Below are 68,391 nucleotides of genomic sequence, written 5' to 3' on the forward strand. Positions count from 1 at the left end.
TTTAGCAAAAAAAACTCTTCTGGGGCCATTTGGGTGGATTTTTCATATCTCTGGCTCCCCCTGCTGGATTTTGACATGTGACATCTCTTTCTAACCGTCAGAGCCAATGGAATCGAGGGGAACTCCCACATAGTCCTTATTTGGTCATGTGTGTGTGTTAGACTGCTGCATTTTGTTCTCGTTTTAATGCCATTGAACACGTCTTTTGATCAGATTAACAGCTACTGTGAGACGATCTCCCTAGAAGCTACGTAAAGGTACGTGTTGTGATGTCTGTCTTTGCTTCCCCTGTCGCAAGTTCGGATCACTCAGTGATGAAACTATATACCTAAATAATCTGTGGAACCTCAACTTTAATCGGATATCTTGTATGTGCAGCTACGATAAGTAATAAGGGTACTTTTATCTTGAGTTCTGTGTCAATGTCCGTTAACATTTTTCGCTATGGGGTCATTTAGATGCTTCTTATGAGACTTGTGTTTTGTTTTGGTAAAAATGGTTTATATCGTCAGTTAGCTATGATTATTTCCGTTAATCTGGTATAACACATTAATAGGTTCTTAAATATTAAGATTCCCTGAGACACAGTGTCCTGAAAAAAAAAACCTAGGGTCCCCGCCGGCGGGGACCTTGGGGCTTAACAGGTTAATTTAAGTTTCCAGATCATACAAAAAACTCTTACAGATAACCTACTGAGTTCCGCCCTTGAAAGCCCAAAATGACTTTCTGAAAAATACTTGTCAACAGGTAATCATTTTACTCAAGGCAGAAATCACAAGTTGTACTGTACCTTACCTACTCACAAATAGCCAAAAAACCACCTTTTGATTATAACACAAAAGTGGAAGAAAAGACCATTTGCGCTAATCTACTTATACTTAAAATGGGACATCATTTTAGGAATATATATAAAAAACCTCTCTATAATTAAGAGGAAAAAATTGACTCGTCCATTCAAGTTTAACACACATCCTATATATCAGGTGACATTAAAATGAATATACCAGAAATACGTTGTATTAAACTTTCTGCTATAACACGTTCTGCTATAACACGTTACTTTAGTACATGTGATGGTAGCTAGTTAGTGCTCTTACCTGTGAGGCCTCCTCCAAACAGCATAATAACCAGACTGTATCATTAACACTAAGTACCAGTTCTAGATCCTTGACTTTAGACAATTCAAAAGACTATTTATTTAAACACCAATCTTTATTTGAATGTGCCTCTTAACCTGAGATATTAGTTATACAGTAATAGTATTGACAATCTAAAAAAACTGAGCAACTCAACAGTCAAGTTTATGTTTCTTATTGTCTAAAGAAGGGGTATTCAACTAAAATTCAACGAGGTCCAGTTTGAGAAAATCTCATTACATTACATTACATTACATTGCATTTAGCTGACGCTTTTATCCAAAGCGACTTACAATAAGTGCATTCGACCAGGAAGATACAACCTTTAAGAAAACAGAATCATATAAGTACATCAGGTTTCATAGAGCCAAACATTTCAAGTGCTACTCAACTGGCATTTAGAAAGCCAGCCCTTTATTAGTATATAAGTGCTTTGTTAGTAATTCTATCGCTCGAAGTGGAGTCTAAAGAGATGAGTTTTCAGTTTGCGTCGGAAGATGTGTAAGCTATCTGCTGTCCTGATTTCAATGGGGAGCTCATTCCACCATTTTGGAGCCAGGATAGCAAACCCACGTGTTTTTGCTGACGGGAACTTGGGTCCCCCTCGCAGTGCGGGTGCAGCGAGCTGTTTGGCTGATGCAGAGCGGAGTGCACGTGCTGGGGTGTACGGTTTAACCATGTCCTGGATGTAGGAAGGGCCAGATCCATTCACAGCATGGTACGCAAGTACCAGTGTCTTGAAGTGGATTCTAGCAGTTACTGGAAGCCAGTGAAGGGAGCGGAGGAGCGGTGTGGTGTGGGAGAATTTGGGAAGGTTGAAGACCAGACGAGCCGCTGCATTCTGGATGAGCTGCAGAGGTCGGATGGCACATGCAGGTAGACCAGCCAGGAGGGAGTTGCAGTAGTCTAGGCGTGAGATGACGAGAGCCTGGACCAGAATCTGCGCTGATGTCTGGGTCAGCTGGGGACGTATCCTCCTGATGTTGTAAAGCGTGTATCTGCAGCAGCGGGTTGTAGCAGCGATGTTTGCAGTGAAGGACAATTTGTTATCTAGGACCACACCCAGATTCCTTGCAGTCTGAGTCGGGGAAACAACAGAGGTGCCGATGTTGATTGTTAGGTCAAGAGTGGGACAATCTTTTCCCGGAAGGAAGAGCAGTTCAGTCTTGTCAAGGTTGAGCTTGAGGTGATGAGCAGACATCCACCGAGAGATGTCTGCTAGGCAAGCAGAGATGCGTGCGACGACCTGGGTCTCTGAGCGGGGAAAGGACAGAATTAGTTGGGTGTCGTCAGCGTAGCAGTGGTATGAAAAACCATGCGGGCTAATGACAGACCCGAGCGAGTTTGTGTACAGGGAGAAGAGGAGGGGACCAAGAACCGAGCCCTGAGGGACCCCTGTAGTTAATTGACAAGGGTCGGACTCGGACCCTCTCCAAGTAACCCTGTAGGTGCGGTCGTTGAGGTATGAGGTGAGGAGGGAAAGTGCAGTGCCTGAAACTCCAAGTTCTTGGAGAGTGCGAAGGAGGATCCGATGGTTCACTGTGTCGAATGCAGCAGACAGGTCCAGAAGGATGATGACAGAGGAGAGGGAGGCTGCTTTAGCAGTGTGCAGTTCATCAGAGACAGCAAGGAGAGCAGTTTCTGTTGAGTGACCTGCCTTGAAACCAGACTGGTGCGGATCCAGAAGGTTGTTCTGATGGAGATAACAGGAGAGTTGTTTAAAGACAGCGCGTTCAAGTGTTTTAGACAGGAACGGGAGGAGAGAGACGGGCCTGTAGTTAATAACATCAGACGGATTGAGAGTGGGTTTCTTAAGGAGAGGGTTTACTCTTGCCTCCTTGAGACTGTTTGGAAAGTGACCAGAAGTTAGAGAAGTGTTGATGAAATGGGTGAGAAATGGTAGAATATCAGGAGCGATAGTCTGAAGGAGGTTTGAGGGGATAGGGTCCAGAGAACAGGTGGTAGGACGGGCAGAGGTAACGAGGGTAAGAACCTCACTTGGAGAGAGAGGGGAGAAGGAGGTCAGTGTGTGGGTGAAGGGAGGGTCTGGTGACCCAGCGGTGAGTAAAGGTGAGTCAGAAAAGGAAGAGCGAATATCATCAACCTTTTTTTCAAAGTGGTTAACAAAGTCGCTTGACAGAAGGGAGGAGGGGGGAGGTGCTTTGGGAGGGTCCAAGAGGGTGGAGAAGATAGAAAATAGTTTTTTGGGATTGGAATAGGAAGATTGGATCTTATCTTGAAAGAAAGTGCTTTTTGCCTGAGAGATGGAAGCAGAGAAAGAGGAGAGGAGAGCCTGATAGGTTAGGAGGTCGTCATGGTGTTTGGATTTCCACCATTTCCGCTCTGCTGCCCGAAGGATGGTTCTATTAGCACGCAGTGCGTCATTTAGCCAGGGAGCAGGAGGGGACTGACGAGCCGGCCGCGATGTGAGAGGACAGAGAGAGTCCAGAGAGGATGAGAGAGTAGAGAGGAGAGTTTTTGCAGCAGCGTTTGGAGGCAGGAGTTGGAACGAGTCAGAGGAAGGGAGGGCTGAGAGCACCGATGAGGCAAAGGTAGAGGGGGAGAGGGAACGGAGGTTACGGCGGACAGGAGCAGAGTTAGAAGAGATGAGGTTGTTATGTTTGGAAAGGGGTAGAGAGAATGAAATGAAGAAGTGATCGGATGTGTGGAGCGGGTTTACAGAGAGGTTAGAAGTAGAGCAGTTCCTTGAGAATATGAGATCAAGGACATTGCCAGCTTTATGAGTTGGTGGGGATGGAGACAGTGAGAAAGCAAAGGTGGTTAACAGAGATGTTAGTTCAGATATCTTCCCTGTCTGGAGGTTGAAATCTCCGAGAAGTACAGCGGGAGGGCCAGTTTCAGGGATGTGTGAGAGGAGATTATCTAACTCCTCCAAGAAGTCCCCCAAGGCGCCTGGTGGACGGTAGAGAACAACAATGGTTAATTGTATAGGATGGGTTACTGTGACGGCATGGAATTCAAAGGTAGAAGGAGTGAAATTAGGTAGCTTGAAGAGGGAAAAGCTCCATTTGGGAGAGAGCAGGAGACCAGTGCCACCTCCTCTGCCAGAGGGTCTGGGTGTATGGGAGAAGGAATATGCTGTGGAGAGAGCTGCTGGGGTGGATGTGTTGGATGGAGTGATCCAGGTCTCCGTGAGAGCAAGGAAATCCAGAGACTGCAGGGAAGCGTAGCCAGAGATGAAGTCAGCCTTAGGGACAGCTGACTGGCAGTTCCACAGGCCCCCTGAAACGAGATGTTGGATCTCAGTGGAGCATGTGGGATAGACGAGAGCAGGCCGGTGAAATCGATTAGGAGAAACACGGGGCCAGTGATAATTGCGAGAAGACACATGAACAGGAATGCAGAAAATACACATGATTATAGCATGAGGGGCTAGAGAACCCAAGAGAATTCTCCCCATGCAAAGGTCCGGAACATCAAAATGTCTAACTTGCTTTATGAATTAGTGTGATATATATTGAAGTGACCTGTAGCTTTATCAACGTCTGCATGTAATCAACAACTGACTGCCAATCAAAGAAAGAAAGTAAAATTCAAAAACAACAATATTTATTGTCAATTAACATTACTTAAATACTGTGGATATGTGTAATGTTCCTCTCGGGCTGCATTTACAAATAAAATAAATAAAATAGCTTTTAAAAATATGTGCATCTTAAAGTGCTTAATTTTAGATAAAAAAATAAAGTGTAGCAGCAGCTTGAGTTTCCCTTTTTCTTTGTTAACCGTTTCACATCATGACTTAACAGTTTCAGCCGATTATAGAACAATATCAGTCTTTACACTTCATAACAATTGAACAGTTTTAAAGTTTCTCTTTCTCTCCCTCTTATATTGCAGTCCCTCACTCACTTTTTTTAAATTCAGTGCGAGAATTGAGCTCGAGCTTGTCCTTCCAGGAGTTTGTAAATCTGGGCTGAAATGGTGTCAGGGGCATTCTCATACACATGCAGGTGCTCATTGGTTACAGTGACGCAAACACAGGTATGGTGAAAAAAGAGAGAACTATTCGAAGCAGAAAAAAAACTGCGTAATATACCATCTGACAAAGGCCTGTGATATAATGCTTCAATTAACTGGTTATTCTTTATAATATACTCAGATCAATAGGAGACAGAAGTGTTAAGTTAAAAATCAAGGGTTTTTATTATTATTTACAGCAGGGATGGGGAACCTTTTTCCTTTCAATTTTTACAACATCCTCCGAGGGTCGTACAAATGATTGAACTCAACCTCTGCTTAAAAAAACTAAAATCACAGCCCATTCATTTCGCCTTTCTTTCATGCTGTGCAAAGAAAAAGTAACCTCTTAATCCAGATATCTCACCATGACTCACGTATGCATGTGCACGGTGTGGCATGACCACCAAAACAGAAAGATGTGGACACAAGATGTGTGCAAATGTATTTAGTATCCTATCCATGTGAACATGATTTAAGTGTGGGGGGGGGGGCTAGCCTCCTCTACGGGGGTCCGGGTGCATGCTCCCCAGGGAAGATTTTTTTTTAAATATTGAAGTTAAAAGCATCAATCTGGTACACTTTGAGAGCAACATTAAGAGATCTATGGATACATCTTTCAACACCCATATGAAACAGAACTGTAAGCATATTTTTCTTTTTAGATATTTTACAAATCACTCCCCTTTTAAACTCTATTCTTGTTATTTTTAACAACTTTTTTGTTACTGTAATATAGTATTTTATACCTGTTTTTCATTTAGTCTCATTAATAACTATAATGATCATATCAAGGTGTGCCTTAACCTCACTGAGCTGAGGTTATTTGAGCCTCTCAGGAGAGAGCTCTCTTCCACCTGGTTGTAGAAAAGCTCTTTAAATTCGTTAGCATAGCTAGCTAACCAGATGCTAATAACAACAGATCGCCACTGTGCTTACAACTAAAGACACAGCCACGCAAACACTGCAGCATGTGTACGGCTCCTTATGGGTACTGCAATATTTGAAGGGCTGGAGCGGCGTTCCGATGCTCTCTGTCAGCACTCCTTTCAGGAGCCCATGCTGGGAAAAGCTGATACCAACTGCACAGGCCTAGTGTGTCACTTTATTTGACTAAATGTGTTTACTTATACATTTAATAGGTTTACACCTTCTATCCATATGTGCTTTTTATTTAAAACATTTGATTAACTTTTGGTTCACATTTCAATACATTTTATTTTTAATTGCACTCCTTTTATCCATTATTGTTACTGAAAATGTTAGATTACACATTCACATCTGACTGAAGATTGGCCCCATTTATTTGTGACGTTGCAAACTCTGCGGTACAAGGCACAGGTGATGTGAAGCTCATAAAGTGAGGCAAATAGAAATAATCAGCTGATGGAGTGTAGATGTGGAAATAGGTGCATTCGATCAGCTGACTGTTTTTACAATAAAAGTCGTTTCTTAGTGTACTGGTCTTAAAATCTCATAACATCAGCTTTTAATTTTCCTCTTGGATGTTCTTCTTGACCCTCAGAGAAGGAGAACATGTTGTGTCTTTCAGGCATGTCCTTTCCTAACAAAAATTACAGGAAACATAAAACATATTATTGCAGAACAAGTGTGTTATTTATGAAAGAGGTGTGTTTGTGTGTTTAGGGGCTGTAGATATAATTATTTTGTAATTGTAATGTTTTTGTTTTTTCAGTGAGCTACAAAGACAATCAGATTATGAATGAACAGTATGAAGTTCTTCAACATTGAAATATATGTTATTATCAAAATAATATTTAACTGTTATCAAAACTTAGTGCAACTGTAGAAGCTTGCTCTGTTGTCTCACTGAAAGAATAACTTTTACCACGTTTTTTAGAGACAATATTGAGAGATAAATAGTAGCAGTTCTCACTATGTGTTAAATATCTTTGCCTTCAATACATTCAATTAGAAAGCTGACAAAATCGTAGTGCTTGTTAACATCTAAATGTAACTTTTTGCATGGAAAAAACCCTCAACTTCACTGATGTGTAGGTGATCTAGTAGGCCTATTGTTTAATGGAATGTATATCAGTGTATTAAAGTCAATACTTCATTCATTTAAACCAATATCTTTCTTGATTCTTTGTACAGTATGAAAAAAAGAGTCTTTGTACCTGAGCTGAAGTTCACTGCTGTGAGGAGTCCAGTTCTGTCTCTCACTCTCTGGTCCAGTCTGTCTGCATCACCTGGACACCTTAAACAAACAGATATATAATATGTAAAGTACTATGTGTACAAACAATATAACTGATTCTCTTCTGTTGAACATGTTGTATTGTGTATTGTCCGAGTCAGGGTCCTTTTTATTTTACTGTAACTTTGGAAGTTGTGTTACCAATGCTTACTGTTTATTTGATACCCATTTGGTAATGCAATTAATAAAAACAACAAGGTTTGGGTTCGTTCTTCAGATGACTGTGAAGTTAATGTGTAAGCTCAATAACGAAATCCAGCTCAACCAACCATATTGTAATATCTAAGTAATCATCTTGAAATATGACATTAATAATTGGAATATACACACATCTTATTGTGAGGTTGATGTCACACACACTACTCCGACATTAGCTTGTCTACATACTTGAGCATAGCCAATTTAAATTAACCTTAGCGATGCATACAGTTCCTACCTACATAATAAAGTATCTCTCTAAGTTACAAGGATGACCTTATTTGATCAACCTCAACAGAAGCCGTTTGTTCTACAGTATTATCCCGCTTAACACTTGTCTATTTCGTTTTAATCTTTATATATACAGTGAAGTCTATGATTTTAACTTGGAGGCTACGATTAGCATTGTTAGCACCGATGTAGCTACCACTTGCTTACAAGCTAACCCTTAACATTCATTACGTAGCTGATTAAAATCATTAACACATAAATAAAGCACACGAATTTCACTTACCGCAAAACCGCATTCATGCACCGTCTGTTTTAACCGCAGAGCGTATGGGCTCAGAACAGTCTCATAATACACACATGCACACAGAAGGATTCAAACTTTTATTTCCGGATCCACACTTGTGTTTTTCAATGCACACACAAATGTGTTCCGTTTCATAGACATGTAAATACAATCCAAATACAGAAAAAGGTTTTACATATGTATTTTTGATCCTCACATATTTGTTTTCCGTTTAAATCCCCTGAACCTGCAAACACAAACCGCTTTCTGTGCACGGATCGCTGTGCATTCGTGTGTGGGTTTTTTGAGACTCCCCTGATGGTCACCCGATTTGTACTTGTAATTTTTTCTATCTATAGCCAATCAGATGTCTCCTCAATTCTAAGTCAATCACATGAGCGCGCCTCCACGAGGGTATGATTTATTGCGTTCATGACACTTCCGCATTTTGCGCTGTCCGATCAGCTCGCTAAACAGAGGGCGGAGCTTCAGGTGATCATGCGTGTCTCTGTCAGACTCAGCAGCTGATCTGATCTCTCTCTCGCGTCCGGTTATACTTCATTCGAGTTTATGTCCATATCGATCAGATCCAGCTCTCCTGATTGGCCTTTGTAGCGAGCACCGATCAAACTATTAAGAGTGAATATCGGCCGATAATGACCGGCGGGGTTCCCTCCATTGACAGTTCACTGTCTAGCACTGGCTTCGTAATGCACTGATCGATTAGGCCAGTGACCACCAACTGGCGGCCCGCGGGCCACATCCGGCCCACCAGACATTCTCATCCGGCCCGCACGACGGGGGTGGCTGTGGCGTTGGCGGAGTGGTTACTGCATTTTACAACCTATCGTGAGTAATTGTAACTGCCTCTGTGTCAGTCAGCGCAGTATTTCTGAGTTATTTATTTTGGTAGGAACCAAAGTTCTCTAAGGCGGAACCTTTGTTTTTATATCGCCTGTTTTCCGTCAGGACATACTTTAGCGTAACACTCATCCGAAAAGTCCGCTGATTTAGTACATGTTTTTAAGTGCTGATGCATCTGCAAAATAGCTCTTAGCATCAAGATAAACAATCGTACAGAGTAATACCAAGCTACACAATTTTCCTCATGCAATGCAGCTACTAAGGTATATTTTGCTGACGTTTTTTGTGTGTGTTTTCTGTTCTTGTTTGTATTCAATTGTTTTTATACAGCTAAGGGCTAACACATGTTGGGCTTAGTTAGATTGGTCTTTGTGTTTTGTTGAATTATATGAAACCAAAGTGTATTGTGTATACAGTAGCCTAATTGAAAGTGACGACATTACCAGGACAATGTTGGGATATTACTGTATGTTTTGTTATTATTTTGACTAGTGATTATTGTATTTGTGTATTATGTTTTTTGATTACAGTTTTCACGGTCTGGATGAACCAAATAAATCCTGCCAGTAAATTAAAAACTCGTTGCTGTCGTCTGTACTGAGGGAATTACAGTGAAAACTTAACTGCTCACGAAGACAGCACCAAAGAGCAGTGAATGACAACAGTAAAGCAAGTAAGATGTCCCGAAATGGCGAAGAGCACACAATTGCAGATGTACATTTCCCAGACATGGAGTCACACGCACCTGACAAGACAGAGTGTGTGCACGAGCACAGCTCAACCGTGCAGCCACAAGCGACTGAAGGCATCATAGTGGACAACCCCGCTTCCTCAGAAGAGCCACCATTAGGCCAAAGAGTCCGCAGAATGACGGAAAAGGGTCAAGAACAGCATGATGAGCAAGTAATAAAGGTTGCACATCGGTTCAGTGTGTGCTATGAGAAGTGGAAGGATGCCACTAAAGAAGCCAACCAAGCGCTGAGTGGAAAGTGCTCAGACGACCTGCTAGATGGACAAATTACTAAAGTACGCAATACCTCTAGGAGTCTAAATGACGTTTATGACGATTGAAAACGCCTTGAGGTTCCTGACCTTAACACACGTCGCAAAATCGACACCTGTGAAACAGTAACAAAGAAGATGGTTAAGGATGCAATGGACCTTATAGATGCAAGGGAGGAAGCTACAGCCCATAGGCATACTACAAGTCAAAGACATGAAGAACATCGAGTCATTGAAGAGGTAATGTCTGTAGCCTCAGGAAGGACAGGCATTAGCTCTCGCCACACTAAGTGCTCCTCTGCAAGCAGGAAGAGTGCAGCTGCTGAGGTTGCTGCCAACAAAGCCACCTTAGAAGTACAGCTGGAGCAAGAGCATTATATTAAAGAGCTTCAGAGACTGGAAGTTGAAGCCGCTCAGCTAAAAGCCAAACAAGAGGCTGAAAATGCAGAGAGACAAAGAGTGCTAGAAGCCAAGCGCAGAGAACTAGATCAATTGGAGACTATTAAGAAGCTAAAGGCTGCCGAGGCACGACAGCAAGTATATGACCAGAGTATACATTCATGTCCGGCAACTAAGGGCGACGGCTCAGATGAAGAAATAAATTATCTTCTCCATCGTGGCTCTGTGAAGAAAGAAGAGGAAGTCAAGCCTCAAACTATAAATGATCTTCTCCATCGTGTCTCTGTGAAGAAAGAAGAAGAAGTCAAGCCTCAAACTAGCCCGCTGCGGCACCATTTTACACCACCAGCTGTAGCACAAGCAAGGCAAGAAAACAAATATGAAGATGGCACAACAGCTCTCGTGAAAGCGCTCGCAGAAGCCATCAGTGCGAGTCGCATTCCTCTACCTGAACCTACAGTGTTCAGTGGTGACCCACTCCGATTCAACGACTGGAAAGTGTCCTTTCAGACGCTCGTTGACAGGAAGAACATACCAGCTGAAGAGAAGATATATTATCTACGCAAGTATGCGGGTGGATCTGCTAAAAGGGCCATAGAGAGCTACTTTTTACTTGGCACAGAGCCAGCGTATTATGCAGCATGGGACATCCTAGAAGAGCGATACGGCAATCCATTCCTCATCGCCAAGGCCTTCAGAGAGAAGCTCGACGCGTGGCCCAAGATAAGCTCCAAAGGCAGTATGGAACTTCAAGAACTCGCCGACTTCCTGCGCTGCTGTGAGGCAGCCATGTCTCAGATCAGAGGTCTTGAAATACTTAATGATTGCAACGAGAACCAGAAAATTCTCTCTAAACTCCCAGACTGGTTGACTTCAAGGTGGAATAGGAAAGTCATAGAAGCAGAAGAAGACACTCACATGTTCCCGAGCTTCAGCCAGTTTGTCAAGTTTCTCACACGTGAAGCTAAAATTGCTTGCAGCCCAATAACATCTCTTCATGCTCTTAAGCCAAGTGAAAGGATTCCAGACAAGAGTGTAAAGAGCGGAGGTCCTGGAGCAAAGGTGTTAGCAACCACCTCAGATGAGAAAGCCGTCGTCACAAGCTGTGTCTTCTGTGAGAAGGCAGGACACAGTCTACAAAGGTGTTACAAGTTTATGCAAGGGACAATCTTGGAGCGAATCAAGTTTGTTCAAGAAAATAAATTGTGTTTTGGCTGTCTCAATTTTGGCCACCGATCTAAAGATTGTAGAGAAAGAGACAGCTGCGACACCTGTGAGAGAAGACACCCAACTTGTCTTAATGACGATCGCACCAAGGAAGAAAGGATGTCTACAAGATCTGACAGAGCAAGGTACAGTGACAAAGACAAAGAAGAGTACAAAGAAAGGAAGAATGAACAGTCACAAGACCAGTCAGAGAGACCATCACGTGAGGCGACGGCACTTAGAGTCATCCAGAATGTTGGAGACACTCATACCTCCACAATAATTCCAGTGTGGGTGTCATCTACAAGTGTGCCAAGTCGTGAAGTTCTGGTGTACGCACTCCTTGATACACAAAGTGACACAACCTTTATCCTCGACGAGACAGCAAAGGCTCTCAATGCTAAGAGTGAACCAGTTCAGCTAAACCTCTCCACGTTGGCTTCAAGAAACACAATCGTGTCCTGTCGGAAGCTAGCTGGTCTACAAGTTAGAGGTTTTTATTCAGACAAGATAATCACTCTTCCAGTGACTTACTCAAGAGAGTTTATCCCTGCAAACAGAGACCATATTCCCACACCAGATACGGCGAAAGCATGGCCTCATCTTGAACACATTGCAGATGAGATCGCTCCTCAGCAAAGCTGTGATGTTGGCCTGTTAATTGGCTACAACTGTGCCCAAGCCCTCGTTCCAAGACAAGTGGTGCCTGGTGAGGAACACCAGCCGTTTGCACAGAAGACAGACTTGGGCTGGAGTGTAGTGGGATATGGCAACCCGTGTCTCAACTATGGAGATGCAATTGGAATAAGTCACCAAGTCATGGTGAAGCAAGTGATGCCAGGTCTACCGTCCTCTTCAGACCTCACAAAGGAAGTGCACTATGTCTGTAGGACACAGATCAAAGAAGTTCTCTTACCTGCAGATGTCATCAAGATGCTGGAGTCTGACTTCGTTGAAAGAGCGTCGGAGACCAGCCCCATCTCTCAAGAAGATCTAAGGTTCCTGTCAAAAATGGAAAAGAGCATCAAGTTAAAGAGCGACGGTCATTACGAAATGCCGCTGCCATTCAAGAAAGAAAGACCTAACTTACCTGATAATAAGATCTGTGCTATCCATCGTCTCAGGTGCCTAGAAAGAAAGCTGAGAAGAAACGACCAGTACTACAAAGACTACAAGACCTTCATGGATGAGACCATAAGACGGGAGATGCAGAAAAGGTCCCGGAGGAAGACATCCACAAAGCTCCAGCTTGGTACATTCCGCATCATGGGGTGTATCATCCACAAAAGCTTGGGAAGATACGCGTTGTCTTCGATTGCTCCGCCAAGTACCAAGGAACGTCCTTGAACGACCACCTCCTGACGGGTCCTGAGTTGACAAACACCTTGGTGGGAGTTCTGTATCGCTTCCGAAGAGGTCCTGTGGCAATCATGTGTGACATCGAACGCATGTTTCACCAGTTCCATGTTAAGGCAGAAGACCAAGATTACCTGCGGTTCCTTTGGTGGGACAATGGAGATCTCGAAAGCCAACCTTCCATCTATCGGATGAAGGTCCACTTGTTTGGTGCAGCATCGTCACCTGGCTGTGCCAACTATGGGCTGAAGCATGTCGCTGCTGAAGGACAAGGAAACTTTAGTGACGACACCATAAAGTTCATTCAACGGAACTTCTATGTTGATGATGGATTGTCAAGTGTAGCATCTGAAGACCAAGCGATCCAACTGGTGAAAGAAGCAAGAGAGCTTTGCAGCACAAGCAAACTCCGGCTGCATAAGTTTATCTCTAACAGCAAGAAGGTCCTAGACACAATCCCAAAAGAAGAATGTGCTGCAGCTGCCAAAGACAAGGACATGGCACTGGGTGAACTGCACATGGAAAGAGCCCTCGGTGTGCAGTGGTGCGTGGCTTCTGATTCATCCAGTTCAGAGCCCCTGACACCAAACCACATTTTGACCATGAAGTCCACGATACTCGCTCCACCTCCTGGGAAGTTCGTCAAAGAGAATCCACCTACGCAAGAGATGGCGTCGAGTTCAATTCTTATCCAACCACTTCTGGACAAGATGGAAGAAGGAGTACCTCCTGAGCCTCCAACAGAGACAGAAGTGGACCAAAGATCGCAGGAATGCAAAGGTCGGCAATGTTGTACTCCTGCAAGATGATACTACACCACGTAACCAGTGGAGGATGGCAAAGGTTATCGAAGTGTACCCAGGAAAGGATGGGAAGGTGCGAAGACTCAATTTGCTCATCAGCGACTCAACCCTTGATGAGAAAGGAAAGCGTATCTCCAAACCTGTCCACCTGGAAAGGCCCATCCATAAGACGGTGACGCTGATGGAAGCAGACTGAAGACTCCGGCCTCTCTCTTTCTTTTCCTCCCCTCTCTCTCTCTATCTGTCTCACTACAGGTGCAGTCATGGTGATCGTTCTCTGGGAAGCCAAGGACTGAAGTTTAGTTTTTTTTTGTTTATCTTTTCTACGCAGTATGTTGTCTCTCAATAGTTGAAGAAATCATATACATGTGATATGTTTTGGTGGGAGTGTAACTGCCTCTGTGTCAGTCAGCGCAGTATTTCTGAGTTATTTATTTTGGTAGGAACCAAAGTTCTCTAAGGCGGAACCTTTGTTTTTATATCGCCTGTTTCCGTCAGGACATACTTTAGCGTAACACTCATCCGAAAAGTCCGCTGATTTAGTACATGTTTTTAAGTGCTGATGCATCTGCAAAATAGCTCTTAGCATCAAGATAAACAATCGTACAGAGTAATACCAAGCTACACACTTTTCCTCATGCAATGCAGCTACTAAGGTATATTTTGCTGACGTTTTTTGTGTGTGTTTTCTGTTCTTGTTTGTATTAAATTGTTTTTATACAGCTAAGGGCTAACACATGTTGGGCTTAGTTAGATTGGTCTTTGTGTTTTGTTGAATTATATGTAACCAAAGTGTATTGTGTATACAGTAGCCTAATTGAAAGTGACGACATTACCAGGACAATGTTGGGATATTACTGTATGTTTTGTTATTATTTTGACTAGTGATTATTGTATTTGTGTATTATGTTTTTTGATTACAGTTTTCACGGTCTGGATGAACCAAATAAATCCTGCCAGTAAATTAAAAACTCGTTGCTGTCGTCTGTACTGAGGGAATTACAGTAATGTGCAGTACAACAGAGAGGCAGCAGCTTCGGGACAGTAGACTGCGTACTGCGAAACCTCTGCCTCGAAGAAGAAGTGATCCTTCGTTGTGAAGAGTCTGCTTTGTGCGCTCCGCACCACAGCAGTAGCCCCGCTGCGACAGAGTCAAAAAATCAATTAGGCTAACTGTATTCAGCTGGCGTTACATTTGAAAAACGAGTAATCTGATTACAGTTACTTTCGTAAACCTGAAGTGAATACATTTTGGAATACTTATTGGAATTATTGGGGGAAAAGTTTCCTCACAAAATGTAATATTCATTACCGGCAGAACTGTGTGCACACTGCACAGCGCTGCTGCATGTCTTTGAGCGAGAGAGAGATGCAGCGTGTCTGTGAGGCCCCGCCCCCGCACGCAGATGAGAGAGAGAGAGATCTCTTTTAAAATATATTGAAAGTGAGAAACGGAGATGGTTGGATAAAATGTGCAAAATAACATTTATGTATTTATTGTCGTCATGACATTTCATAACGGGATCAAATCAAAGTGAATGGCCTGCTGCTGCTGAATGCATGGGGCAAGTGACTGGAAAAAGTTATTACATCGTTTCAGATAATAAATAATAATGATAATTCATTCTATTTAAGGGCGCCTTTCAAAGCACCCAAGGACACCTTACAATTCATAACATATTCCAAGGAAAGGTTTTAAGACAGTACAAAGAATGCAGTCCGGGTGATGTTTTTTATGTGCGGTGCAGATGAGAGAGCTGTCCAGAATGAAACCAAGATGTTGTGTTTGAGTTCTTGATAAGCCATTAAAACAGTAAAATAAGTGTCTCCTGTTCACCAAAACATACCCATCTGTTATGGAAAAAGAAAGTATTCCAAAAGTATTCTAAAAGTAATCTGAATACGTTTTTTTAAGACACGTAACTGTAACTTTATTCTGGTTACTTTCAGAGCATGTATTCTGTATTCAGCAACTGATTACATTTACAAAGTAACCCTCCCAACCCTGCCTGGAAGTGATCCTTCGTTAGCGTGAAGAGTCTGCTAAGCTTTATGCGGTCCCCCCCGGTCAACAACTTCAAAATTCTGGGCTATCTAAAAATCGCTGGCCCGCGATAGTGTCTATTGGATACATTTTGGCCCTTGGACAAATGTAGTTGGTGATCCCTGGATTAGGCTAACCTGTAGCTGCTCCCTCCACACTCACAACAACTTCATACAGACATAAATAAAGCAGCTGTATTCAGGAAACACACATTTAAAACGGTTTTGCCTGCCGTTTTTGTGTACACAAGCATTCATCAATGGTTCGGAAAGTGGCGCTGTACCTTAATAATATAAAGGCTTGTATTTGCGTGCATTTCCTGTTCGGAAAGTGGCAGTGTACTGTGAGTGGAGGTGTCCTGAGATTAGCGCCTGCAGGCAGGCTCCATGGACCTGTCAGCTCCGGACTGCGCAAAATGCGTAGGCCTACATGAAGCGCTACGTCATGAACGCAATAAATATACCCTCGTGGGGGCGCGCTCATGTGATTGGCTTATAATTGAGGAGACATCTGATTGACTATAGATAGAAAAAATTACAAGTACGAATCGGGTGAGCGTCAGGGGAGTCTCAAAAAACCCACACACGAATGCACAGCGATCCGTGCACAGAAAGCGGTTTTTGTTGGCAGGTTCAGGGGATTTAAACAGAAAACAAATATGTGAGGATCAAAAATACATATGTAAAACTTTTTTCTATATTTGGATTTTATTGAAAACGGAACTCATTTGTGTGTGCATTGAAAAACACAAGTGTGGATCTGGAAATACAAGTGTGAATCCTTTTGCGGATCATGAAATACAAGTTTGAATCCTTCTGTGTGCATGTGTGTATTATGAGACTGTTCTGAGCCCATAAGAGCGAGTCACAATAGTCCGATATATAAGCATGAAGAACAAACAACCACGGCCGGCTTCAAGTAGTGTTTCCTGGATCAACTGACCAGGCAGAGTCCCTGTAGCTAGCTTCATGGAGCAGCTAGCAGAGAGACAAGAAGCTAACAGCAGCAGTCATTGACAGAGCCGTCACTCAATGTGACCACGCCCTAATTTATGCAAAAAACGTTAAGACCTAATATAAATAAAAGGGTCGTGTTAGAAAACAATTCACTCACAGATCCATAATCATGAAGATGGAATCTAACTATATCGATAATAAAATGTATGGAGCCAGGGGTAGAAACAATTTTTTTCTGCTGTAAAATTGGGCATTTTAACATGGCGGTCTATGGAAATTGCTCCTTTCTGCAGCCATCGCCTATCGGACAATATATGAACTGCAGTGTGTGGCACTTCCGTAATGGCGTCCCGGCTATTCCCCAGAGTTTGCCGCTTGGTTGATACCATGCCGCCACACGCTCAGGTGATGAGTAAGGAAGTCCATTTTACAACTACTTTATTTCAGAATTGTCATTTCTAATCTCTGGTTACAGTTAGTTTCCATGCATTATTATTTTCCTCAAATAATCCTGTTTGAACAACACACTCTCACTCCATAAACGTCCAGCAGCGACGCTTGGTCAGGGTCCCCGAGGCGTGCAGTTGTGACGCTCCTAGGCTCCTTCAGCTTCATAAAGGGACGCAAATAGCTTTCAACTGATTGCAATGTATTCCCATCTGCGGCGGGATTTGACGCTCATGGAAGCACGGCATTTGTTTGTGTTGGCTGCCCTTAAAGGCAATGTGAGCGTCCATTCCCATTGGATAACGGAGAATTGTACACCCGGAAGTAAGTATTCCCCTTACTGTCGATTGATTTGACAGTGATATCTCCACTACTCATCAACTCAAATACATCAAATTATCCTTGTTAATTACACAACATTGATTGGTTTAAATTGTGTGCAATGCTTTTGTATTTTTCCCCTTCGATTCGGAGAAACACATATTTTTTCGGAGTAAAGGATGGCAGAAGACACTACACTTCCCAGAATCCCCAGCTATCGTTTCGGACTACACCATGTGCTCTGTTTGACAAACCCCGTGATTAGTTCTCAAGCTCTGTGATTTGATGTTGGAGTGGCAGTGCGCGAAGTTTACACGTGTCAAACAGCACTTTGAAATGGAATGAAACCCATCGACGGCACACTATCCAAATCAAGACTCGAACGTGTCCCCCCCCTTAGGTCACAGGCTCCTCCAACAGTGCAACACAATAAAACAAATACACAGAAAGGATAGTGCAAGTAAATTCAAAAAGACAAATAGTAAAAAGTTAAATAGTGCAATAAGAGTCTAAGTTATTGGAATATGATATTAGACAAATAATTTCTAAGTAGCAGCCAGATGAATGTTATGGATGTTGTTTCAAAGTTCAGGTGTTTAAAGTCTTATGGCCTGTGGGATGAAACTGTCCCTGAGTCTGGTGGTTTTAGTCCGGATGCTGCGGTACCGCCTGCCAGACGGCAGCAGACAGAACAGTTTGTGGCTGGGGTGATGGGGGTCTTTTATAATCCTGAGGGCTTTCTTTAAGGTTAACCTGGTATTTTTACAAGGGCTGTCAGTCGATTAAAATATTTAATCGTGATTAATCGCATGATTGTCCATAGTTAATCGCGATTAATCGCAATCTGTTCTAAATGTACCTTAGAGGAATATTTTTCAAGTTTTTAATACTCTTATCAACATATGAGTGGACAAATATTCTTAATGCAAATGTTTACTATCATTTGAACAATGACAAATATTCTCATTAATATTAAACACAACAACCTCTGAACATTACAGATATTCGCCTCAATTCAATCTGGAACCTCTCTCATACAATAATACAATACAAAGTGTGTGTGTGTGTGTGTGTGTGTGTGTGTGTGTGTGTGTGTGTGTGTGTGTGTGTGTGTGTGTGTGTGTGTGTGTGTGTGTGTGTGTGTGTGTGTGTGTGTGTGTGTGTGTGTGTGTGTGTGTGTGTGTGTGTGTGTGTGTGTGTGTGTGTGTGTGTGTGTGTGTGATGGATCATTGGAGCTACGTGCAACCATGTATGTGTGCAACTCAAGGCATATGCTCGAACGGGAGCTGCCTGGACGCTGCAATCATGTTGCGCGCACTATCCGTGCTGAGTATGCTGACTTTTCCCACAATGTCCCACTTTCTCGCTACCTGCATAAAGTGAAGTGCTCGGCGCAGTTGTCGGCGAAATGTCACTCCTCTGTTTTCATTTAAACAGCTCCTTATATCCGTTAGCGCAGCTAGCTAGTACCAGATGCTAACAACAACAACAACAACAACTGAGGTTACCTACTGTAACCCCAGCTTCTATGAGTAAATGGCGCAGCCCTCTAAGGCTATCGCTATTGGGTAATCCCCCTGCGCCCCCGCGCAGCACTGAAACACTTGTAGTCCATGCCCACCCGCAAGGTGGGCCCCACCCTCGGGCCTCCTTCCGGTATAAATAGGAAGGTGGCCCGGCAATCTGCTCCCATACAAAATAACTTTTCTTCAGCTATTCGTAGAGCCAGTGGGGCCCCGCACTTAGAGGGCTGCACCATTTACTCATAGAAGCTGGGGTTACAGTAGTTAACCTCAGTTCTATTTCGTATATGGCTTCGCCCTCTAAGGCTATCGCTATTGGGTTAAGGGCGAAGCATGATGTAGTCTGCGCCCCACTGGGTCCGCCCGGCACTAGAAGCACAGACATACCTGCTCAATAACACCCCCCTGCCTGATGTGCCATGCGTAATGGCTCATCACCGTACCTGAAACATAGCAAAACATGCCTATCTTCCAGACAGGGTGAAGGCAGGGAACAATACATACCGGCCGCTGTGAGAAAGTAGAGACGAAAGTCCCACCTCGTCCTGCGATCGTAGTGGGGGAACAGCAGCTCTCTACGTGCAGACAGGCAGGAGAGCGCACAGCTGGATCCCTGACATCACTCACTCTGACCAGGCACTCCGTACAAAGTGTGTTAGAGGGGAAATGGGCCGCTCTCCGCGTGCCAAAAGGCAGGAGAGAGGCGCACAGCTGGCTCCCTGACGTCACTCACCCCGACAGGACACCCAGTACAGGGTGTGTCAGAGAGGAATGGGAGACATCCCTCAAATAAAAATGAATAAATGAACAGGGGGAAGACCAAGATGCAGCCGTGCAAATATCTTCCACTGACATTCCTCCCTGCAAAGCCGTGGAGGAGGAAATTCCTCTGGTGGAGTGTGCCTTGATGTTCTCCGGGGGCTCCACCCCAGAGGAGACATATGCCTGTGACACAGCCTCACACAGCCAGTGTGACAGCCGTTGTGCAGACAGAGGTTGCCCGATCGAGCGCTCTCTATAGTGCACGAACAGGCGCTGAGAACGGCGCCAGGCCGCCGTGCGCGCCACATAGCAGGACAGCGAGCACACCGGACAGAGGAGATGAGATGTGGCGTCTTCCTCCGATTTATGAGGAGGCGGAAAAACCCATCCAGGGTGATCACTCTTGACCGAAAAGAGCTTGTGATGACCGTTGGCATAAAGGCTGGGTTAGGCCGTAGCACAGCCGAACTGCCATCTCCTTGGATCCGGAGGCATGACGGGGCCACAGAGAGAGCGGATAAATCACTCACCCTTTTTGCTGATGTTAGAGCCAAAAGCAGTACTACTTTGGCTGACAACATTTTAAGGGGAACCTGCTCTAACGGTTCAAATGGGGCTTTGCTTAGTGTTCGTAACACCAAAGCCAGATCCCACTGAGGCGCCAGTGCGCGTGACACCGGTCTGAGTCTTCGTACCCCTTGCAGAAAACGTTTCATCAGGGGGTGACTGAACAACGTCCCGGCTCCGAAACCCACGTGACAAGATGATATGGCAGCCGCATATACCTTGATTGTGCTGAAAGCCAAATTCCTGTCCAACAACAGCTGGAGGAATGACAGCACGTGAGGCAGGGGGCACGTAGTGGGGTCCAGGCTTCTTTCTAAACACCAACGCTGGAACGCTGCCCACTTGGCTGTGTAGGTCGCTCTGGTAGACGCGGCCTTGGCGCCCTGAATGGTGCGTACAACATCTTGAGAGAGACCCAACCTCTCTAAGTGTTCCCGTTCAGGGGCCATGCCCATAGGCGCTGGCCTATCACTGTGTGACTGTAGATCGCTCCCTCCACCTGCGAGAGAAAGTCCCCGCGCCACGGAATTTCCCACGGCCTGTCTGACAGCGTACGCTGTAGGCATGGAAACCAGGAAGCGCCCGTGCGCTCCGGGGCAATCAGGATCACTTACAGCCCCTCCTCCTGCACTCGGTCCAGAAACCGGGGAATCAGCGGGACAGGGGGGAAGGCGTACAGCAGTCCCCTGGGCCATGGACGATGTGCGAACGCGTCCACCCCCAGGGGGGGAGGTCCCGTGCTGACAGGGAGAACCAGAGGGCGCATTGCGCGTTCCCGCATGCGGCGAACAGATCCGCCTCCACCCTCCCGAACCGGCTCCAAACCTGGGCGATCAGCTCGGGATGTAGGCTCCAGTCCTCCTGGCGAGGACCTCCTCTGGACATGAGGTCTGCCCCTTTGTTCAACTCGCCGGGCACATACAGTGCTCTGATGGAGAGCAGGTGCGCGCGCGCCCAGATCAACAGCCGTCTGGCTGTGTTCAGAAGCTGCGCTGAGCGTACCCCGCCCTGGCGATTGATGTAGGCTGCCGCGGCTTTGTTGTCTATGCGAACACATGTTGATTCTGCAGCAGCGAGGCAAAATGCTGAATTACTCTCCGTACGGAGATCAATTCCAGCACGTTTATGTGGAAGGACATGTGAGTCGGCCACTGTCCCCCCACTGCCCGCGACATGCACGTTCCTCCCCACCCTGAGAGAGATGCGTCTGTGAACACCGAGATGTGTGACGTAACTCTGCCCAGGGCCACACCCTCTGACAGGACGTTGGGACTTTTCCAATAGGTTAAGTCTGAACCCACGGACAGAGGGATGACCACCATGCGCCTCGTCGCACGGGGTCGATGCGTAGGCGAATAAACCACCTCTGGAGTCTTCTCATGTGAAGGAGACCCAGGGGAATCACCCCGTGGTCTGCTGCCATCATGCCGAGCAGCCGCATCACGGAGAGGGCTGTCACCACGCTGTGGGGTGTGACGCGTCGAAGGAGAGCTGTCAGCGTCTCCACTCTCTGCCGTGAGAGTCGCGCTCTCATGCGGGCTGAGTTCAATTCCACACGCAGGTAAACAATACTCTGCGAGGGAAGAGGACAGCTCTTTTTCCAGTTTATCATGAAACCCAGCCTTAACAGATGTGATATGAGCTGTACCGTCTGGAAAGCCACTTCCTCCCTGGAGCGAGCCATCAGCAGCAGGTTGTCCAGGTAAAACAGTACTCTCATCCCTCCTCTGTGTAGCGGCTGCAATGCACTTTGAAAAGGTGCGAGGAGCCAGGGAATAACCGAACGGCAGACGGTTGTACTGGTACGATATTCCCTGGAATGAAAACCGCAGGAATTTCCTGTGTTGTGGGATGATGGGTACGTGGAAGTATGCATCCTTTATGTCTATAGAGGTGAACCAGTCTCCCTGGTGAACACACTCTAGCACCCTTTTGACCGTCAGCATGTGAAACGGCCTTTTCATTATTAACTCGTGAACGCTGACAGGTCGAGGATGGGTCTCATTCCCCCCGTCTTTTTCGGGATAAGAAAGTAGAGGGAGTAATACCCCTGATTTTCTTCCTCTCGGGGAACCCTGGAAATAGCCTCTTTCAACAGGAGTTCCCGTAGCTCTGCTTGGAGCACCCAACACTGTTCCCGGGATGACAGGCGTGTCTCCTGTATCCCGTTGAACTGTGGGGGGGGGGGGGAGGCGAAATGCAGGGTGTACCCTCTGCTGATCAGCCTGCTCATCCATCTGTCCATCAGACACACGTGCTGCCACTCCGAGAAACACTCTGAGAGCGGGCGCACATGCTCGAGATGTGTTATGGTCGTCATGACGACGAGCCACGCCAGAGCCCTCGCCGCCACTGCCCGTGAGGCAACCCAATGTGGGCCTAGAGCGAAAGGGCTGTGAGGGGGCCTCCACACGCTGCGTTTCACTCCGACTCTCATCGTGAGGCGCGTACATGCTCAGAGGATGAGTGGAGGTGTGTGCAGTGATATCCACATGAGGCGTTACCACGGCGCTCATGGATTTATTGTGACCGTGTGTAGGTGGCATATCTCGGACAGAGGAATGCCGCGAGGTCTGTGGTTTAATAACCGAAAGGTTATAACCATCAGGCCTCAGCAGCAAACCCCGCTGCCTACTAATCAACAGATTGGAGGCAGCTGGCATAGTTACTGCGCTCTGTAACTTATTAACCGATAGATTAAAATGTGCAGGCGTTTGTAACGAACCCTGCTGGCTATTAACCGATAGGTCATAGGCAGCTGGTTCACCCAGAGTGGGGGATATGTGAAACACATTTGAAACTGATGACAAAAGGTTGGAAATTAAGCTTCTTTTATTTCCTTCACACTCCCCCCCAAACCGTCAGGGCCGGCTCTGCTTCCTCGGCGGCTCTTGTGGAGCAGACGACGAACGGGAGTACCTCACTCCCTTCTGACCCCCCCTCTCCACTGGTGAGGGGGCGGAGGTGCGGGACGGTGCCCCTGCTGCCGCCGACGGGCGAGTCTGCCTCCTCGGCTGTCTCTCTGCCTGCCGCTGTGGCCGGGTTGGCCACTGCTGCTGCCGCTGGTGCCGCTGAGGCTTCGCCGCAGGCTGGAGCCAGCCAACGTGCTGGCGGATATCATCCGCCTGCTCCGCTGCCGCTTTCATGGACTCTACCATGGCCAAAAAATTGGGTCCGAACAGCCCGTCCGAGCTGATCGGAGCGTCCAGCAAGACCTTTCTGGCCGACTCTGTAACAGCCGCCTGTTGCAGCCAGAGGTGGCGCTGGATCTGTGTCATCCACGCTGCGATCCTCGCCTGGGAGACAGCCACGGACGCGCACAGCTGACAGGTCGAGGATGGGTCTCATTCCCCCCGTCTTTTTCGGGATAAGAAAGTAGCGGGAGTAATACCCCTGATTTTTTCCCTCTCGGGGAACCCTGGAAGTAGCCTCTTTCAACAGGAGTTCCCGTAGCTCTGCTTGGAGCGCCCGACACTGTTCCCAGGATGACAGGCGTGTCTCCTGTATCCCGTTGAACTGTGGGGGGGGAGGCGAACTGCAGGGTGTACCCTCTGCTGATCAGCCTGCTCATCCATCTGTCCATCAGACACACGCGCTGCCACTCCGAGAAACACTCTGAGAGTGGGCGCACATGCTCGAGATGTGTTGTGGTCTTCATGACGGCGAGCCACGCCAGAGCCTTCGCCGCCGCTGCCCGTGAGGCAACCCAAGGTGAGCGTAGAGCGAAAGGGCTGTGAGGGGGCCTCCACACGCTGCGTTTCACTCCGACTCTCATCGTGAGGCGCGTACACGCTCAGAGGATGAGTGGAGGTGTGTGCAGTGATATCCACATGAGGCGTTACCACGGCGCTCATGGGTTTTTTGTGACCGTGTGTAGGTGGCATATCTTGGACAGAGGAATGCCGCGAGGTCTGTGGTTTAATAACTGAAAAGTTATAACCATCAGGCCTCCGCAGCGAACCCCGCTGCCTACTAATCAACAGATTGCAGGCAGCTGGCGTAGTTACTGCGCTCTGTAACTTATTAACCGATAGATTAAAATGTGCAGGCTTTTGTAACGAACCCTGCTGGCTATTAACCGATAGGTCATAGGCAGCTGGTTCACCCAGAGTGGGGGATATGTGAAACACATTTGAAACTGATGACAAAAGGTTGGAAATTAAGCTTCTTTTATTTCCTTCGCACTCCCCCCCAAACCGTCAGGGCCGGCTCTGCTTCCTCGGCGGCTCTCGTGGAGCAGACGACGAACGGGAGTACCTCACTCCCTTCTGACCCCCCCTCTCCACCGGTGGGGGGGCGGAGGCGCGGGACGGTGCCCCTGCCGCCGCCGACGGGCGAGTCTGCCGCCTCGGCTGTCTCTCTGCCTGCCACTGTGGCCGGGTTGGCCGCTGCTGTTGCCGCCGCTGAGGCTTCGCCGCAGGCTGGAGCCAGCCAACGTGCTGGCGGATATCATCCGCCTGCTCCGCTGCCGCTTTCATGGACTCTACCATGGCCAAAAACTGGGGTCCGAACAGCCCATCCGAGCTGATCGGAGCGTCCAGCAAGACCTTCCTGGCCGGCTCTGTAACAGCCGCCTGTTGCAGCCAGAGGTGGCGCTGGATCTGCGTCATCCACGCTGCGATCTTCGCCTGGGAGACAGCCACGGACGCGCACAGCGTGAGCGCCGTGCTGTCCGCCTTGCCGATCTCCTCCGCCTCCTCTGGAGCCACGGTGGTGGACCGCTCCATCAGGGTAACCACCGAGTTTGCCAGCAACGCGATGTTATTCGCCACCGCACACGCCTGAACCGCACACTGGTGCGCCCGGTCAGCCTGGCGGGCGACATACTGGTCCTTGGGGGAGGCCAACACAGGGCGCCGTCCGGCGACCAAGTTGGCCTGCCTAACCCCAAAGAACGCCGTCAAGCTCGGCTCCAGAGCGGGGGTGGTTGCGAAACCCTCGTCAGTGAATCCCTCCACCTTAGTGAAGGGAACAAAGGTGGCCACCAGAGCCCTCAGGGTCCTCGGGTTCGCCGCAGCCCCCTCCTGGTACCTCCTAATGGCTGGGAAGCGCGGCCAGATCGGGTCATCCTGGACGGGCCAGTCGTCCTCCTCAGCCGCGGCAGCTAGAGTGTCCACTCTTCGCTGCCTGTCGGCTGATGGGAGATGGGCACAATGCGAACACGCGACCTGCTGGCTGAGAGCCGCGTACGCGTGCTCTGGCCCCAGACAGGATTCGTATATCGCATGTAGGTCATAGGTCATGATGTACCCCGTTTTACATGACGGACAATCACGGACACAATTGTTGCTCATGACTTTAATTCCTTTCCTGTGCTTCAGTACTGCTGACGGTTGCTGAAGAAAAGAGGGAGCAGATTGCCGGGCCACCTTCCTATTTATACCGGAAGGAGGCCCCAGGGTGGGGCCCACCTTGCGGGTGGGCGTGGACTACAAGTGTTTCAGTGCTGCGCGGGGACGCAGGGGGATTACCCAATAGCGATAGCCTTAGAGGGCGAAGCCATATACGAAATAGAACAACAATACACGTAAGGTCTCTCTCTCGCGCCACACATACACAGACCCTCCCGGTCCTCCCGATGGCCAGTCGGTGCCTGCCGGAAGTGTGGTCTGCCGCAAGCGGACGGCAGGAGCGGGGCTGTCAGCATCAGCTTGTAGATGGTATTTTAAACTCGATGCACTCTGAAACTATGGGGCGGCCGAGGACAAAAAATACACATGCGTTAATCGCGTTAAAATAATTAGTGGCGTTCATTTTTTTTGCGTTAACGTGTTATTAACGTGTTATTAACGTGTTGGGGGGCTTTAATCTCCCCCCATAGTAGGGCGAGGGAGGCTAAATTGTACCTCCTCGGCCGAGGGAGAGGTGAGAGAGGCGCAGCAGCTGCTAAACAGAAAGCCGGTCTGAAACATGGGGATGGAGCGGTATTCTCTCAGGACAGCAGAGCGGGTATACGTCGGGCTCCGCCCCCTGTACCCATAGAGTCCAGTAGAGGGCGGAGCCTGTGAGAGATATAACGTAGGGTTACGTATGGTAACCCATGTTATATAAGCACAGCGGAGCCCTCTACTTATGGAGCACTGCTGCCCTATGCTGCAGCCAAAAGAGAAAGTAAAGGTATAGCAGTGAGCGGGCGAGGCCGCCTCTTATGCAGTGGATGCGCGCGCATTCAGGTAGGCCCATCCAGGGGGCCGGCTACGGGTATGAGTCTCAGTGAAAGAATGCGTGCATAGATAGGATCTAGGGGAGTACCCATAGAGTCCAGTAGAGCAGGGTTTCCCAACCTTTTTTCCCAAGGCCCCCCCCCCCCCCACACACACACACTAGGGGGGGGGGGGGGGGGGGGCAACAGCGGTAATTAACGTTTAAAAGTCTCAAAAATGCTACTGTCCCAAACTGGATGAATGTGAAGTATTTTGTTAAAGGAGGATGAAAGCGTAATTAAGGAGCACTATTGGAGTGACTTTGATGGTTATTGGACTCAGGATTAATTCATTTGGATTCCCGCTGTATGAAGAAATTAAAGGACGGCGCAAGTGGAAACAATTCACAAAGGGATTCAACTGTTTAAAACACATGCTCAAAGTAAGCCGGATTTTGCCGTTGTTTTTATGTGGATTCAAAAGTCATAAATAATCTACAAAATGGAGGAGACTGATCTGATCGGAGCAACTGTGACAAATAATCCAACTGAAACCGGCATGGACAATATGTTTTAAAAATGTGCTTATCCAGAAAAGCCTGGTTTGGACACTTTACGGGCAGAAGAAACATTTCTATTAAAGAAACAATTATATATGTCTGTCTTTGTATGCCTTTAATAGCTACTAACTTGAATTTGTATTCAAATTAATTAATCAATTATTTTTTATATTTTATTGTAATGTAGAGACAAGGCTTTTAGTGACAATCATGTATTGCGTTACAATTATATGTAAAAAAAAGAAAAAGAAAAAAAGTCTAAATATGATATTTTGCCTCAAATCATCTGAGGCCTGGCGCCCCCCCCCCCCCTGCGATCTTTGCGCGCCCCCCAGGTTGGGAACCACTGCAGCAGAAGGCTCCGCTCTGGTTATATAACATGGGTTACCATACGTAACCCTACGTTATGGTGGCCCAGCTTCTGCAGACACCCTCTCAGATCAATGCTTAATATTACAATCAGTCTGTAAATATCATCTTCCTAATTGTTCGTATTATAAATGTACTATCTTGGTTTATTCTGTGCACAAGACATCTGTTGCATGTCTGTTTGTCCAGGGAGATGAATCCCTCCTTGATTGTGCTTAATGAAGTTTATTTCCATTCCCCCACAAGGGGTTTTTTGGGGGGGATATTTTCCTTATATGAATTGTGGGTCAAAGCTTTTTATTCTTGCTCTATGTTGGGTCTTATTGTTAAAAGACCTATCAAGTAGAGAGGAGGCATGGATGAGGAGCTTTAAATCGAGAATGCACATGTGTAATTATTTTTGGCACTGGTGACATAGAAAGGGTGTGACTAAAACAAATACTTTCATGTAAACAGGGTCTAAGCCACATGTGTCAAACTCAAGGCCCGGTAGATTTAATTTCGGCCCGCAGGATAATTTTAATTAATATTAGATCTGGCCCGCCGGTATATTGCACGCACATCTTCATTCAATCCTGAGAGCCTAACCCCAAACATTGATGAACTTGCACCCCAGGTTGAGATGCCAAGTATCTGTCTTGATCTAGCATCACAGAGCAGCAAACTGAGTTTCAATGGATGTTTCCTTCTGCACTTTGTTTCTTGTGACAACAGGGCATGTTTGTTTTTTTCTTTGAGGGGAATTGTTTTTTTGAAGCTGTTGTTGGCCTGCGGAAAAATGTAATCATAAGAAATGACTCCGGAAAAGCTGCAGATAGAGCCATAAGAAATGAATGCAACTGATTATTTAATGTTGTTTTTATTGGCAATAATTGAAGCTTTGTTAGTTCCAGGTTTAATATGTGCAATAAGTTCATTTCAATAAGTTTTGCAATAAACATTGAACCAGTCCGGCCCTCGACTAGTACTCATTTTTAAATGTTGGCCCACTGTGTATTTGAGTTTGACACCCCTGGTCTAAGCCATGAAAAATAAGAAGCTATGGGCTGGTATTGAAAAATAATTTGTCTGATTGGACCATTTAACTACCCTTAAAGGTGGGGTAGGTAATTTTGGAGAAACCAGCTCGAGCGCGCTAGATTTTGAAAATACACAGCCGGAACAAATCTGCCACTTCCTTACAGAGCCCCTCCTCCAACAAACACGAACGCGCACATGACCAATGAGGGCATGAGATAAGTTTGTGCACAGATGGAAGGCTGACAGGCAGGTAGGCCATCCAGTTATTTTAGCCGGGCCGGCTCAAATGATTGGTCGTGCTTTTTACAGTACTACGGCTTCCACAGATGACATTTTTTAATGGATTTTTTGTCAAAGCACTTAAGATATTCATTGGAATCGGGATGTTAACAGCATTCCATGGAATATAACAAAAAGTGTATCTCGAGCCGGTTTCTCAAACTTACCTACCCCACCTTTAAGCAAAAATATGATCTTTACCCATTTTATTAAACATTAAATTATCGATATTCAATTTGTACAAATTAAAATGACCAAGACAACCACGTTTTTTTTGTATTACATTTAAGGCATATTAAATGGCAATATTAGTGATATTTTATTAAGGCAGGGTGAATCATTAACCTTAAACCCTTACAAGCTTTATGGACATCTTGTGAAGTGCGAAAATTATGTTCAGTGTGATTGCTGAATCCAAAGTACAGATGGGCAAGGCCAATATTACTTAAAGTGCATGTGATCCAGTAGAATATGTAATAAGAGTATGTCCTCGAAACTGCTTATTTGAGTCTGTCAGGCGAAATGTATTTTATTTTGTTAAAAGAGCATTATCACTATGAAGTGAAAATGCTCTTATTGCTTAGGAATTTGGAAAACGTTGTATGTAAGTGTCCCAGTTTTTAGACAGGAGGGAAACAAAGTACTGCTGTGGAGGCATCAGCAAAACATGTTTTAGCCAACTAAGCCAAAAAAAATGCTCACGCTAGATTTAGAACATTTGCACTTCTTTATCTTGACAGCCTTTTCTGATGGGGACTCAAGCTGTTATAAGTTATAGACTTTGTCCTCAAAAAGGCGTAAAAGGAAGCTGAAAAGCTGTGTAAAAGCATCTAGTCAAATCAAAACCCTGAAAACACCTCCATCTAAACTTTGGTGAATGCTAGCAAAGTTTTATCCAGAGTAAGCTTTTTAGCCTGTTTTTGTTTCATCATTACACTAAGAAATGCAACATCAATACAGTTGTGGATATTCACATACTATTTTACTCATGTACAGTACTCTCTGTTTATGCTACGTTATACTTCCAATCCACTACATCTTAGAAGCCAATATTGTATATAACTACATTCATTTCACCACTTTACTATTTAAATTTATATTAGTAGCTAATACAAAATACAAATGCTCAAGATGATCAGAGGTGCAGTACTCAGATATTGTACTTCAGTAAAAGTAGAAGTACCAGAGTGTAGGAATACTCTGTTACAAGTAAAAATCCTGCATTCAAAATGTTACTCAAATAAAAGTACACAAGTATTAGCAACAAAATATGACTTACTTGGTATAATTACCGACAATAAAAGTAGTCATTGCACAGATTGGTCCATTTCAGAATAATATATATGATATGTTTTATAATGATTGATCATTAAAGTGTTCTCAAAGCTGGTAAAGGTGCAGCTAGTTTCAATGACTTTGTATACTGCAGGGTAGCTTGTGAATTTACTCCAGGTGGAACTAAAGTCTGATTTAACACTTGATTATATTTCACATCATTAATCCAGATCTGTAAAGTAACTAAAGGCATTAGGTACATGAAGTGGTGTAAACGTACTTGATTGACCTCTTATTGTAATGGGGAGAAGTACAAAGTAGCAAAAAAAATTCTATTAAGTAAATTACTATTATCTTAAAATGTAGCCTACTTGAGTAAATGTACTCAGTTACTTTACACCACTGCAGAAAGCCAACATTAGCAGGATGGCCCAGCCGCCCAGATGATGCACGCGCTGCTCATCGCGTTGCTCCTCCTCGAGCTTTCGATTGAAGAGCGTAAAGGGACTTCAACCGGAAACCAAACTTTTTCTTCGAACTTTTTTTTCCTCTGAAGCAAAAGAGGAAAAAGGCACGAGAGTCATAAACCTCACGGTTCCTTATTTCCTTCATTTACGTGTGCTGTTGGAGATGTGTCAGCTGCCGACCTACAGGGGAGAAGTAAAGCGTTTGTGGCGAGGATAAGGCCGACGTCGAGTGATTTTAGGCTGCTCCCCTCAGATAACGGATTGTGGTCCTTTATCATGGAAGATGTGAGTACTCCCTTCACTCCCACCGTGTGGGCTGGCAGCCCTTTTACCGCCTTTGCAACGCAGTTTTGTCGTGTTGAGATATTTAAGTGAGACTTCAGTAGGCAATAATGTGATGTTATAAAACTGTAGAAAAATAACGTTACTGCAAGGGCGCGACCGATTTATTAAAGCAGCCAGGGCCCATAGAAAAGTTGTGTACTCGAACCGCTATTTTCTGGATATGTTAAAATTACTTCTAAGAAACAGTTATGTTAAGATAGATTCCAGTCTGTCTGCTGCCGAAAACTTAAGTCAACAGTATTTGGCACAAAGCACCTGCCCACCTGTCAATCTGTTTCCTCTGGTTGGTCAGAGCCCATAAGAAACACTACAACACCGAACTCCCTTTAAAAGTGTTACATTTTATTTTTTCGCTATATGTGGGTGTTAACATATAACTTTCGAAGCATAAAATCAGTCCTTGTCTGAGTCAGATTGCTCCTGCGGTGAATTCGGCATCATTACAATATCCATTTAGCACATGGTGTGAATTGCATTTCAAGATAACTGTTCATTTCGGCAGGGGAGTTTTTAGGGAATTACAAATGGTCAACAAATGAAATGTAGCTGTTGGATTGTATCTTTGCCGAATTTTCTGTGATAGCGGTATGTCTCAGAACAAATGTTAACAAACGCTTAATAACGCGTCATGTTTTCACAATAATAAAGTTACATTTTATTTTCCATATCTATGAACGAGGTTTGGCGGGCCGTTGTCAACAGGGTAAAAGAACATCTTTAACTTTCCTCACAAGGCAGACCTTTGTTACTTGATTGATTTGTAGTGTCTAATTATATTAATTTATTAATTTAATCCTCAAACTGAATTAATCAACTACATACTGTTTACTACCTCAATGCAAATGTGGCATTTTGAGGAAGCAAAGCTTGTTAGAAAAAGGAAGTCAAGTATATCACCTACTCTAAGCAAGGAACTTGCAAACAAGCATGCGTACACCGCCCTTTCCAGTGTAGCATTGCTCAAAAACGGCCTTCCCTTCTCCATCTAGAATCTGATAATTAAATGCAGCTTTTCTTGAACTTTCCTTTTTCTCCTAGAATCACTCTCTAGTTCAGACTATTAAGTCTATAAACCATGAAACAGCCTCAACCCACATTTAGACATGTGAAAAAATACCTTTCCCCTTATTCTCACATGCATCTTCCACTATAAACTGTGTGTTGGCATGTAGTGTATACAGTGAGACTATTACAACTGTGACTTCATCAAAGTTAAATGTTGAAGTCAAACGAAGTAGTACTTTAGCTACAAATAGAGCATGTTTAAACAGTCTCAACCAGGTATAGACATTAAGAAATGCACCGGTCATATTTCCAGATTCGTAATTGATTTGCCAGAATCTCTTCTTAAACAGGAACAACAGAAGCATGAGGTCACTGTCATGGGTTGGGGTGTGATGACTTATAAAGGTTGCATCTTTCATTACTTCTTGCATTGAATCAGTCCAGTTTTTAGTGGATGGCTTTGTGTCAGAATTGTGATCTGACTTCTGCAGCAGATGGTGCCGGGACTCCTGCATTGCAATACCTTTTTAATCAACCTTTGCTTTTTAATCAACCTGTGTCAGCCTTTACAGTAGATACAAATAATCACTTTATGACATTTTAAATATTAAATAAACATCATTATCATTTTATATTGTGACATCTGAACCGTCTTGGATTTAGATCTAAGACTCTTCAATCATAAAAAACAGATTAGTTTGCACTTCTTTATCTTGACTTCCTTTTCTGATGGGGACTCAAGCTGTTATAACCATCTCTGCTCTCCCTAAAGCCAACACTCTCCATTTAAAATGTATGATTTTAACCCGAGAACACTGGAGTTACAAACTAACTATCCAATCAGTGTTTTGCCTTTGGCCGGAGCATAGATAACTGCTTAATTTTCCGATAAGAAACATAGACTGTCCGGCAGCAAAATAAAGTGGTAAAATATTGGAAATATAATGTAAACTTTTGATGCTGCAGTACAATGCTTACTTTCTCTTCAGTAACTCCTTTCTGTTTTCCAAACTGGGGTTATACCAAACACCACCACTGTAGATAATACACTTACTATGGATAAGTATCTCAACCTCTCTTCAAAACGTTCAAATATATTCCTTTAAATTGCCTACAGTAAATAAATGTGGGCTTGCTGACATTTTTTTTATTCAATAGATTACCGGAGTAAGACGCCAGTACGGCAAGAAAAACGATGTACCGTGGTGATACTAGAAAAATGTGTTTAGGAGCTGTAGTGTATAGTTTTGTATATACTAAAGCTGAACTAAAACTAGTGCTCGGTGTTTACGACTCACACTCACAACACCAACCACTTGGCTGGCTGCCCATTGACAGCTGTGTGGCTCTCATTTGTTCCTTTATATTTTGTTCCTCTTCGCTCTACTTCACATTCTGCCTTATCTTATTCATCTTTCACCCCAAAAACCGCTGCTGTCCTTGCATGTCTCAGCGCTGTGACTCATCCTTTTATCGCCTTCCCACTGACCTAGAGTGCAGAGTGTGACGTGTCTGCCTGACCCATTCAGAAAAGAGGAAACAGACTGCCACATTATGTGTCAGGCACAAAACAATTAACCCTCTCTCATCATCGTCCTGCCATCCAGGCCTCTGCTACACAATGGATGTGTGTGTGCATGATCTTACTGGGGCACCGCGGACAATTTCTGGGAAAGGGCCTTTTTTGAAAAAGAGTATAATGAATGCATGTGTATGTTCTTGAAATGTTGTGACAGACAGTCCTCAAAAGATGGAAAAATGCTCTCTTGGAAGGCATTTCGATCGTTGCTACTAACTGAAAAGGGGGTTGAAGAAGAAGAAGAAGAAGAAGATATACTTTTTTAACCCCTTACAGGGACATTTCTTTCCCCACTCTGTTGTGTTTACACACATTACACACACATGGGAGGATATACATGCACAAACACAGAGGATATACATGCACACACACACACACACACACACAACCACATGCAGATAGGCAGCGCTGGTGTCAGTACCATATGTGCTCGGGGTACCAGATCTGCTCGGGGTCCGTTACGCTTACCAATGACGTCACGCATTGGCTGTACGGCAACCCAAGAGGTAATAATAATAATTCTAAATAAAACAGGAAGTTAACCTAAATTACATTTAAGACACTGCAACGAAAGTAACAAAAACAATGTAATATCCTTTTCCGTTTCACAGAACAAGAATTGTGTTATTTACATAATTATGTTTACACTGGTGACATTTACGGGACACAATTCACTGGGTTGTATAGTGTGTGTTGCACCACGGACGAGTTAGTGAGTGCACCTGTGTTGTGTTGTCATTCTAGCTTGTGTAGCGTGTATACAAGATCATCCTGCTGACTCCCATTCATTGGCTCTACAACACTGTCGATTGTTCTTTTTTAACATTCAAACATAAAAAATAACAATCGACATTAATCTGAATGAGGGAGGTGATTTATTATCATTACAACGTAATTTTCCGATCATTTAAATATGAATATGGTGAAATACATTCTTACAATAAGCGAGAAATTGATTTAACTCCTTTTTGACAATAACTGTGAATTTATTTCCTTTTATTTAAAATTAGAAATCAAATGTGATCATACACCAATAGGGCGGGTCATACTCCGGTGCTAACATGAATCTGAAGGAAATCCTAACATGGGGGTGTCTAAATAATGTGTTTTTTTTATGGGGAATTCAAATATGAGCTTATTTAACTCGTCTCTAACCTACATCGTTTTGTATTTCTAAATTGGCAATTTTACCCTTTCGAACCTCTATATAAGATAGTAAAAGATATAAGGGAAATCATATATTGACAAAGCCAAATCCTTTTAAAATATGTATTAACAGGTGAACTGCATATATATAACTGGATAAGATTACAAAGATACATCTTCTGACTTCTTGAACTTTGCCAGGTTGCACAAGTCCCGCTTTGACTCATTCTTGGACATCAGTCTCCTGCTAGTCTCCTGAGCTCTGATCCCTCCATCCCTCTTTTCCTGTGAGAAGTACTTAGCAGAAGCCTCGGTCACCATTTTAACAATGCCGATTTCTCTTATTCTTCTCCTTCTTTCTCTCTCTACCTACACTCATTTGTCTTTGATCAGACCCCGGTATACGCTAGTCAGCGCCCCTAGTTACACCAATCAGCGTGCGATTACCGTACAGCCAATCACAACGCGTGACGTCATTGGTAAGCGACGGACCCCGAGCAGATCTGGTAGCCCGAGCACATATGGTACTGACACCGGCCCGTAGCACTGGCGTTGTAGATGTTCGCCTAGGGTGCCAGATATGGGGGGCGCTGCGCTGGCAGCTCTGGGAGGGGAAAAAACATTTTTGACCGTTGGCGCTCATCCTAATTTTCTGCCTTGATGTAACAATATTCATAATTAAGTAAATGTAACACCCTTTTCACCCCGGTTACACTTTTCAACCTGAACCTTAGCTGAAGCTAAATGCTTACGAGGAGAATAAATATGCGGCCTTTTAAAAATCTGCACCATTTTGCTGATTATGCGGTAAATTCTGCGATCGCAGAATCGCGTTTTTCTGGAGGGTCTAAAAAAGGGAGATTAATCAACAGTGAAAATAAACATTATGTGCTGTTACATATTTACATATTTTTTATTTTATTTAAATTTATACGTTTAAAAGTATTTGCACCATACATGAGAGTAACAAATGCGTCACTTCCGGGCAAAAAGTATGGCTCCGCCCACTTTTTGGAGAAAACAACGCTGTCATTCTGAAGTTTTTGCCAATCCGATCAGAAATTTAGGAAAAACGTGGATTTTTTGGATCTTCAAAGAGCCCGATTACAATGGCCAGTCAAGCAAACAATTACATTAAGCCATTGGAAATTGACGATCGGGGTCGATATATGGTTAAATATAGCAGTTTTTAAGACTTAACTGTGATAGGAAAAACGTGATGAAGAGTGAGGGTGTGGGTGAGTATAGATGTTCACAAATGGCCATGACAGCATTATAAAAATAGATTTCCTCCCTGCATGAAACACCACTGATACACTCTTGCATCACCGTCACATGAGCAAACATATTGAAAAGTGATTGTTACTTTCACTGTTGGTCAAGATAGATCCGATGATTATAGGTCAGTTTTTTGGTCAGTAATTATGACTCACTCTGAGAATGTCCTCCAGTTTGATATACTGCAAATTAGGTATGCACCAATACCACTTTTTTTTATACTATACTTTTTTTAAACTAATACCTGTGATTTAAGTATCTTCTGGTAACAAGAACTTTTTGATACCGGTGTTTATCTATAAGCTGCATGCAGGCCCGGTTCCAGAACAAAATGACTCAGGGTGCATCTGAGATTAGATTGGGTGCAGTAGTGTTATCACGATACCAACATTTTGGTTTTGATACCGATACCAAGTCAAGATTTGCGATTCCGATTCTTTTTCGATACTTTTCTTAAAAAAAGGGAAACAGTCTTAAATGTAATTATTGTGCTTTATTTCACACCAGAACCATAACCATAACACAAACTTTTAAACAATGAGAACAATAAACAAAATAAATGACAAGAATTCGTATTAAATAAAATTAAGCATCATCTCAAACAACTTTTTTGTTTTATAAAATATATATTTTTTTATATTTTATTAACATGTACATGTCATGTAACAGTAATATAAATAATTATTGAAAAAATGTATATTGCAGATGTTAGCCACATTGGTAAATTAGCTAAAAAGATAGCCATATTAGACAGTTATCATTTCCATTAATTGCCTCGTCAAACTACAAAAACGTTCGTTTGTCACAAAATAAATTACACTTGTTTGACTTAGATTTGAGGGGATGGGCTTGAGCATGATGTAATTATGTTATCTATCACATTCTCTAACCTGTCTGTCTTTAAATTCTTTAAACAGCTCTGGATGCCGGTCGGCAGGTGCTTAGCCAAGTTTGATGTGTAGGCTCCCTTGGTTTGCAGGGATCTAAAACATTTCTCACAGACAGGCCTCGTGGTGTCCGTAGGCTTGCCCTCACTGTCAGAGATATAGCTCAAATACTTCCAAATTTCGCTTCTGGCGTCTTTTTTGTCAACATGCCGAGGCGCAGCGGCAGTTGCACTCCCACTTTCAGCTATGCTTCTCGTTTAGTTTTCTCACATGCTCTGGCAGCTAGCGCGTGGCCGCGTGCACGAGAGAGGGGAGGGACTTAGAACGTGTTTGAGAGGGGCGGGACTGCAGGCACGGCTGCAGTGCAGGGAGTGGAAGCAGAGCGCTGAACACACACGGCTCTTATTAAAACGGCGCTTTCTCAACGGAGTACTTTTCCCCGTCATTCTTAAAGTACCGATACTAATGAAACGGAGGAATCGTACAGTTTTTAACGGCAGGGTATCGCGGTACCTTTCAAGTATTGGTACACCGTGCAACACTAGGCTGCAGTGGTAAAGTGCTATTTTTTACAAGTGGGGAGTGGACCTAACACCCTCTAGAGGGGTCCTCACCTCCTCTAGGGGGGTCCGGGGGCATGCTCCCCCGGGAAGAATATTTTTAAATATTGAAGTTAAAAGCATCAATCTGGTGCACTTTGAGAGCAACATTAAGAGATCTATGGATCTATGTGCTCTTTGCTTTGATTCATGCCTTCCCAGCCCCTTATCACGTAGCCTATAAGAGCATGGCGCCAGTTGTAGTAGCCAGTTGTGGTGAAGGCATCTGACTTACTTGAACCGAAATGTCTACATGCATAGCAGAAGATGGCATCTTTTTTACATGAATATTCCAGCCAATCTCTGTTTTGAAACCATGAGCTGCAAAATGAGCACCTTGCCCCACTGTACAGGCGAGTTGGGTACTTTTTAAAATATACCTGGGCAGGCTCTGTTTTGCCGAGGTCCTCTGGCACTTGCGGGCCGCTGAGGGGTGGCGGTGTTTGGGGCAACGAAGACGGCTGCGGCAAAGCCGGCGAGTCGGGCGTTAGTGTACAAGACAGTGGCCGCGGGTAACGTAATGTCCCCATGATCTGAACTGTTATTATCTGCAGTAGATGCAGTGTTACTGCTGGCGATAAGGGCTGGTTGTTTTAACCATTTTCTGAGTTCCATCACTGATTGCTGTGTAAGCACCATAGGGAAGCACCTTGCTTAGACGTGCTTAGAAATCCCAATGCAACACTGAGTAAGCCTGTATGTGTTTCTGATAGTTGGGTGTGGACAGTTCCATTAACCCTGCAGTCATATGTGGTACACTCCAATCATTTATTGCAATACCTTTGGCTGTAACAACAATGGCTGCAACGGCACAAAACAGGAAGTATACCCTCAAGAGGGAGTCCAAAATATTTGATTTGAGTCATTTGAAATTAAAACTTTTAGGTAGCTTAGTAAAGCAGAGGTAGTGATGTCAGTGATTTGCCAGTAACATTTAAGGCACATTATACCAGCAGAACAACACATTTGTTCAGCTCCACTGTCTTCCATCAGCTGTGAGGGGTTAGCGGTGGTAAAGAGTGAGCTCCAGTGAGGCTTGTGGTGACTTCAAGCTGGGCAGGTCAGCATAAAACATCTATGAATGCCAGATGCTCCCTGACCTAAAACTTGATCAGAAACACATGTCTGCTAAGGTGTGCCTCTTCCACGAAACCCTGCGCTCTGTTTCCTCTTCCTCTTTTAAGACCCAGCATGAGATACCTTAACTGTAGCTTTTAAAATGGCTTTACCACTTGTTCTCTGGTAGATGACATTTGAATGTTCACCACAACACCGCAGAGAGGACAGCTAATAGATTGTGCAAACGTGTGTGTGGACAGTTTTGGGTCAAAGTTTTGGTCAGGTCCATGCTTCAGTGCAGAGCAGACTTCCTGTGTTAGACCAAAATATTATCTGATATCTCAGCACGGAGCTATGGTAGTCACCTGAGTTCTGGGTAATGGAAACCTCTCACTGTTGCATGAGTTGATCAACGCCCAATGCACTGAAGTGATCCACCAAGCCCCATCAATTTCTGTCCATGTTCATCCATGCCAGATGCATGCCAAGGCCACTCTGTGTCTGAGGGCTGTTTCCTGAACCGAACAGTGAGACTGCTATGTCTTTATGTAGTTGTAGTTGCACTATATCACGCTGTATTAAGGGGGTTTGACAAAGTAGCCTTTTTATTTATGGCCCTTCTCACTCTCCGTCTGGCACCTCTCCTCCCTGCTTGGCGTTCCCTTTTCTGCCGCTGCACTGCTGTTTACCCAGTCGAAACACTTGCAGTTAAGTGAGAGTGGAAAAATATGTTGATGACCTCCAACCTAATCCCCAAAAATAAAAATGGTATCCTGTGGAAGTTCCTACAACAGAAACAAAGGCTGTGAATTTTGCAGACACCTGCCCTTCAGTCAGTGTTTTAGTCCAAATGAGAAAGGAGTTTTGGGGGTTCCTCAACAAGTCTATATGTATGCAGAAACTAGTCTGTGTTTCTCCGAGGTTGGCAGTCACAGTGTTGTATGCTTTGAGTAACAGTAGTTACAATAGATTACAATGTTGACCAAGTTTTACTGGGACATTGATGAACAAAGGTGCTCTATTGGCGCAACTCTAATAGCTGAAATTAATTGCTAATCTAATCGCTAATAATCAACCTGTTACTGCCAGTGTTAAATGTAGGCCTTGCAAAAATCTGAATGCTGAACTGATGCTGATAAGCATTGAAAGAAGTGTCACAGAAATATATAACCTAACCAAGTAGTTGTGTTTTGAAAATCCACCGTTTTACAATGTAAACATCATTTCTAAAACTGCAAGCGTTATGTTAAAACTACTATGCTAGGAAACGTTCCTGTAGGTTGTATTATTATAGGGTTGAAACAAATGACTTATTTGGTCGTATGGGTCGGAGGACTTATTGCTGTCAATTGATCAGATCTACAGTATAAGGTCTTCCCTTGGAGGGGTCATTCTTACTTTTTTGTTAAAGGTGGGGTAGGTAATTCTCTTCAGAAATACTTTTTGTTATATTCCATGGAATGCTCTTAACATCCCGATAGCAATGAATATGTTAAATGCTTTGACAATAAATGCATTAACATTAAGCACGACCAATCATTTTACCTGCCTGTCAGCCTTCCATCTCATGCACAAACTTATCTCGTGCCCTCATTGGTCATGTGCGCGTTCGTGTGTGTTGGAGGAGGGGCTCTGTAAGGAAGTCTGAAGGAAGGGGCAGATCTTTTTCGGCTGCCTACTTTCAAATTCTAGCGCACTCTATAGCAGCTGCTCCCATGGTGTTGCTCGCATAGTTAGCTTTTTTCCTTTAACGTGTGTTAATACATAAAATAGAAGCTTTGTTTTAGCCATGTTGTGGTAACAACTCAAATCAGTGTTATGGTCAGTTATGCTAGAGGAGTGGTTTGAGAAGTTTGTTTCATTTTTATTGTCATTTTTATTTATTGTCTAGTAAAGTTGAAATCTTTTGTAACAGTTGACATTTCTTTAAAGATGTGCTAAGTGTCTAACATTTTGTAAGTATGTTGCATATACTGGCAAACATTAGCAGTTCCATTTTTGTAATGAATGTTGATGTTTCAGTTCCTTATATATTGTTTAGAGTTTCATTATCCATCACAACAGTGAGTGTGTTTCGTGTTGCCTAGCAGCTGCTGTCTTCATTCTGTGCCCTGATACTGCCCTTTCTGGCTGCTTTGTAACCGGAAGTGAAACACTATCACCTAACCACCCATCTGTGCACAAATAGTGATGTGAAAACATGTACTATGAAAGGCTAATGTTAGAAAGGTGATAGTGTCTAAAGCTAAATGTGTGTGTGTTTTCAGAAAAGAGGGCAGAAATGAAAATGCCTGATAGTTAGAGAGAGCTGCTGCTCTTTACAAGCCTCAGTTCTCTAACACCAAACTGCTTTAGCAGAACTTGTTCTTCCTACTCGCTGCACAAGCTTCATAACCACATTTTTCTTAGACTTATTAAGAAAAACACCACCATGTCTCACACTATAGAACTACAAGTGGTTAGAAGCAATATTTAGAACATCTACTCAGAATTTAGGAAATGGTTGGTCTCTGCCTTGACCATAGGAGCTGATATAATTAGACACAGTGTTGAAACAGGAAGAAGTCTCTACAAATGAAAAGCTGATGTCTTACTATTAAGTCATTAACTGAGTCACACACACACGTCCACTCATCACACCAGACACTGCTGTCATCATAAAGTACATTATAACAGTGATGAAAAAATATCATTTTTTTCAATGTAAGGCCCAAACAATTGATAAGCACAATGGGAAACTATGTTCAATAATATGCTAAGTTATGGCGCATTTCAACTGCAGCGCGGAGCATGGTTTAAGCGTGCCGTGCCAAACCCGGCCCGTTTTTTGTTGCGTTTCCACTAGGGGTACCTTTTCACAGTTTTTCTGGCCCTCCAAAATCGTGGTTCTTTCCGGACCAACAACCGGGCTGAATATGCTAAACTAGTGACTTGAGTGGCTACAACTACAACACAATGAACATATTTTACCGTGATTTAATTGTAATACACGTTTCAAAATGATGCCGAAGTAACAACATACTGAGACCGGTTAGTAAAAACCATGAATTAATGCTTTGACAAGTCTGCAGACAGACGGCAGGCGAAAAACCTTTTAAAATGTGTGTTTTATGAATGGAGATCGGCTAAGCTAACGTTGTATATGCTCCGACCGTCCACACTCACAACAACGGCCTATACAGACATAAATAAACCAACAACTGTATTCTCCATGACACATACAGTCTGTGATTTGTACTTGTTTAACTTTTGTCTAGATTCTGAACAGATATGAGGAGCTGTGAGCTCTGAGCGCTAACAGCTAATGGCTGATGTTAGTTTTCTGTGGTTCGCATTGAAGATGACGTCAAGGCTCCGCCTACACTGCGTTACTATAGTTACTGCCCCAGCTACTAAACTGTAATGGAAACGTAGCATAAAGTGAGCCTGGCCTACCAAGGCCTAACTATACCGTACTAAGCCGTGCGAGGCCCTGCAGTGGAAAAGCGCCATTAGTTCATATTCCTAAATAGATTTTGGGGGCTCTATATGGGGGCCAAAAGAAAAAGTATTTCCCTGAGGCACTCTTACTATCGAAAACTACAATTTAGTAAAATAAATTTAATAAATCTTATACCATCATAAATATATTTCAGTTCTACTTTTTAATTTGTTTATCTCACTACAGAAAAAGAAAGACAGCATGAATTATCAAAAACTCTCATGACATTGAAACACAAATTAAACAAACCTGAAATTTTAGGAAAGGGGCTATGCAACAGTTACCACACAATGTGTTCATACAACATTGTATTTTTGAAATAATTTTCTATCATTTTTTTTCAAATACTATGTTGTATTTTAGCATTAAAGTAAAAACATTGGACTACACTTAAATATCTTTTTATTTATCACAATATATCGTCATTGCAATACTCAACAACGTTAACATATACTTTACTCATATAGTATAGCGCCTATAGCTAACCATACAGATAAGACTAGAGTCCTTTCCTATAAAGACATAATGTTATTCTGTATCCTGTCCTAAATGTGTTCTCGTTCCTCCATCATGCAGAGTGCAAAAGAGGAGCCAGCCCGGAGAAAAGAGCCCAAGTTCCTGGGTAAGGAGGGCTGGGTGAAGAAGGCCCCCGGCAGACTGTTGGCCAGCTACAAGGAGCGCTACGTCCATGTGGAGAAGACGGAGATCGTGGTGTATGAAAATGAGGTACACCACTGTTATGTCTCCTACTCATTCCACTTTTTCACTAATTTGCACCATTTTACAGTACAGAGTACTAGTAGTATAGAGTTATATAACTGTCATATTCAGAGCATTTTATATTTCATTATGAACATACTTAACATGCAATCTAATCAGCTTATAAGCACTTTCATCTATAGTTTAGTGCACCATAATGAATTGAAATTCCATGGTCATTATGAAAATATTATAAGATTTTCATAATGACCATGGAATTTCAATTCATTACAACCTGTTATACTATAAATGTTAATTTTTTGCTTTAATTCAAATGAAAAAAAGGTATTATTGAGTGTTAAGGTGAGGGATCACCAATTCTGAAGTAATATGAGACATTACGTAATGAGGCAATGTAAAATGCTTTGCAATACGTTATGATTGTTGAACTAGAGCCTTTTGGGTAATTGTGTGCTTACAAATATAATTAAACAGCTAATGTATCACAGACAAGGGCATCTTAGAATATGTTACATCACGCTCTGTTCTGCATTCACAAATCACAGAAAGCTCTCAAAGATAATACAGTCACAAAGTTGTTCAGAATAAAAACCTATTATCATTATATTGGTCACCAGGACAACAGTAGTCGTGAGCAGGTTGTTTGTTTTTTTGCGATATTTGTTGATATAAAAAAAATCAAAAAGGATGTCGTCTTATTTATCTTCTATTTGAAATGACAGATTTGCAGATGATTGACTGGTAAATGTGTGTTGCAGGATCTGAAGAACTGCTTAGAGAGGCTTGACCTGGAGAACTATGATAAATGTCACGAATTAAAGAGTCCCTTCAAGAAGAAGCACAGACTGATACTGATCCGCTCCTCCAAGCCCGGAAATAAGGTGAGCTTTGTGTGGAAAATAGAGCTCTGTGTATACAGTAGGCCATGCTAAGAGTGCTTAGTGACATACAGACATACAGCAGGTCACCCTTGAAAAAGAGATCAATGATCTCAATGGGATTCACCTGCATAAATAAAGGTTTGAAATGAAATGAAAATGACAGAAGCTCCAACTGTCAGGTTTACAAGAAACTAAACTAACATAAGGAAGAAAGGAAGTGAGAGTGATAAACACGCAAATGTTAAATGACAACATCCAGGACCAAAACACATGCTGCGTTTGTCATGCCCTATTTTAAGTTTTAAAACAACACAAAATGATTTAGCTAAAGGACAACTTCCTGTAAGATCTGGTTGGCTTTAACACGCCCTCTACTAACCCTGACAGTTGTGGTAACAGGATGTGTTCAAAAACTGACTTCTGCAAACAGAAGTTGGAAATTATGAAGTTTAGTCACAAGCTTGTTTTGATGAGATTCACACACACGTCAATTCAACACACAGTGTAAGAAAAGGACTCCTGGCAGGAAGTAAAAGCACTTCTAGTAAAAGCAGAAAACATTTGACTAGGTTTCAACTTTAAAGGCGCACTAATACATATGTTATGTTAACAGTGGATCAAATTGGAGCTGTGATGTGAATGGAGTGGCTCATATTAACAAACAGGAAAATATAATTTGACTCTACAATTCTCCTCAGCTCTACAAATTGTTATATTGTTTTGTCCCATTAGTCTTTGTTTTATCAAAAATAAAAGTCAGATACACCCACCATTCATTACCTACCCAACACACATGTCAACAAGCTGGTGGACATAGTGGAGCATTAAGCAGCTAAATATATTTCTCTAAGGAGTTGGAGGAGACCAAAAAAGAGTTAAAAGAAAAGGAGTATTGATCACAAACTAGAAAGAGTGCTGTTGTCTCCTTCTCCTTTCACAAAAAAAGAAGAAGAATTACACTTAATTGTTCCTCCTAACTCCATTCCAGACACAATGACGGAAATATAACAAGAAAAAAAGGGATTTGTTCATCTCGTATCGTACCTAACTTAAGTGGAACATGATTTATCGAAGTATGGAAGTAATTCAGAATCAGACCAATTTTTCTTTATGGGTGGATGCTTTTGAGGCCACAACAATTTCAAAAATATTGCTTGCAACAGACAAGGTAACAAAGCAAATCCTCCAAAAAACCTCTGGTAATACTGAAGCAGGAGTTGATCTATATTTGGCCGTCAAATGTAGGGAGGAGTCATCAATCCATGACAGTATAAAACAGTCAATAAAATAGGTGTTTTTCATAGGTGTCCATAAGTCTTTAGATGTACACTTGAGATAGCCAGTCCTTGCAGTGTGCAGTATCTTTTAAGCACAGTTTCAATGAAGCAGTGAGTTGTGAGATGTTGCCACTTCCTCTTTGAGGTCAGCTTTCAGTTTTGTGTGCTGGCTCTAACAGAGACACCTCTCAGTCTAAACGAGAACGGTAACGCAAACGAACCGATATCGATACCAAAAAAGTCTTCCGTCCAGACGCAATAGGCACCAGAAACGTGTCCATTCACACGAGATCGCTCGAAAGCGCTGGAGACGCTGTAGTACATATGCCGGGCCTGTAAGTGGCGCTGTACTCCTGCCACAAAATACACCAAAAGCAGCGAAGAAGACTTCCTGCGCATGGTTGCCATGGTTGCCCTTCTATTTATTCTCCGCGGTGGACGCTCTGGCTCTTTTTCTCCCTCCCCGATGCAAGCGTGTGCTCCTGCTGTAAATCTCTCCGGTAGTCCACCAGCAGATGAAAAACACCCACCTCTCCACCTCTTCCAAGGGACGAGGGAACCGTGCGGCAGAGTTTTCGTTAGATTTTTTTTTTTCGCCTGTCAAGATGTCCGTTAAAGTTTCAATCTTCTGGACAAAATTAGAAAAGTGCCGGTCAGAGGTCTTCTTTGTTATTTATTGAGCTTTAAAACAAATTGATAATGACTCTATATAATAATATAAGAATAGTAAATGGAGCCTCTCTTTTCCTTCCCCTCTTCTGACAGCCCAGCAGCTGATCTCTGAGCAGGAGAGGTGGGGAGAGGCGGGGTTATTGCGTCATTGTTATCAGGAAATGATCGTATAGGGCAGGGGTTCCCAACCTTTTTTCCCAAGAGCCCCCCCAAATGACTCCTGTTGGAAGTTGCGCCCCCCCCCCCCCACACACACACACACACAGGGGGGGGGTGGGGGCGCAACAGCGGTAATTCAAGTTTAAAAGTCGCAAAAATGCTACAACTAGTGTCACAAACTGGATGAATGTGAAGTATTCTGTTAAAGGAGGACCAAAGCGTAATTAAGGAGCACTATTGGAGTGACTTTGATGGTTATTGGACTCAGGATTAATTCATTTGGATTCCCGCTGTATGAAGAAATTAAAGGACGGCGCAAGTGGAAACAATTCACAAAGGGATTAAACAGTTTAAAACACATGCTCAAAGTAACCCGGATTTTGCCTATGTGTTTATGTGGATTAAAAAGTCGTAAATATCTACAAAATGGAGGAGACCGATCTGATCGGAGCAACTGTGACAAATAATGCAACTGAAACCGGCATGGACAATGACTATGTTTTAAAAATGCGCTTATCCAGACAAGCCCGGTTTGGAAACTTTATACGGGCAGAAGAAACATTTCTATAGAAAGAATTATACATTTCTGTCTTTTTATGCCTTTAATAGCTACTAACTTGAATTTTTATTAAAAATAATTAATCAATTATTTTGTATATGTTATTGTGATGTAGAGACAAGGCTTTTATTGACAATCATGTATTGCCTTACAATTATATGTAAAAAGTAAAAAGAAAAAAAAACAAAGTCTAAAGATGATATTTGGCCTCAAATCATCTGAGGCCTCGCGCCCCTCCTGCGATCTTTGGCGCCCCCCCAAGGGGGGCGCGCCCCCCAGGATGGGAACCACTGGTATAGGGCATAGACACGGTTCCGTTTGGTCCCCCCAGAGCGTTTCGTCCGCAGATCTACCCACCTTGAGACCCGTTATCGTTTCCTGCGTTTCCATGTCGGCCTCGTGTGGCCGAACCGTCTTCATCAGTGGTTCTCAACCTTTTTACAACAATTACCACCTGAGAAAATAGTTGGCTCTCCGAGTACCACCCTATGACCAATGTTAAAATACAGTCTATGCACAGTTCATGCAGGACTCGAAGGCAAATGTATTGATAATAACATTATTTATTGTCTCTCTCTCTCTCTCTCTCTACAAGGGGGAATATAAAGAACAAAATAATAACTTATTCTCACACAACAAATGTCAACTGTACACACATGTCATTTCCTGGAACCATACCAAAGTTTGAATGTAGGCCTCCTGCAACCACCTACATTGTAACAGAAAATGTCCTATTGGGAATTCAGTTCCATAATAATAATGAAGTCTCCAGGAGCAGATGAGCTCATCTTCAGTCTGCTGATGTTTGCTATTGCCATTTCTGTGGAGGCAAAGTAAAAATGAAAAGAAAAAATATAACAATTAAGGACAAGTGTGTGCTTTTTCAGCTTTTGACCTCGGTCACAGCCTTCTCTCCATTCTCTGCGCAAATGCTTTCTTCCTGAGTCACTTCTTGCCTCCATCACAGCGTTGTGACTGTGCATATCACTTTTGCGTTGCTGGCGGAGCCTGCGCTTTTGCTCGGTTGATGACTGTCCTCCTCCTCATTCACTTGTTCACTTTCGCTGGTAATATTCTCCTCAGTACCTCTCTTCCGAATACCTCCCGTTTTGAGCCACGTTTTTAACACCATTCAGCTTTCTTTAGCTTGCTTGCTACGTTCGCTAATCGTTCGCGGGTAGTATGGTCGTCATTAGCAACGCCAGAAATAAATAAATAAAAATGTTTTCGTTTCTAAATCTAAAAACAACAATAGCCTATTAGAAATTATTTAAACCACAGTTTCAATTATCTCAAGCTTATTTTCATTCGTTGTAGTATTTTGATAGTATGATTTATTTATTAATGAATGTTATTCAATCAAGCCTCAAACTGATGGCACTTGTCCCTATAGCCTGTTTTAAATTGAAGTTGTCTGAGGTCCTTACCACCAGCTGCTCTTGCAGTAAGTAGTGTACCTTACTGTCCCAAATGTGCACAATGTAGTGACTGCTTTTCTTCTTTTGTTTACTTAGTTGTGTTTTCTGTATTTTATGTCTGTGTTATGTGTAAAGGTTAAATCAAATAAAAAATAAAAAAAATTGTTTTTTAAATAGTTGTTATATGTCAGATTCCTCCGCGTACCACTAGCGGGAGCTGGCGTACCACCAGTGGTACACGTACCACATGTTGAGAACCACTGGTCTACATGATAGAGAACTGTAACGGATATGACTGTTACCGTTCTCGTGTGGCTGCAGCATAAGGTGTGAGCCCTTTAGCTACAAATCTCCAGCCTCTAACTTGTACACACTGATGCCCACACACAGTAATGTAGAACTGTTTCCATCTGCTGAGATGATGAAATACTCTACTATCAAGATCCATAAATTCAGAATAAGATTTAGGTTACAGATTAAACATTAATAGTTTGATATGAAGACAATATTTCCATAATAAAGTAATAGAATGAACATTGGACTAACATTTGCTAGATGGCCATGAGCATTAATGGTTTATTATCTCTAGTTGATGCTATTACTTCTCTATGTGTTGTCCCAGATTGTCTCGGCAGCCTTATGAAAGCCGAGAATAAACCAAGAGTTTTAATTTTACTTATATTTTCTGAACAAAGGGAAGTAAAAAAAAAAAAGGGAAATGTTGTTACAAAAGATTGTTTTGCGAGATGAATTCCCTTTATCTACCATTTTAAAACAATTGTGTGTTTGTGAAACCTGGAGTTCCTGAATTGGTTGGTAGTGTGAAGTCTGTTGTGGTGGTTCAGTGTGAATGGAGTGAGCGGTCGGACCAGGATGTGAGCAGCTTCTTGTCGGCCTCCCGGTGTCTCCGGGGTAACCTCAGCTCTGCATGACTGAATCAAGCCAAACAGACTTTCTTAAAGCACCGCAGCAGTACTGTGTCTCACAACCAATCACCTGAGGCTGCTTTTCAACAGTCACCCTCTTCCACTCCCCCCTTAGAACCATTTCTGTCTTTAGAGGGAGATAGTAGGTCAACAGTATAGGCCACATAGGCAGGGGTGCACATAACTGGTACGCAGGTACGCATGAGCGGCAACAATCCGAAATGCGTACCGTCTCTTGTGTCACAAAGCGCATTTGCGTACCGACGTACTTGTGAAGCTTTTCCAGAAGGCGGTTAGATCACCGGACGACAGAGTCGGTCTCCGTGTGCACAGACAGAGCTGCTGTTAACGTTGGTCTGTACAACGGAATTGTGCCAAAACTACGCCAACCGGCTGTGGAGGGAGACTCCCCCCCTTCACTGGAGAACTGCGCTAAAACAGCTGATCACAACGGTCACACTCTGTGGTCACAGAGTACTAGCCCCCCCGTCCCCGTCGACTTTCCTGAAGTACTCCACAACCACCGCCCCCCCCGTTGACGTTCGTGATACAGAGGGCCTCATCAAATAACTTTGAGTGGAGCCAGAAGTTGGAGTACCAAACACTGACTCCAGGTACTCATCTGAGTACCTCACTGAGAAAGTTATGTGCACCCCTGCACATAGGTGTTATATACATCATTTGAGAACCTGAAAATGAATATCAGAAGCTGTTCAGTACTGTGTGTCAAGTTTTTTCTGGGACATAAATCTCTAATTAACATTAGGTTATGGTTAGACCTTTGGTGAAATGTCAACATTTAGTCTAAGAGCAGCTAAAACATGATGATAAAGTATATAGTGACCATCCCCAAGCTTTAATACAGTATGTCTCATAAGTTGCTGGAGCAATTTTTGGGTTGATTACCATTTGCTTCACAAGTTATATGCAAAGGAAACTTGGAAAGCCCGTGGTTGCACAGTAGAGTTTCCTAACGCTGTCATTATCATACGTTATACACAATATTATTTTTATACACTGAGGTTAGTTATTTTAATTGAGTTTGTTTCAAAAAATGATCTCACTACAATAAAGTGTCTACTATGAAGACTTACATCATAAAACATGAAAGGGTCTCAGCTTTCTAATCGTATCCAAGTTAAGCAATTCCCAAACTCTAACCCAAAATAAAATGCACCGTTTTTAGAACAGGTGAAAACGGCATATTAGTACTGCATGGAAACAAAAATAACGGCAGAACTTTTGCACAAAATTACATGGGATAAGCATAGAGTGGGCCTGTCTGTAAAGGGGAGACCTGTGGGTTCCCCTTTCAGATATCTTGAGATGAGAGGTCAACGTACCTTTGAGAAAATGGGCATTATTAACCTTATTTTTCCATGTATTTTCTGTATTGACAGCAGACATGTCTGTGTTCTGTGTGCCTGACAGGTCCATGATGTGAAGTTCCAGGCTCAGAATGCAGAGGACAAGGAGGCCTGGATTAAAGCTTTGCTCGATGGCATTAATCGAGCAAAGAACAAAATCTTTGATGAGGTAAACACTTCTTAAGGCGAGACACTACAGGCAAAAATATGTATTTATTTATTATATGATCATTATATTTATTTTTGTATACAGTGTAGGCTATCTTGCTTCCATAATACCTTCTTTCAAACATGTAGTGCAAACACACACTAAGTTGTTTGTTGTACTACACTGTATCTAATTGTGTTTGTAGATTCAACCTACATTTTACAAATAACTCCCTTGCATATTTAAAGCTCAAAAGGATTCAGTAGTGAATGACTGGGCTTCATGTTTTCACAGGTGACGGTTGATGAAAGCATTAATTTAGAGCACGTTACTCGAACAAGGCCCAAAGGGAACCGTAACCGACGGCCACCGACCAGGATACACATGAAAGAGGTTTGTGTGTGTGTGTGTGAATGTGAGAATCCATTCATGTGTGTGTGAAATAAGACACTGTGTGGTCAGCTCTGATGCTACCGTAAGTAAGTCCAGATTTGACTCTGTGTTGAGTTTCTTGTTTTTCTTGTGCTTAAAGGTGAGGTAGGCAATTCACTTTAGAAACACTTTTTTTTATATTCCATGGAATGCTCTTAACATCCCGATAGCAAGGAATACATTAAATGCTTTGACAGTTAAAGACATAAAAAAAATGCATTTGTGGAAGCCGTGGCACTGTAAAAAGCACGACCAATCATTTTAGCCGGCCCGGCTAAAGTAACTGGATGGCCTACCTGCCTGTCAGCCTTCCATCTGTGCACAAACTTATTTCATGCCCTCATTGGTCATGTGTGCGTTCATGTGTGTTGGAGGAGGGGCTCTGTAAGGAAGTCTGAAGGAAGGGGAAGATTTTTTTCGGTTACGTAGTTTCAAATTCTAGAGCACTCAAGCTGGTTTCTCCATTCTTACCTACCCTACCTTTTAGTGGGTTTCTAATAGTATTTACTGTTTCTCTCTACGTGTATAAAGTACATACTACATATTATATTTAGCATATCTTAATATATATATATATATAAGGTCTATTTTTATATTTCCAGTAAAGTTTTATTTTGTCCTGATATGCTTTACTAAAAGTAAAGTGGGGCACTACAATAAAGTGTCTACTGTGAAGACTTACATCATAAAACATGAAAGGGTCTCAGCTTTCCAATCGTACCCAAGTTAAGCAATTCCCAAACCCTAACCCAAAATAAAATGCACAGTTTTTAGAATAGGTGAAAACGGCATATTAGTACTGCATGGAAACAAAAATAACGGCAGAACTTTTGCACAAAATTACATGGGATAAGCATAGAGTGGGCCTGTCTGTAATTTGATGTAGGTCTGAAAAATTATGTTTCAATTATTATTATATCCATTGCTTTTTTAACAGAAATATTGTTATTTGTATGCCCTTTTTAACTCATATTGCCTATGCTTTGCTCTTTTGTATCTTTCTTATCTGCTGACAATGGAAGTTGACACAATTATAATGCCTTCTCTTTTATTAGAAACCAGCACTTATTTTGTATAACAGCTTTTATTTTTTTTTATTAAGGTTTATTGTTTTGGTATATCGTTTTAAGTTAAATGTATTTTTGCCTCTATAGGTAGCTGATGTGTCGTCTGATGGTATCCTGCGTTTGGACCTGGATCTTGAGAATGCCTTGATGCCTAATGGCACCCAGCACTCCAGTGTGGATGGCACTGAAACCCCGAGAGAGGCCATCAAAGCCTTGACTCCTCCGTCCAATGCCGGTGAAAATGCAGAGAAAAGGGAGGATGAGGCTCAGACTGAGCCGGAGGTCAGTCCTCAGAAAAAGGTAATCAAACCTCCCATGCCCCCTACCAAAGAGGCTAAACCTAACCCAACGCCTGAGGATGAGCCTGATAAGGAGGAAGGCTCAGAGAAAAAGGTCTGTTTATTGCTAAATACCTTCATCATACAATACTGTTCATATAAAGTAGTCTGTAAATAGATGTAAAATGTCCCTCATTGGAAAAAGTGCAATTTCATGTCTTTAATAATTATAAAGCAGGTCTAAGTGCAATTCAAAACAAGTCTCAAAATGCAAAATCCACAGAGTAATGCAAAAGCCACCATTTTCAGAAACTGCACCTTTAAACAAACTTTCAGGTCAACTGTAGGATTTTGATGTCAAAACTATACCTAAAGATAGCGACTTTTTAATCCGATCTCGACCTGTTGCATATACCAAAAGGGTTTTCTAGCTTCCTGGTTTACTTCCTGGTCATGCAGCCTGCTGAATATGCTCATTAGTGTTTCTTCTAATAGCAATTTCTTTAAGACTAAAAAACTCACAGATTTGAAATAGATTTTTCTCTGTTGAAGGAGAGTTTCTCAGATATCAAAACGTTGTGTATCAGGATTGTTTCTTAGAAAATGTCAATAGAAAGATAAAAAGATCATCATGATCATCCTTGCTGATTTTATGCTGCAATACCGCAAGTGGCCACCGGACAATAGTAGATGAAGGCTATTCTATACTACATCAATAAAACACCTAGAATGCAGATACAGAAAGGCCAGAAAGAGAGGGGGCTTAAAGAAACAGGCACTAAAATGGAGTGTTTCAGACAGAGGGTGAACATATAAAACCCACAAAATAAAAGTATATTATTTGTCCCCTTTAATGTCTTTTAGGTCCTGAAGCCACCCATGCCTCCATCTAAAGAAGCCAAGCCCACAGCCTCACCTGAAGACACAGAGGAGGGGAAAGCTGAGCAGATGTCTGAAAAGACTCCTGATGCCAGGAAGAAGACAGTTCCACCACCAACCCCTCCCAACAAGCCTGGCTCCTGCAGCTCCATTAGCAACCTAGCAGAGGCCTCACAGTCCCACCCTCCTACCCCTCCATCAAAAGAGAAGAAACCTTCTGTGGAGCCAGACCAAGAGTTGGAAGGCACAACAGATGAGGATGAGGAGAATGAAGAAAGTGATAAGAAGGAGGTGACAGGAACAGCTGTGGAAACTGACCTCCACATTTCTAAAGAAGCTCCACCTAAACCTGGGAGTCCCAGCGCAGACGGGCAGGTATTTGAAGAAGAATCAGGGGAGACAATAAGTAATGGCATTAAAGTATCTGAAAATGACCCACAAATTCCCAAAGAGCAACTCAGAAAGAATTCCAGCCCTCCTCCTACACCCAAGAAGAAGCCTGCTCAGCCCAACTCGCAACAGGCAGACGACAAGACAACAGTAACCCAGGCAAAAGAGGGACAGGACCCTGCTGCTTCACTGCAAACAGATACCGCTGCCAGTTCCCCTGAAGCAGTAGAGGCTCCACCCAAGATTGAGGTCCCCTCAGTCGTCGTCTCTTTGAATACTCCGCTCTCTGACGGCCTCAGCCTGAGTCCGCTGCTCTGTCACCTGCCTGGGGAGAAGAAGAAGAAGGCGGAGGAGAAGTCTGTGGACAGCGGTCAGCACTCTGACGATGACAGCGAAGGCTCTGGCAACGAAGACACACTGGCAGCTTCCACCGCCGCATTGAGAGGAAGCAACCCTGGGCTGGATGTGTTGGACGCCAGCGAGGACGAGATTCAGGTTCCCGTCACTTTGAAGCCAACAAAAGCACCACCCAAGCCTCAGGTCAAACCTAAGTTCTTTCCCTGTCGGCACTCCGAGCCCCCTCCTCCGTCTCTTTCACCCTCGACCAAGGCCAGGTCCGCCTCCATTGGAGATCTGCTGTCTGACTCGTCAATCTGTGTTCAGGCACACACAGCTGTGGCCCGAGGCAACCCGGCTCCTGGTGATGATTTCATGAAACTTGAGACTGAAGTGGCGCTGGAGATGGAAAAGACGCAGCAGCTCCTGAGCAGAGTGTCCAAGGCTAAGGGGGGAGCTGACGGGGATGGAGTACCAGAGGATCTTCTGGCCAAGGCCATGGAGAAGCTGAAGAAGGCTGACCACGTCCTGAGAGAGGTCCATAAACTGAAAGTTGCTAAGGACTCAAGAAACAGGAACAGCTGGTAAATGTTGGCCAGAGCAGGTTGACTGGGAATCGACCATTCGCTAAACCTCTCTTCTGAACAGAGGTTGTCCAATCATAGTTTAGCAATCTGCAATATGCACAGCAAGCCTGTTAAGCTCTTGATTTCTACACAAACGGTACGGTTTGCAAGGGGCTGAAGTAAAAAGAAATATTGGATATAAAAGGTTTTTTTCTTTTCCTTTCCAAAACTGAAAACGTGAGCGGAAATGTAAGGAATAGATAACATGGTGTGTTTGCCCGCTGTAATGTAAGCTGCAATTATTGGCCTTTTTTTGTCTCAATTTGGATACTTCTGTAAACACTTCGACTGTGTAAACTGTACATACATGCGTCGTGCATGAATCTTGGGAAACTTTTCCAAAAGCTCTTGAGAGACTCGCTACCTTCCATTCTTGTTCAATGCTGAACAGATTTTTGCCAAGCAAGGATTTCAATCTAGGCACGTCCACCTTTTTGTCCTTATGAGCACTCAATCCAGGTTCTAATATGCACTGCATTTGACCATAGTTGTCAATGTGCACGCTCTCAAATGAAGAATTGTAGGCAAGTTTAGACACAACAGATGCGTGGCTAACTAGCTTACGCTGCTACTACTGTACCTATAGTCGCAAATGAGCATTACTTCCAAGGTCTTTCAAGTAGCTTAACATAACTAGCTCCCTTAGTTTGTGAGTTAAAAAAGCAAGCTCAGTTTACATCTAGCACAGGGGTTATGGCGTTATATTTGTGCCTCTATCCTGAGCACGCAATGAAACATGTTGAGCCTAGAAAATGCGATTGAGCGCACACTTGAACATTTTTGAGCACAGAGAAATATATTTTCTCTCATAAAACTCCTGCTCCGTGCGCAAGCAGACCGCTGCACGCGCTCTATCCCTCGCTCGCTCGACCTCTCCACCCTGTGCGCGCTCAGCTTTGCCTGCCTGCTCGCTCAAGTTGTCACAGCGTTACAAATGTGCCACGAAACCAACCAATCGGAGAACTCGAAAAGATCAATTCTGATTGGCTGGTCCAGCACCATGTAGAGAGAAGAGTTGCGACAGCGGAAGTCCAAAATGCTTGATTGTCACGTGGTTCAGAGAGACTCAGAAAGTTCCCGGAAGTTTGTGGCGGGCCATTTGAATCACGATTTGAATGCATTAATAACAGGATAGAAATGCAATTTTTGGTAGTTATTGGTCAATAAAGGTTTTGATTTACAATATGTATACAACATATCGATATGTGTATGTAGTTACATCAATGTGTTTGGTTTTTTTTTAAGTAAAATGTGCTAATATTTGAGGATTAAGACAAAATAAGAAGTACTTTATTGATACCAATTGGGGAAATGTTAACGCGGCAGCAGCAAAAGACAAGGCATTGTACATTAGACAGTTAAAAGACTAGAATTAAACAATCGAAAATGTAAACATCTTAAATAGAAATAACATAGCATTGCAAAAAGTTGAAAATATACATGGATAGTGTGAACAGCTATCTTACCTGTTAACATACATGTTAGGCTAACGTTGCCTTGGTTACAGATCCAGTTCCTGTTGTTTATTGCTTTTAATTCTTTAAAACAAATATTATCTTCTTAAACTTGTATGAGTCAAGAACATCACATCCTTATTGATATATTTAGAGGGAGGGAAGGAAGGTTTCAAAATTCTGATTAGAATCGTTTCTACCATTTCTTTAATTCATGGTGGTTTCAGTAATCCTCTGGTAATTGAGGACATAAGTCATCTAAATGACTAATGTAATCTTTATGACTTTCAGAAAGGACAGGAGACCGACAGGTGCCTATCAATGATTGTCAACTGACAGCAAAATGAGTCAAAGCACTAGCAGCAGCAGCAGCAGCATGATGATGTTAAATGTGTTGTTTTAGGAACATCCATTGTAAATAAATGGAATTCAATAAACATTCAATAGCATGCGTGCAGTTTGTCTGTGCCTTTTCCTCTGTGTTGTCCTGGCATATAGTCTCCCCCATGGTTTGCTGTGCTGCTGGGGGATGCTCCAATCACTCATAGAAAGGAGTACACATGTACAGCTTCCCCACTGACACAGAGAGGAGGAAAGAATGGCTGGCTCAAGTCAGCAGGAGCCTTTTAACTATCACAAAAGACAACAACAGCAACAAAATATGTGAGGTAATCATATTTTTCACAAAACGAAGACCACACCATTGGGAGGCTTAATGTCTTTTTAATCAAAAATAAGGAACAGGGAGAGGCTTGCAAAACTCTGGGAGTTGAGACTCAGGCTCAGGGTGAGGTTCTCATTGCAGGTCTTCAGGCTCCATTGAATCCCCCTGGAGTTCTTGTGCTGAGAGAGAGAGACAAAGACAGGAGAAAGGGTTAGATACATCTCGCAACCTATAGGATGGGAAATGGCTGACCTATTTTAAACTTACCTTGTATTTTCACTCTAACTTAAGTCCCTCTCCCTTTGCCATCAATCCAAAATCAGCTGAGCTGCAACATAATACAGAAAGGTAATAATCAACAGAATCACAAGGACATAATATGACTCTGCTAAAAACACTCACCCATAAATTACGTTTTTGTTTACTTGTCTCAAATATCCACTCTAAATCCATATCAATAGCAATGTATCACAAAAATAGCTCTCTTCCTTATTAGTGTGCAACGTTAACTATATTATGCTAGCTTGAACTCCAAAATGGATATCCTCATTTCACCACCTCCACCCACTACAATCACACGCCCCAATGTTATATTTAACTTCCTCCACCCCGGATAAAAGCACGTTAAGAAGCCCTTTCTCTCTAATTCCACAACGTTGGACGGAATAAACATTAAGAGAACGGATTAATAGGCTGTTCATGGTTAACGTGTGTTGCTAACTTTATCCGGTCCTAGCCTAATCTGTTTATTTGTCCGGTTGAAAATTAACGCAAGCTCTATGCCCATTGTAGAACAGGAAACAGAAGTTGGTCCAGGTTCTGGTCAACCCAAAATTGTGATAGAGAGAGAAACATGTTTGTCATTCTGCCACCTCTAATGCTTACAGCAAGTAATCAATACAGAAGGGTTCATGGCGTACATGTAGGCTACGGTTTGTTAGCTGTTTGCTTAAACTACCCCTATAGCTATGTTGCCGGCTAGCAAACTCAGGCATTGCAAACAATAACGTGATATCAGAAAACTAGAAATGTATAACTCACCTGACACTGTGGTGTGCTATTCTCTTCATTCGAGTCTGTCATGTCCTGTAATGTCAACGACGGATGTGTAATAAGAACGTCAACAGCCTGATGGCAACCGAAAATCCCTCTCTCATCTCAGATACAAGATATGATTGGAGACGACCAGCCAATCACAATTGACCTTCTCGAGTTCTCCGATTGGTTGGTTTTGTGGCACATTTGTAACGCTGTGACAACTTGAGCGAGCACAGGCAAAGCTGAGCGCGCACAGGGTGGAGAGGTCGAGCGAGCGGGGGAGAGAGAGCGCGTGCAGCGGTCTGCTTGCGCACGGAGCAGGAGTTTTATGAAAGAAAATATATTTCTCTGTGCTCAAAAATGTTCAAGTGTGCGCTCAATCGCATTTTCTATGCGCAACATGTTTCATTGCGTGCTCAGGATAGAGGCACAAATATAACGCCATAAGGGGTGCCCATTACGTCGATCGCGATCGACCAGTCAATCGCAAAGGTAGTGTAGGTAGATGAAATGGCATTGAAAAAAAAATTGGATTTTTTTTTATTTTTTTAAAGTTAGCCTATCATCCATCGTTACTATGGCATTTGCCACTTGATTGACATACAGGTAAGCCAGTCTGAGTTGTATTGTGCCATACAGTTTTATGCAGTTATGAGGGGGCCTCACCTCCTCATCTGAAGCGCAAATGTGGCGCACTATTATGCGCTTATGCGGCGGAATTAGTGTAAGCGCCACAGTTTATCCGCCGTTTACTCCAATAGCACCCCCCCCTCGCGCTCGCGACACAGATTGGGCAGGGGCGGCCCTGTAGGTAGATCTTTTGGGCTTGGTCATTTTAAAAGTAGCTCCCAAGCTGAAAAAGTGGGCACCCCTGATCTAGCACATCCACTTTTTACTGTTATCCCTGTCTTGGATGCTATTAGAGGTTAGTTAACCGTTAGCGGCTCTGTTTTAGGAATGTTGCTGCTCTCTAGCGACCCAAGCCAACAAGCTATGGTTTCGTTTGACAAGCTATAAAGCCTTGTTCCTTGTAATGTAAAAAACATCCATGCTGTGTTTTGGATCAACTTTTGTAGCTAGTCGTAGGGTGTTCAGCTGATCAAATCTGTGACAATGTCATTTCAGTGGGCAAAATCAACATTTGTTGGCAATTAAATGCGAAGGTGCTTTTGTCGTAATCTGAGTTAGGGTTTAGCGAACAGTCAATTGATTGACTTTCATTTTGCAGCAGCACATGCAACCCTTCGCTCATAATTAGCTATGTGCAATTATTTCTAGTTTAACTCTCTCTGCAGCTGCAGGTAATGCTTAACATTCTACTGTGTATTTTTGTTGTTGTATATGAAATATCAAATAACATTTTCAAGAACAATTATTTGAAAGTTAATCAGATAATTACTAATATAATAACAAAACAGTACTTTCATTGAAAAGAACATGGAAGAAAAGTACTAAAAAGTGTTAATAATAAATAATCATTTACAGTTGATTCTTTGTGGAATCAAGAGGCTTTCACTCCTTTCTTCAGATATTTTTGCTGGCAGTTTTGATGATGGAATATATATTGTACATACTTTATACTCAATAAAGCATGCTGTCTATTGTTGATGAGGAAAGATGTATTCCTCAGGAGGAATGAGATGCTCAGGAGTTTTCTGAAAGTCCATTTTTCAGACTTATCATGGGATTGAAGCAAAAGGAACAACTGATACTCAACATAGAAGGATTACAGTTTGTTTTTATACTGATATTGTTCATAGCACAGAACAAAGAGCTTGTAGCAGCACTTTTGGCTCATATTAACCCTTTTACATTTTAATTTGACATTCAGATGTGATTGTATGAGTGGAATGTACTCTGTGATGTTCCACGCAAATTTGCGAGGATGTTTTCTAACATTAGATATAATTTTGTACTCTTTGATAAAAGTTGCTTTGGCCCAAATAAAAAAGGGAAATTATCTGTTTATGTTGTGTGCTTTTTAATTCAGTTGTAGCTTTAGAAAGCATAAAAAATATGTATTAAAGAAATGTAAAAAATATATTTTCTTTTGGAAAAAACCCTGCTAAAGGTTTCCAATGTAATGGTACTCAGTTTAATAAAAAAACGTTTTGAAATAGTACTGTGTTAGTGATCATTTTTTGCAACAATGCAGGTAAATGCGTAAGAAGTAAACTAAATACATGTAAAATACGTAGAATATGATGAGCTGAAAATAGAATGTCAAAGGAATTTCTGTACAAGGATTTACACTGCTTACTGTAGTAATACATAATTAAATATGTGAAATCCACTTCCATACTCGGATGTTAAAATCATACAGTCTATGGTTAAAACATTAAAACAATTATTTGTCGTTTAGCTCTTCTCTGTTTGGCTTGACAGAAGTAACTGTTACTCGTTTTATTTTGAAGGTCTTGGCCGGAAGTCATATTTTCACAATTTTACCGAGTGTTGCTTGACAGAAGTCACTGGGTCCAGCCTCCTCGGTTATGGCTAGAAAGGATCCGTCTAGTGTAAATATGACGTCACGTTCTCGTTGTAACTCTCGTTGTAATCGGAGCGGCTCGGAAACACATCTACAGCAGTAACATGATGCAACATACACATTAATGCAGCAGCAATATTAATAGAGAAACATCAGACTTAATAGTAAAACACTGCAAGGGAACATTGTATTGCACCAGGAGCTATCTTGGGACTTTTACTGCGACAACGTTGACTTGCCTGTGAATACAAAATAAACCATAGTGTTGGTGATCTACAGTGTTGTCATTCTTCTTTGAACACCAACAAGACCGCTAACACCCTATTTCAACAATCACACTCCCTGTCATTGACATAATTAATAGATAGTTTAGCTTCTCACCATCATTTGCTGTGGCCAACTGATGTTAACGATCGTAACTGAAAGGCTGCCTGCCAAACGTAAACATTCAGCCACGTGACATTCAGCCAAACTCTCGCGAGAGTTTTACATAAGACGGATCCTTTCTAGCCATAACCAGCCTCCTCTCTGCTGGTTAATATACTAAAGCTGTACAATGAGAGGAGGGCTGATAGCCCAGAGTCATAGGAGGTGTCTTTAAAACAGCTCAAAGATGGAGGACGACCTGGTGTCGGAGGATGATATCTGTGAGTATGACACATGAAGGAGCAGCGGGGGTCTGAGGCGGGAGCGAGCTGTCATCTCTCGGCAGCAGGATGTCAGTGTGGAGCAGAGCAGGCAGAGAGCTTACTACACTCTGTGTTTTACACCATACATTATTTAGTTAAACATTACGGTGGACGCTAAATGTAACTTTGTAGCCGATAGAACTGTATGAGACGTTTTAACCACATGTTCTGTTACCTTCATAGCCTACAATCCCATTGTCTAATTTAATATCTCAATCTCATGATATGTTCTTCCTGTAATACTAGTGTATTAGCCTACAGCGGGCCCGGTGTGCGAGATTAAATGTTTTTTGTAATTAATTGGTTTACAGCAGGCAGATGTAGGGGGCGTACGAAATACACATGTCGATCGCTTCTTCTGTCGTTTAGATACATCTTTTTGATGTATTTGGCTCGATAGGAACACTTTGATGCACATTTATTACGTGAGGTTGTGGTTACGATGGCAATATCCGGACGCGAACAGGGAGGACTACAAAAAGACAAACAGGTGACTGGGGACTCTGCTGAAAAAAAGAGCATATACCAGCATGGTGTTGACCTGCAGACAAGCCCGCCTTAACCTGCCATCAGGCCCTGGGGCTGATAGTTTTTGTAGGCCCCCTATTTAAACAACAAATCAAAGTCATTTATAGCCTCGGCAGGCTCTGTGATCGCACTTCTCCACTCTGCTCTACACGCGCCTGGTCCTCTCCTCCATATGAGTGACGTATCGGGCCTCCCTCATGTATTTGTCCGGTTGCCGTTGGCTCCCCTCCACGTAGCAAGTCCTCGTCGTCCTCTCCATCTCCTCCAACAGATAATGTCCCTCCTGTCTGTTTTTCCTAGACGGCCTACTTGTCTCCGAGGCCCTGCGGCCGGCACCGCTACCGCTCGGTACAGAACTCATCTGTCCTTCCTCCTCATCCTGGCCTACAGGTTTAAAATAACCTGTAAGCGTCGGCATTTTTTGTAATAGCTGCTTGTCTCGAAACTCCTTTTCCCTCAACAATTTCCTTTTCCGAGCGCCACTCAAACTTTTTCTTCACTCAATCACTCGCAATTTGAATAAGTCACATGTGAAACATATTCTCATTCTGACGTGTGGGTGTTTGTGTTTGCGTTTGTGTGTATTGTGTTTGTTTCCCGGGGAAAACCCTCACGAGAAACATCGGCTGTTGTTATGCCTGCTGTGACGTCAAGTTACTCCGTTCTCCGCTTGTAATTATGCCGTTACAAGCTTCAAAGTTGTATTTATCATCTGAATTTGCCGAAACAAGTTTAATATTCTGAAAGCCAAGACTTTGTTTTTTTTAAATCAGATGAAAACAAACTGTAACGGACCTTGCTGTGTTATCTATCATTACTCTACGTCTTACAATAATAATTTCAGTGGAGGGAGGGGGGCGGCGCTGTGGAACAGCAGAGTGGCGAGGGAGAGCTGTTGTCTTCCCTTTACAAGATTCAAAAATGTATTTATCGTGTGATTTTGGAAATGAAAGTTTCCTATTCTGAAAGCCAAGAATTTGTTTATTTAGAAAGAAAAAAAAACACCCGAAATAAAAAAAAAAGAATTTTTATTTTTATTTTTTAATTTTTTAATTGGCTCATGATAGGCCCCCGATCTCCGTAGGCCCCTGGGCTTCAGCCCAGGTCAGCCCGTGCATTAAGGCGGCCCTGCCTGCAGAACCAGCATATGTTGTGTTTTGGTCACTTATGTATGCTGGTATGCTGTTCACCAGCATAGACCAGCATATATAAGTGACCAAAACACAACATATGCTGGTCAACACCATGCTGGTCTATGCTGGTTTTTCAGCAGGGTTGCAGGATGATAAACTAGGATATCTGATCTCGGTGCGTCTTAATGAGCCTTGATACAGACCTCTATTTCTAAGCAAATGCCTACTATAATATGTATATGATATGGCTTAAAGTGTGCATACATTCGCTCACATTATAAATGATGGTCGGTAGCCAGCCTCTGTAAATTTGGGGCGCTGGAAGATGAACTAATACGTGTTCATCTAATATCAGCTGGCTGAGCACACTAACAGCTCAACGCTCAGAGAAAAGCTGCTAATGATGACAGACAAGCTCACTTTAACAAGAGCAGTGGAGGTAGCTTTCCAGCTTGAGTCAGCAGCAGCCTTAGCATCCCAGCTAGCTCCCTCCTCCGGTTGTTTTCCCCACAGACCCATGCTACTAACTCAAACGGTGGCGCTACCCATGGAGCCTCCCGGGGAGGTTTTCCCTGAGGACAACTTTGATGTGAACTTTGCAGCACCCCAGGGTACGGCAGCACGCCGGGCCTGTGGTAATTGTGGCTCATCATCGCACCAGAGTCGAGCTCCAAACTGCCCTGCCAAGGGACAGAGGTGTCAACGCTGTGGCAGACAGAACCATTTCGCACGGGTCTGTCGCTCTGTTCCTGCCGCCGACAGCCCACCTCCACGCACCGACGACCATCCACTCAGTGGGCGCCATCTCCCGACCGCTAAAGTGTTGCACGGTGGAGCTGGATAGGGTCTGCCTCCCGCTGCTGCTGGATACGGGGGCCTCCAAGTTGCTCCTGAATGTTTCCACGGTCCGGCGTCTCTTTCCGCTCCGAACACTCACCGCCGACGCCGAGGATCTGTACGGATATGGACACTCTAATATTGGAATGGCGGGCACAATCACCTTTGCTGTGCATTACGGGACTAAGGCTCTCCCCGCATTCACCTTTCAAGTGTCTCACCAGGGGGCCAACCTCATCTGTTTTGATTTGTTTTGTGAGTTGGGTTTCACCCTTGTGGACAATTCTGGGGCCGCCATCTTGTCTGTTGGCTCGCCGTGGCATCAGCGCTGGCCTGCTCTGTTCAGTGGTTTGGGCTGCCTCACCGCCTTTGACCACCAGCCCCTCTTCAAGCCTGAGATACACCCCGTGATTCAGCCCATACGCCGTCTGCCTCTCTGCCGCATTGATGCTTCCCCGTGGATTTCAAACCTGGTGGTAGTGAAGAAGAAGTCAGGGGGCCTGCGCCCGTGCATCGACCTCAGGCCGGTGAACAAGGCTGTGATACCTGACAGGTGTCCGCTGTCCACAGTGGAGGAGCTAGCCGCACAATTCTACGGCTCTTCCATGTTCACGAAACTAGACCTTCGCCAAGGCTACCTGCAGGTTCCGCTGCACCCTGACAGCCGCAGCCTTACAGCTTTCGTGACTCATGTCGGAGTGTTTCGCTACACCCGCATGCCCTTCGGCCTCAGCTCGGCCCCCAGCTGTTTTCAAAAAATCATGACCACCATCTTCGCCGGCATCCCGGGCGTGGTCGTCTTCCTGGACGACATAGTGGTTCATGGTGCAACACCAGCCAGTCATGACGAACGCCTGGCGAGGGTGCTGGACGTCCTCGCCAGTCACAACCTCACACTCAATGGGGAAAAGTGCACCTTCGCCGTTCCAGCCATCGAGTTTGTGGGGTTCCGCCTGACCGCCGACGGCCTCAGCCCGCTACACTCCAATGTAGAGGCGGTGCTGCGCCTGCCTGAGCCGTCCTGTCCAGCTCAGATCTCTTCGTTTCTGGGGATGACGGCCTACTACCAGCGCTTCCTTCCTCAGTACTCCTCGACCATATCCCCACTATGCGAACTCCTGAAACAGGACGCGGTCTGGGAGTGGACCCCGGTCTGCTCTGCTGCTATTCGCCAGCTCAAGACGCAGCTCACCTCAACGCCGGTGCTCGCATTCTTTGACCTGGCGAGCCCCACGTTCGTGACCTGCGATGCGTCCAATACGGCAATAGGGGCGGTGCTGTCCCAGATCCAGGGGGGCACAGAACGGCCGGTGGCGTTCGCCTCTCGGTCCCTCAACTCGGCCGAACAGAAAGGTGGCACATGTACGTGTATGGGCGACATTTTACATTTCCTACTGACCATCAGGCTCTCACAGCCCTGCTTGCTACATCGGGGTCAGGGCACAAACCGCTGAGGATCTACCGCTGGTCAGAGAGACTCCTGCCGTATGACTTCACCACAGTCTTTACTCCCGGCAGGGAGAATGTGGTGGCTGACCTGCTCTCCCGCGCCACCCCAACCCCAGCGCCCGGTGCGGGCCCGGACGCAACAGAGTCAGAGCTCATACTCAAGCTCCACGCCCCGCTTCAGGCCGCGGTTTCCCTGGAGGACCTTTGGCTCGCGTCGGAGGAGGACCCCACGCTCTCGCGGCTCCGCACTTACATCCGGGAGGGATGGCCTGCGAAGTTCCCGGAGAAGCTGGCGTCTTTTCATCGGGTCAAGGACGAGCTGACCTGCTGGAACGGTGTCTGCGTGGCCCGGGGCCTCCGCATGTTCGTTCCCATCGACTTCAGGGCACGCGTATTGGCTATGGTGCACGAGGGCCACCTGGGTATAGTGAAGATGAAACAACGTTGCAGGGATTTGGTGTGGTGGCCGGGCATAAATCGAGATATATAATGGTGAAGGAGTGCACGGCCTGCCTGGTCAGTGGCAAAACTGGCCCGCCACCCTCACCGCCCCTGCAGCCCTTGCAGTGGCCGCGCGCGCCTTGGGAGCACATGCAGCTGGACATCTGTGGGGAGCTGCATGTCGTCCCGCACCACCAACGCTTCCTCCTGGTGGCCTACGACCTCCATTCGAAATGGCCAGAGGTGGCCGCCACAGGGTCCGTAACGGCTCGGGTGGTCACAGACTTCCTCTCCTCTCTGTTTGCTCGGTGGGGCAGTCCTAATGCCATCAATACGGATAACGGCCCACAGTTTGTCTCAGCTGAGTTTGCCACCTTTGTGGAAGAGAGGGGGATTAAACACATCCGTACAGCTTTCTACCACCCGCAAGCAAATGGGGGTGAAAGGTTCAACCAAACCCTAAAGAACGGGATCAGAGCACACCTGGCAGATGGTCTTCCGTTCTCAGCCGCGCTGCTCCGCACCCTGCTTCACTACCGGGCGACGCCGCATTCAACTATCGGCAGCTCCCCAGCCCTTTTGATGTTGGGCCGGGAGCTGCAGCTCCCTTTGGATCGGCTACGGGCCCCGGCGGCCGTCACGCCAACAGCCGCATCCTTCCAGAGCACCAGAGTCGCAGAGGCTCAGCGTCGCATGAAGCAGCGGTTCGACAAGAGACGGAGGGTGAGAGCGCCTCCCTTCACAGTGGGGGACTGGGTCAGGATTCACCGTCCTAACCGGGACCACAAGCTGCTATCCATCTGGACGGCGCCGATGAAGGTCAGCGCTCAACTGGGGTCAGCCACCTTTCGTCTGGCCGACGGATCACGGTGGCATGCAAGCCGGCTTCGGAAGGTGGCACCGCCCCTCATCGTGGACCCAGGGCCCAGGGAGGACGGGGACTTTGCTTTTCCTGATGAGCAGTTGCAGGGTCCAGCCAGGTTCCCACCTGAGCCGGTTGAGCCAGTGGTTCGTCCTGAAGCTCATCCGGCCCGTGTCCGGGTCAGACCAAGATACTTGGAAGACTATATTTTGAGCTTGTGACTCTCAGGGGTAATGGTCAGAGCATAGTCTGTTGCGTGGCAGTATAATCTACATGGCTATGCTGGTGACTCGCAGTCTACCCAGTTCATCTAGAGTAGATAGCTAAAAGTTAATTGGGTTCCTTATGGGGGGGGGGGGGGGGTACATGTTATGTATGTGTCACATCAGGTGTCACTGTGCCTTTAAGATGGCACCGGGAGTTTGGGGATGTGTGAACCGGATACAGTTGGTTTGTTGTTGTGTTGTCATGGGAGCGTGTGCAACAACGTGTTCAATAAACGGTCAACCTAAATGTCGTAGTCCATAGTCTTATATATACAACAGTTGGGTGGCATTTTTCTGGAACTTTTTGACAATGTTAATGTAACAAATTCAGCTGTGGTGATCTAATACGTCGTATTCAGGGACGTGCACAGGTATGGGTTAATGTTGCCTGGGCAACGGCCCGTTTGGCCTTTTTGGCTGACCTGCCCCTCTGGAGAGAGCGAGAGTTTTAAAAAAAAAAATGTGTTGTGGTCAAATCAACATGATAAGCCCACAGTTAGTATTGTAGCGTCTCGCTGCTGGGAACACACTTTGTCAGCGCTGTCATCTGCCGGTGTGTTAATATGTCTAAATATCCATTTCTGCTGCTGTCTTTGCAAAACGAGTTAAGACTCAGTCACATTTTATCTGGATGAGTGCTGCAGAATACCGTTTTTATTAGGGATACATCAAACATGTACGTGTGTAGTCTTTCATATTAAACATGATCGCTGGCAGATAGCCACAGAAGTCGTAACACAGTTTACCCTGGGCGGATCACAGATTACCCTGAGCGGATCACAGTTTACCCTGAGCGGATCACAGTTTACCACAGCTGAAGACTTCTCCACGCTGCTTTCAAACTGTGAGTTAACAGTGTAAGCTTCACTTGGAGGCTGTCTGAAGGTGTACACAGGTCTCAGATGGACTTGGTATCACATTAAGAACGATATTCAGTAAGTCTTGCAACAATAGCTGGTTTAAATTATTTATTCAAGCGTGCAATGTTTTGAACATACATCCCCAGTCACCTCGTTTGTCTTTTTGTAGTCCTCGCTGTACGCGTCCGTACATCGCCATCGTAACCACAACCTCACACACTGGTACTGAATGTGCATCAAAGTGTTCCTATCCAGCCAAATATACCAAAAGATGTATGTAAACGACAGAAGAAGCGATCGAAATGTGTATTTCAGTCGAAGGCCACGCCCCCGACACATCTGTCGGTTGATAAAAAAAAACAGTGAATCTCGAACACCGGCGCCACGAGGGGGCAAAAGGGGGGATTGCCCGCTCAGTTGTATCACCCCTCACTTTGAGCATCATTCATCCATCAAAAAGTACAATAAATGTCACAGTTATTAAATCATTTAAAATAATTATTTTCCCCAATACACGTTGTTTAGATCAGATATGTGGACAGGCAGTCAAGCAACGTTTAAAAAAGCCTCAACCCCAAGTGGGCTTGTAGTTTTAATTCATGTTAGCGTGTGTGCTTAGCTATAAACACAGTTATTCGATCACTGGGCTGTAAGTCGACAATTTGTTTAGTTGAGGACAACCATAGTCTTTATATCTTAGAATAATGATCATGGGCCTGTCATAGACTAATATTGTTTTAAGTATGTGTGTGTATGAACACTGCGTGGAGTGTTTTGGGAAGTCATCCACTGGATTTATAGGGTTAAGGCCCAGATACACCGGCCCGAAATCGGAAGTAAATGGGAGTCGGGCCAAACATGAGCGTGGGCACGCCCTATTCGGAGTGGTGTGCGCCGTACCGTCGGGTCTTTTCTGCCGACCTGATGACTTTTCTTGCCGATTCAACATGTTGAATCGGCGTCGGGAACACCACCGGAAGTCGGACAAAGGGATAACACTGATTGGCTGTTCAGCTAGCGAATCAGTGCATGAGAAGCGTTAACGGAAGTGAGGGAGGTAAACAAATTATTTAAAATGGAAGATGGAACACACACGACGGCTATTTCACCTCATCGGTTTATAGAGCTCCTGTTCGTTCATGTTTTCAATGGACGAGAGTGAAAATGGAAAGAAAAACGCTATTTGTTGTTTGTTTATATCACGGAGTCTGTTCTTCTTCTCTGTCTTCCGGTTGTTCCGGATGTTGCCTCTTTTGAATGATGAATACACACTACCGCCACCTGCTGGTAAGGAGAGTTATTGCCACTCACGCATACGCAGTTCATGCGTGCTCGGCTCGGATTTGCGGTGTGTTCCAGTGCGCGAAGTCGGCAAATATGCAGGAGAGTCCGGCGACGCAACAGTCGGTGTCGGCGTCGGCGACTTCTCAGGTGACTGGCCGGTGTATCTGTGCCTTTAAATTCAACAGTGTGTCTATATATACAGCATAATGGTTCAGCATACAGCAGTGGGGGACTGTCTGTGAACATAATCCAGATCCAGTGCTCCTTGACAGTATATTGTATAGTATTAAAGCCTGAGTCTTAGACATCAGAAATCACCCTGTGTTGTTGCTTTTCGCTGCCCTGAAGCACCCCCTGATATCCCTCCTTCCTTATCTCTCATTGCTGACAGTGCTGTGTTCAGAGAAGGAGTTCCATGATGCTGCACGGAGGAACGACACAGGGAAAATGCAGGAACTCATCAAGAAGGGCG

The 68,391-nt window shown here is 44.1% G+C and overlaps 2 protein-coding genes and 2 long non-coding RNA genes across 5 annotated transcripts; 2 read left to right on the forward strand and 2 right to left on the reverse strand.

Annotated features, from left to right (window-relative positions):
- Positions 1-5,785: 5,785 nt before the first annotated feature.
- On the reverse strand, positions 5,786-7,316 carry LOC307029952. The gene is made up of 2 exons (XR_013805457.1): positions 7,259-7,316; positions 5,786-6,681 (listed from the first exon to the last, which is right to left on the reverse strand). It is a non-coding gene; the product is annotated as an uncharacterized lncRNA (long non-coding RNA).
- A 1,715-nt stretch (positions 7,317-9,031) lies between these two features.
- LOC307027909 (uncharacterized protein) lies at positions 9,032-12,868 on the forward strand (the record flags this gene model as incomplete). The annotated part of the gene is made up of 2 exons (XM_079662603.1): positions 9,032-9,177; positions 9,445-12,868. The coding sequence occupies exon 2, from the start codon at positions 10,055-10,057 to the stop codon at positions 12,866-12,868; it is 2,814 nt and encodes a 937-aa protein (XP_079518729.1). The 5' UTR covers positions 9,032-9,177; positions 9,445-10,054.
- Positions 12,869-30,441: 17,573 nt separating this feature from the next.
- Positions 30,442-59,201, forward strand: plekho2 (pleckstrin homology domain containing, family O member 2). 2 transcript variants are annotated; one of them, XM_079666136.1, is made up of 7 exons: positions 30,442-30,697; positions 42,368-42,517; positions 43,270-43,392; positions 49,835-49,939; positions 50,213-50,311; positions 51,505-51,717; positions 52,560-59,201. In XM_079666136.1, the coding sequence occupies exons 1-7, from the start codon at positions 30,689-30,691 to the stop codon at positions 53,886-53,888; spliced, it is 2,028 nt and encodes a 675-aa protein (XP_079522262.1). In that variant the 5' UTR covers positions 30,442-30,688; the 3' UTR covers positions 53,889-59,201. The 2 variants fall into 2 exon arrangements, with proteins under 2 accessions (XP_079522262.1, XP_079522261.1); XM_079666135.1 differs by having other exon boundaries at positions 30,443-30,697; positions 51,505-51,810.
- On the reverse strand, positions 56,088-60,217 carry LOC307029951. Its single transcript, XR_013805456.1, has 2 exons — positions 56,312-60,217; positions 56,088-56,223 (listed from the first exon to the last, which is right to left on the reverse strand). It is a non-coding gene; the product is annotated as an uncharacterized lncRNA (long non-coding RNA).
- Between the last annotated feature and the right edge of the window lie 8,174 nt (positions 60,218-68,391).

Source organism: Notothenia rossii, assembly GCF_949606895.1.
Source record: "Notothenia rossii genome assembly, chromosome: 2".
Lineage (NCBI taxonomy): Eukaryota > Metazoa > Chordata > Actinopteri > Perciformes > Nototheniidae > Notothenia > Notothenia rossii.

What these genes read in the sequence shown, in the direction of transcription:
- plekho2 (XM_079666135.1), top strand. An exon ending in CCTCCAAGCCCGGAAATAAG is followed by an intron (nt 43,393 to 49,834) that starts GTGAGCTTTGTG and finishes TGTGCCTGACAG; the next exon opens with GTCCATGATGTGAAGTTCCA. An exon ending in AGAACAAAATCTTTGATGAG is followed by an intron (nt 49,940 to 50,212) that starts GTAAACACTTCT and finishes ATGTTTTCACAG; the next exon opens with GTGACGGTTGATGAAAGCAT.